Source organism: Tetrao urogallus, assembly GCF_951394365.1.
Source record: "Tetrao urogallus genome assembly, chromosome: 18".
In the NCBI taxonomy this organism is placed as follows: domain Eukaryota; kingdom Metazoa; phylum Chordata; class Aves; order Galliformes; family Phasianidae; genus Tetrao; species Tetrao urogallus.
In genome coordinates this window covers 7,364,454-7,431,710 of record NC_136831.1, presented here as the reverse complement: position 1 = coordinate 7,431,710, position 67,257 = coordinate 7,364,454, and the positions used below count along the sequence as shown (strand labels likewise).

The window sequence follows — 67,257 nt, the reverse complement described above, 5'->3', positions numbered from 1 at the left end:
GGAGAGGTGCGTAGCCAGAAAAGAGTGGAGCTTGAGCCGTGTTGGTTGGCTGGGGGTCGTCCTGTGGTACAGCCCACTGCTTGTGTCCACCTGCCCACAGTGGCTCAGTTGAATGATCAGCACTAATGGTCAAAAGGTGCCAAACTGTACATAGTAGCTGAAGGCACATTTAGGCATTTGCTGACCCAACTAACCTCTCCTCAGTGCGTGGAGCAAGCAGCCAGGACACGGGCATGGGGAACTCCTGCAGCTGTAGAGGCAGTTCCTTCTGTAAGGGAACAGCCGTTCCAGGTTCAAAAGGAAAAACCACCACCCGTGGTCCTGCTGTCACAGCTGTACAGATTGCTTGGAAAATTCCTGTACTTCAACTGGAAGAGTGGAGTGGCTGCTTACGCATCCAGCGCAATACATGAACCAGGTGGCACAGAGCAGCTGCTCTGCACTGGCTTTAAATGTGCAGTTTTTTTTTCTTTGAGATGTTGTACTGCATTACGTTTACCTTAGGAGGGGTAGGTTAGAATAAATCAGTTGCAAACTCTTTCCCCAAGTTGTGCAGCAGTTAAGATTTAATGCTGGGTTAAGGCACAAAATACTAAACTAGGAACTGAAATAGACACAAGCTCTCAGCACTTGGGGGAGGGAAGTCTCGCTCTTCTGAAATTTAATTTCACAGATGCTTCAAATCCGACATCCCAGTTCACATTAAGATTGTTTAGGTGCAGACTCTCTAAATTTGACAGTTTCTTTTAGTGTCATGTAACATACTGAGGACTAACTTCTACGCAGACTTCGATGTCAAGGTTGCATGTTGCTTTTATGTGTATTTAATCACAAATTGTTTTGCACACTTATTTGTAATATGTTATTTCTTTTAAATAAAAGTGACTAATTTTGCTGTACTCACGATCACACCCAAAGTTCCTATTGCTGCAGGCTTTAGGGAATATTCAGCTGAGCAAACAGTGCTGGCTGGTGGAGGACAGATTTGTGCTGCTTGGAGCCTGGTAATGCAGGCCATGAAGTGCAGAGATTGCTGCCTAGGAAATGCTGCTATTTATACCAGAAAGAGACCATCTCAGCACCAGTCCCACTTCCAGTGCAAACCAGTGCTGTTCTGGATCCCTACTGCATCACTGTTTACTGCACCATCCCTATGTGCTGCTGTTCTGAAGCTCACCCTTAACTGCTGCATTAGCAGAATGACTGGACTGCGGTCTCCCTGGAGCAGTGCAGGAAGCCATCAGAAACTGCTCTGTAAGGATGATCCTTTCCCTCGGCCTCAGCAATATCCACTGCAGAGAGCTGCTCGTGCTCAGTCAGCTGCACAAAGCAAGGAAATGACTTTAACTAAACACGAAGCCTTCTGCACACTGCCTTGAAGGTTTCACCTCTCATCATCTACTGAAGCACCAGGCCCTGACCTTCCATTCAATCAACCATAGCAGTGACCAGAAAGACTGAGCAGACTGCTTGGATAATTAAAGCTCTTCCAAACATAAAATGTTCCCTGTTCTGGTGTGACACCAACTACAAACCCAAACACTGACAAACTGACAACTGAATCCATAGCACATGGCTAAATATACTGACTGCAGTGCCACGGCCTCGTTCTACATCTTTACAGCCATTGAAAATGAGTTAAAAATAGGTCTTCCCACCTGCTGCAGGCTGCAGGCTGCTCAGCCAGTGCTTCCTTACATCACTTTTAGGCGCAAAACATGAAGTACATCATTCTAACTGAAAACTATTGCAGTAAGAGCAATACTTGATCAACGTACCTCTACAACCACATTAACAGTATTTTAGTTACTCTCTCCAAAAGGTTGAAGAACGAGACCACATCTCCACCCTGCTGATTTATTTACGGTACTGCACTGCTGAAGCACCCAGTTACACTGAAGCTCAGAACTAACAGTGGCACCAGCACAGCCCCCTGCGCTGCCTCACAGTGACATTCACCCGTGTTCCAGCCCTGACAAAGACACGCTCTGGTCCTCCTGGGCAGGCTGTCAGGACTTGCTTTGTTCACATGGAGGAGCACGCAGTGAACACAAGGCAACTGAAGGACCAGAGTGAGCAACCGGCTCCTTGTGAGCAAGGCAAACTGTCAGAAGTCTGTTCTACGAGACAAAAGAGGATTAAATACATTTCAAAATGACAAATTGTCAGCTGGAGGTGAGCATCACCATCCACAGATCCAATAGCTTTTATTCCTTTCAGTGCAGCTGCCCGTGGTGCAGGCTGCATCTGCTCGCAGTCAGGAGTAAGGTGCACATTTTAGTCTAAAGTTACCGCTATTCCTGAAAAGCAGTGTTTCCACCAGCAACAGGATTTCAGTTACTGTCATCTTAGGTTGTGTCTGTTGTTATTTACGCATAACCAAACACCACCTCTTCCTCGTTTTCTTCTCTCTTTCCATAGTGGCTGTGTCACGCCACAGTCCTGAAAGGAAAACTAGATTAGCAATTAATTTCCAGGTAATTCCAAGTATTTGCCAGCAGGCACCAGAAGCCACAGCCACATCTGTGCCAAAGTCCAATCCCTGAGCTACCGCTGCTCTCTGGCTGCATCCCTGACCTCAGCATCAAATGCCAGCACGGGGTTCTCATGGATTAAGATGAGGAAAGATAGGGAGAAAAAAAAAAAAAAGCAAGTTGGGCTTGAACATTAGCTGGGAAAGAAACCAGCTCCACAAAGATGAGAAGAACATGGCGGTTAAAGCAGGCCCTGCACTTCCCAACTTCAGATGCTCTCTTTATCAATTAATTTTGTGTCAGGCTTTAAAGCAAAACAGAATCGTTTCAGGAAGCTCCACACACCTGGGCAAAATATTACAGCTTATTATTATGTAATAAATGAAGGCCTCACTCTACATACCAAGCAACTGAGGATTCGCAGTAAGAATGTTATACCCTGTAGTTAAGACAAGTACAGAAAGGTTAATGGAAGCACTGGATGTGGTGTAAATGCTGCTGTGTATCTATCTCACAGCTATCAAATTGCACACTATCTAAATCAAAGTCTGTATCAGTGACTTCCAACCTCTTCCAATCAAAACTTACCTTTTTCGGGAAACCAGAATCAATTTACAACAACATTCTAACAGACTGTTACCTGAAGTTCCACTTATGGAGTGAGGTAATTACAAAAGCTCCAAGTTTAAAATGAACCTGCATTACAAATACCATCAAAGGGAACATAGAAGTCCTCGCAGCTTTGCCTCCCAGCCAACAGCGTGCACTGCAAAGCACTTCACAAAGCAGGAGTGCTCTCAGGGAATAGCATCATATTTACCTGCACCATCAGAAGGAAGGCCGGCACAAGGAGGGCTGCTGCTGTTGTGCTTCACGTGCTGACATAATTGCAGAGGGTGGGCGAGGAGGCGGTGCAGCAACTCCAAACTGAGACAACGCACTGACCAGAAGCAGCTTTTCTTCCCAGCCCATCCACAGCCCTCTGGCTCTCATGGAAGACTCAGCGTTGCTTTGCTGTATGAGACACCCCACAACCCCATGATGACATCCAGCACGAGGACAGAGCTGTCACACCCAAAGGCAAAGATGTCATCTGTCCAGATGCCGCCTCCTTCCCCATCCCCACATTGGTGCTGGCTGCAAGCTGGGGCCACAACACAGAAACAAAGCGGGTGGGAAGGCTGGGAGCCACGTCACGGAAGGACACAACATGCTGGCAGTGCAGATAAAGACATCTGTCACCAGAATTAGATGCGTGGTTGGGTCTGCTGTATATCAGAATTCTGAATCTGTTTTAGAAAGGGAGGGGCAGGGAGGAAAGCAACCAGACACAATGAAAATTAGATCAGATTCCTGCATCTTTTACACCTTGCAGCAAACCCAATGACAGGCAATGAAAATCAAGGCAGCTCTAAAGAAAATTAAGCTGGGTTGTTGTTTCTTTGTTTGTTTTTTAAGTTGTCCTTAAATTCCAATTAGAACACTGTATGTTGTTTGCTTACACCCAGCCATTTTCAAGGACTACACATAAGCTTTCAGCAGACGGAACACCAAACTGGCTGCGCAGGAGCACAAAAGGAAATCACACCGAGCACTGCAAAACATAAAAGTTAACAGACAGGTGACATCAATCCTAGAGAGGTCAAATCTCTATAAGCAAGAACCATCTCAAGAAATTTTCTGTTTGCAAAAGAAAAACCACATTGATTCCAGGAGTCCACGGCTGAGAGCAATTTCAGAAAGGTCAGGAGCATCAGCTGAAACACAGCGGTGTGCCAGCTGCGCCACTCAGCCTGCAATGCCGCGTGGGAAGCACTGCTGTACCAACGAGGGGAAGCACACAGCTGCACACACAGCAGGGTGCAACACCCTGGAACAGCCCCACTGCCCAGCCTGGTGCCAAGCAAGGCAGAGGAACCTGCACCCGACAAACAGACGAGAGATGATCCCAAAGGAGCACAGTCAGCATCACCACAAACACGGCGCTGTACGGAAAAGGTGAGTGGAGTTCTCCTATGGCACAGCTTTACTGAAGGGTTTCTCCATCCAAGCAAAGCTCCAAACCCCACACAACCAACGTGTGCCACCAGCAGCACTACAGAACGGGGCCCAAAGCACATCCACACATCCCTGTGCTCAGAGTCCCAGCTGCTGCCACACCAGCAGTGCTTCCTCAGCGCCGCCGGCAGCCTCTGCACCGTCAGCACGACGTTGCAACGTGTTACACGGTGGTCAAACACACTTGTTGAGTCATTCCAACTTAGTTAATTTGCTGAATAAAATTTAATTTTATTTAAAAAAATCTTATACACTATTATTCACCTAGCCCTAGTTGTGAACAGATTCTCACTTCTGAAAATAAACCACATTCTAATCGATTCATTCAACACCAAATTAAATTACTAGTACTGGATTTTGTTTTCTTAAAAAAAGTATGTTAAAACTTTACTTTTTTATTTTTAAAACCTCTAAAGAAAATCTTGCAGTTTTACAGAAATGTTTTTTTTTCAGGTTATGCTCTTTGTTTTAAATGCCTGTTATAAATTCAGCTTGTGTAGAGTTCTGTTGTTGGTTTTTTTAAATAGATTTTTAATATGTATTATCTGCAGAGACATCATTGTAACAGTTCCATTTTGTGGATGAACACAAAACTTGTACAGATTTCTCGTATTTGGTCTTTAGGTAAATAGTTCCAAAAGCTGCCTCAATAAACCACTCCAAACTGTTCAGTCCGTCGAGAAAACACAGTTCTTTTCCTTTTGTAGCGGAAAAGGAAATATAAATAATGCATCATTATTACAGAAAGTGACAAAAATCAGGTTCAAATCAAGCCAGCTGTGCAGCGCTCACTCACCGTGCTGCGTGAAGAAATAAGACATGATGTGAACTGAAGACTGAACAGCAGCCTCGCGCTCAGCTCGCGTTTTTTACTGTAAAGTGGAATCTATTACCACAATTAAAGTGAGAAATTGCCACTACATTTTAAAATGTTCAACTGCAGAACACACACTTAAGTCTTCTTTATTGTAATCATTCGGTAGCCACTGTTAGAAAACCACAACAGCTACTGTGGATGGAGACCCGGGTCAGTGTTTGACATCAGAAGTGTTACGGAGAAAACTGGTCAGATTAATTCCTACAGATGGGTGCTTAAGCTTAAAAATATCGAATATACCTCTGACAAGATAATTTTAACTCTCTTTTTAAAAGGACTCGTGATAAAGAATTTTATCTTTTCTAAATGAAGAACAGTCTGTTATCTTAAACATACACAATATTAAGCGAGACTCTCGTTTTACTTTAGACTGGAAAAATATGCCAGGGACAGTCAAAGTCAACACAAAGTAACAAACAGCAAAAGGTAGCAGAGAGAGAAACAGATAAGTGCAGCTCTGGTCAAATTCATAGCAGTTCTTTACGTCAGTTAACGGCTCATTTACATCGTAATTTCTAATCAGTTACATGCAAGCCCAAAGAAGCATTTGATCACTACACATGGTAATAAAATTTGATTAAATTTATCAGGCAACTGCTAAAATATGAAAATTTGCAGATGTAATAAAGTAGCTTTATCTGAACTTTAAGAGGACAGACAAAAGTAAATCATTCCGTCGGTTAAAAAAACCCTACATTCAGTTTTTTACCAAACAAAATTTCACATGAAAAGTATTGTGTGATTCCAAAGTTTCCGGAGTAGAAATGGAGTGATTTGAAATGTCAAAGACCCCATCGTTTTGCAAAGAAATGAAAATACACCTCAAAAATTTCTAATTCCACATGTGAACAACAAAATACTGCATATCTACCAACAACTGCATTGGGTAGGTCATTATGAAAGGCTAGCTGCCAAGATGTAGGAAATGGCTCCTTGCCTCTGTTCCCTTTGAGGAATATACAATCGTTTGAAACCAGTTCACACTAAGCGCTTATCATGCTGCCGTTACACTGAGATGCTCAGTCCTTAAAATCATCTGATAAAGACTTTTTTAAAGCTGCAGCCCTCCCCAGCACTGTACTTCTCAGCGCACACAGTTCATAGGGGCAGGGAGGAGCGGGGTCACAGCCTCTGGAACAACATGTTTTGCAGTTTGACTTTAAGTTACCAAGTTTTAAGGCCACCTGTGTTGGTTTATTTTTCAGTGCTGAACGTTGAAGTCTGATCACAGGGCCCCTTTCCCCACTGCGTGAGAACATGTTCCAAGATTTTAGGTGTTATATTTAAGTGTCTCCTTTTGGCACCACGGAGTTTGTTGTTGGTTGTTTTTTTTTTGTGTGTTTTTTTGTTTTTGTTTGTTTAAAAAAAAAAAAAAAGAAAGAAAGAAAGAAAGCAAACTCTAAGTTTCTAGTTCTGGCTGCCTTTATCGCTCACTGCCACAGGCGGGGTGTCCACGTTAACAGCTATCACTATGCTCTCCCCATCCTCTGTTTTGATACGTTTCAGTTCCTGCTGTTCCGACTGGTCTCCGTTCTGGCGCTTTGTTGGAAGCGATGCCGAGGCGGACGCGTGGGTTGCCAACATATGCAAAGGACTTGCAGCAGCTGCAAAAAGAGAACACAACTTCAGCACCTAATCCTCGTTGGAACAGGTGAGACTGAAAGCAAACATGCACTGCCATCAAAGCGCTGCACTACAGCAGGGCATCTGTCAGACCAGGCGAGATTCAGCTGCAACCATTTAACCTCTGCACAAACCCACAGCCGTTGCTGTAAATCACTCACCGATCACACAGACAGGGACAGAGGTGGGAAAAAGGGAAAGTACCTCCATTCTGTCAGTGGGGAACTGAACACAGAAAGAGATTAAATGATGTAAAGCCAACCTCTGAAATATCCGTGACAGAACCGGGAAGGGAATTTAGAACCTCCCTGAAGGAGGATCTGGCCATGGCTGTGGATGTGCAGGTCCTGTCTGTGCACAACGCAGTGCTTGGCCAGGAAGAACAGCAGCAGCTCATATTCATTGCTGGCCATGAGTTATTCAACAAAAGCAATGCAAAGCACACAGCCAGGAGATGCAGATAACTCGAGCATCACTTCCTCTCTGATAGATAGTTAATCACCCACAGTGTAAGGAAAACAAGAGTGGCTTAATGAGAAGGTTTAAGAAATTACTGTCTGATGAAAGTGAATCAGATAACAGAAATGTAAGTGCTTAAAACATGCTATAGCAGATTGTCATACTTGTCATTACATGGAAACAACAGCACACCAGTCACCATTACAAGCAAGCACAGTCCTGCAGTCATCACATCCAAGGGTGCTTTCCCTCTAACTGTTAAAAGGTCGTTTCTCAATTTTGATTTTCTTCATCTGACTATTCACATGTCTTTGGCAAATAATACAAAATACCAATTATATATTTACTTGTTCACTGCATTTCATGAAAGCTTGTCTAAACACCACCTACTGACCTGCTTTTTACACATTAACTCCCTGTCTTTGGCATCACAGCTTTGCTGAGAATACCACGGAATTCTGTTAGTGGAGCTCAAACATCAAGAGCTCAAGGAATTCATATTTGCTGAAGTTCTTGGTTCTTAGTAAACTATTCCAGTGAATACCAGGAATCACCACTGCAAATAACCAAACTGCCTTGTACTCAGTGTGTACTTGCAGAACAAACTCGTTGGAAAACACTTCATGTGACTCTTGGCTCAACTCTGATTAAAGAAAAAATGTGCATTTAGTCTGACAGTAACTCCCTTTGCTTTACTTGTGCTGAAATGAAGCAGAAGCAGACAGAACACTGACCTGTAAGTACTATACTTCAGTAAGAGAACTGATGACAGAGACAGAAGTAAAAAGGATATAAAACAAATAATTCACTCCATTAGTAGGATTTTACTGAAATAAATGCATGTAATGAAGAGTTTTGGGCTTCCTTATATCAATTTCCAGAAGTGTAATTTATGAGAAAATACTGCAGCACCAGGTAACATATAAAAGTGAAACTGTTGAAACAAACTACATATATCTGCAAACCAATCCAAAATTGAATGTATCTGTAAATCACAACACAGGCTGAATAATAAGAATTGTGAAGAAGTACCACTGCTCACACAGACTGCTGAGTCTGAGATGGGAAAGACAGCATGCAGACAGAACCAACCTCAAAATCAGAGAAAGCTCGTTAATTTTAGCGCCCTGCTTTTGTACAGGTTGAATAAAAACAAGAAAGAAGTAACAGTCCAAAAAGCCAGTGGGTTTAACCACAGAGCACAAAGAGTTGGAAGAGACCCATTAAAGATCATCGAGTCCAACTCCTATCAACAAGAGAAGATGGGTTGTCATCACTGGAACATCCCTACAGCGACCGCAGAGCCAATAAAAAGCTCTCAGGTAATCTCCAATGAAAAGAAAACACGAGCTCTTACCAAGAGAGAGAACAATCTCACACAAGGCTGTCATCAAATTTTTTAGTACAAATTATGTTTTCAGTACGACTACAGAATACAAGAGAAAGCACGAGAAAAGATTCAGCACTGGCCACTGTGAGGTTTTAGCCCGGAACAGCCCGACACAACACTCACCAGCATTGCCCTGCCCTTGTATTGCAGTGGTGATGGGTACTATGTGCGTTCCGTTTTGCGTTACAGTTTTTATTGGTAGCTGGTGTTGACCTAGAGGTGCCTGTTGCACTATAGTGACTGTCTGTAAAGGTGTAGTCTGAGATGTCTGAATGATACGACTAGCAGCTCCGATTGTAGCATGGCTAATAGCAGGTATAGGCTCCACTTTCACTGAAAAACAGATGAGAAAGCATCAGTGAAAAACAAGAAAGCATTAAAAAAAAGCAACAATTCACATTTACTATGTCAGCCCTCAGTGAAGATGCATACTGTCATGTTATGAGCTCCGAGCTATGTGAGAAATTACGATGCAAATCCTCAGTTTTAGCATGGAAATCATTTTTGAATAATAACCAACCAGAGCAACCAACCCACAGGCTCTCACCTTTTACTTCCTTGTGGTCTCCATTCTCTTGAGGTTCTACCTTGGGCTGGGTTACCATTGCAGCTTGCGTGACTACTGCCTGTCCAGCTACAGTGTAAGTGTTTGCTGGTGCTAATCCAGTCACATTTGTGACAGACACAGCTGGTATCTGGTGAACAACATGAACTGTCTGAACTACAGGCTGCTGGGATGTTGATGTTGTCACAGGAGTTGCAACAGTGTAGGTGACGGGTTTAATAGTTTGTGGTAGCTGCCGTTGTACAGTAATTAAAACTGGTTGGCTAGATAGAGGTGATCCTAGCAAGGAAGAGAGAAAAATCAGGCTGCTGAATTATGTCATTTAAACCAGTCGTTCTATTAAACTTACTGCTAAAGCCTGAGAGGATTAACGACCTCCTTCACTCATCCCTGACAAAAGCAGACATCGATTACAGCACAACTCCTCCAAGCCACATATTCCAGGTAAGCGCCTCGTTAGCTCAGTTAGAGCTGCTGATTTGGGCAGGAGCTCCACCCCCCACCACAGCCCTGCAGCTACCACAGCTACGTTCCATCTTCATTCAGTGAAACTCCTTCCACAGACGGGAACTAACGTGTGCTTCAGTGCTGCATGGAAGCTTTCCACAGAGGAACAACTCCCAGCCTCTCAGCCCCTGCTGAGGGCTGCTGGCTTTGTCACAGAACATTTACTGCTACTTTCGCAGGAATATCACTGAGAAGATGGATGGCAAAGTGCATCAGCTAAGGTAATTAAACAAACAATCCTTATTCCATTTCACCTTCCCCTCTTTTTTGGTGTTTTTTTTTTGTTTGTTTGTTTTGTTTTTATTTTTTAAGGAGAATTTGTGCCTTGTCTCCTTAGCCTTATAATTCTGTTCTATGTCCAGCATCAAACAGATGGAATGACCACAGATGCATGCAGGACATCTGCTTCTTTCCATAGCCTACACTTAGGTTGGTTGTTTTTTTTTGTTTGTTTTTTCCCTCTAACCCAGAAAGAGCACATTTCCAAACATAGCAAAAGCCATTACAAGGCAGCATGGCTCAATTCAGCACAGAAGTACAAATCTCTGCTTACTATTAAAGCAATCAAGGGTTCTGGAACCCAGAGATAACATCACCTGTGGGTCTGCAAAGAGTATTTACCTGGAATACGTGTGCATTATTCAGTGTTTGTTATATATTTTAAGACATTAAACATTTACTCTTTGTTGTTTCTTTTTGTTTCTATGCAAAGCCCTGGTAACACGGACATGCCAACCCTCTCCCACCTCCAACCCCACACGCTTCTTTCAGGATCCTCACCTGGGGCACTCTGTGCAAATCGTGCTTCTTGTATTACCGCTAGTTTTGGCTGGATAGCACTAGGCTCAGGTTCCATTGGGACTGGAGATCCTTCCCTGGACAGACTCTCGGGGGTCTGGACTCCACTGGAGTGTGCAGACAGCACTCCAGAGTGATTAGGAGAGGCTGGGGCACTTCTGTATTCAAAAACGAAAGCAGCAGCTGACGTGTTTTAACTTCTGAACTGCGAAAGACAGCGACCTTCCTCTACAGAGACTGTAACACACACTGCCCACAGGAGGGCACTTGTGCCTTCTGGCAAGTACAGTTACAACCCAGAGCAGTTTTGAAAAAGCTTCTGTTAAACAAGAACAGAATTTAAAAGCAAACTTCAGGTGCAGTTAATGGAATGGAAGCGGCTGGATGCCTTCCTAGGGAGACTCCCTAAAACCATCTGTGAAATATAAACATTTCTTTTGGTGGAGAAGGATGTAAATGTATTGGACTAAAGGGCAACTCAAAAAAATGTGCACCACCAAGAAGGTCATAACTTTGCAAAGGGAATCATTAAAAGCCATGTATTTCCCCATCACAAATTCTGCTTGGACATTATCAAATTAAAACGCACACTTGTAATTTCTAAGCTCGAAATAATGGTAGCTGGTATTTGGTTATTTTCTTTGTAAACTGTTTTAGAATTCTGTAGATGGCAGTTAGAAATTAAAATTGTAATTCTGTAAAGAGAAAAACAACACAACAAAGGTACAGCAAGGCTTGCTTACGTTAACATCTGACAGTTAGGCATACAGAGTCAGTTCTTTAACACAAGCAATAAAAACAAACCTAGCGTATGGGGCAGCCTCCTAGCAAAGTTTATCATACAGAATTCAAACACTGAGCCTGGATTTAATTAAATTACTGAACTTGTGACTGTATCCAAAACTATCAAGTCTGTATCAGCCTGAAGATTAAACAACAGCCATAGTCTTTTTGTTCATCTGTTTTTCCTTACCTAGAAGAGAGTGGTCCCAGAGGGGTTCTAAAGCAAGGTACTCCCCTAGGCCGCCTTTTCCTAAAAGCCTGCTCTATTAATTTGCTTTCAGAGGCAGGGTCTATCCTCCAGAATGAGCCTTTGCCTGGTTCTTCCTGGGAACGTGGTACTTTGATGAAATAACGATTCAGAGAGAGATTGTGACGTATTGAATTCTATGGAACATAAAAAAATATGTAGAATTCATATAACTTTTTCAAGTCAGAATGTGGCCTACTGCAGCAATGTGTACTACAGGAAACTTGGGGTTCAGTTTCTTTAATTCCATACTTCAACAGGAGTCACACACTGCCAACGCAGCGCCATGAACCTCAAAGGACTCTGGCATTTTCCAAATCTTTCCCAACAATTAAAAACCAATATGTTAATGTGATACATGGTGACTTTCACAGTTAGAACACTACAAGTATTTGACCATAATGCAGTGCAAAAAAACAAAAAAATAGCAGCCCTCATGTCCTCATAATACCACCCTTCCCCAGGTGTCAAGGAAAATATCAGACTGTACTACGAGGGCCAGAAAAGAATGTGCTGATACTGATCTTACACGATTACACTTTGTTGCTGTTCCAAATACAGAAGGAAAAGGTTAAATTTCACAAGATCCAAATACTGAGATTGTTGGGAGTTCACCCACAGTCCAGCCTGTCTCAGCAGAGCAGCCAAGGACTCCGCATGTCCAGCAGGACAACAAATGGCAGTAGGTCCTCACACAGCTCCTCGGTGAGATCCCTGTTACTCCAGCCTGGTTTGCACGCTACCTCATCCTCACGTGGCTGTCTGTGCTGCAACTCACACAACTTTGATCAAAGAGATGCAGAGAACTGCTAATGCTCCAAAGTGTCTGTATCTACCTCTGCTTGCCTTTGTGCACATCCTTTTTTTCTTCCTTTCCCCAGTATAAATCCCAAATCTTTCTAAATATTGTCACTGAATAACAAGAAAGTAAGTACAAGAATAAGTACTGAAAAACTTGTGAGAGAACGGGGGGGGGGAAATGGAGAAAAAGCTTTATATTAATAAAAGCTCCTCAAAATTTCCAAGATCAAATGTAAATCCAGTTCAAGTGTCAGCATTTGGGACCCTGGGAATAAGTTTGGAACACCTAAAAAAAAAAATTATGGATAACCATGCATGGTTTCTTAAATATGAACTGATGAAACCAGAAAATCTTTTCCTCAGCCAAAAATTGAAAAAGAACTGAAAAGATGCCAAGAACATGTTTATAAATTGTATTTATTTCTCCATATGCTGGAACAAAAAAGTAGATCCAAAAGCACCTGCTAAAATAAGATCACAAAGAGGAGTCCTCAACAAAATGAGTTTTATGTAATAGGGGATATAAATACTGCAGTGCTGCTAATTAAGGGATGGGATCTGGACGTTATTTGCATGCATGTACTGTCTGGTTTGAATAATATTCAAATATAGCCTCAAATATTACTTAAGGCATCAATCAGATAAGTCACCTTACCTATCATCTAGTACCTGATAATTAAAAGCTAGCAGAGCTGTTACACATGAGCTGCCCCTGTCAGTGCTCCTGCACTGTTTATGTGACCAGTTACTTAACAGCATCTCATTTCCAGCTGCTTTTTTAATTTGTTTTTCAGTAGAAATAGCTGCTAACTATTTATTCTGGAACACGTCTGCTTTGCTGTGTCCATCACCTTGGTTCAGTCAAGTATTTTTGTCCTAAGCCAGAATTCTGTGTGTTACACTGTATGTGTGTGTGTGACTACATGAGGCTCGCTCACATAAGGAAGCATTATATGCACAGATAATGATTCCAAATCAGGAAGCAAAAAGCACGCCAACGTTTTGTAAGCAGAACCCTATTGCTAAAACATATCTGTCAGTATTTCTGCAACCAGAATTCTTCACTGATCACTTGAGAAAGGGGAAAAAAAAAAAATCTTACAGGTCCTTCCCACTCACAATAAGAGTGAAGTCCTTTACTAGCCAAAGCATTACAAAATCCTTGTAGAAGTGCCATTCCCCATTAACCTTGCAATTCTCCTATGAGTGACTTTCATATAAACTTTCATATAGGCTCAATGACAAATTAGCACGTAATTCATATTTGAAATCTGTTCCTCTACTGAGAAGGTGTGTACTCTCTGGTCTCCTGTAAGTACAGCAAGCAGATACTCTTCCTCACTTTTACCCTCCTCCAGTCTCCCCAGATTTTATTTCCTTGCACAGAAGTTCAGAGCATGCCTCTGCTGCACATCGTGACTGTGCTAAGAGCAGCACTGTGAAAATGATCCTTCATGACGGACAGTGCAGCCTGAATGCCACATATGCAAACTTGCCATCCTGCTAATTGTGCTCTTCTGTCCTTCACTGACACTAAAAACAGCAGCAAAGGCATTGAACCCTTATGTGTATCTGGAAAGACCGTGCCAGACTGATTCATACTCCGTTAGTCATCCTGGCAAATGCTGAGGCTAGTCTCTTGGAAAGTGAAAAGAAAGCAGAAATTAATTCTACAGGGTTTGGTCTAACTCAGAACAGAAACAACCCATTCACAAATGGAATACTGCAGAAGTGCATCGGGCACACAGCGCAAGGGAACAACAGTCGTACGTACTCACTCCTTCACTGTATTGTATGGTCAAGATCCCAAATGCCCAAATGAACCTGAACCCAGAACATTAGGTATCCTAATTCTATCCCAATATGACAACATGCATGTTTATGCTGTGTGAACTTACAGAACAGAACTGCATCTCCAGACACTAACATGTGCTTAAATCCACAGCTCTAGCTACATTTTTCTTCCCCAGAAGTCTGTATGTGTCACTGCCAGAGCTTTAGAGAGTACTATTCCATAAACAGAGCAATGCTTCAAACATAAAATAACGTTAATTGCCTACTTTGTTGGAGATTCAATCAGAAAAAGATAAATTTTAACCAACACTGATTTGAGAAGTTGTATTTACAGAGGGCCATTAGGCTCGCCAACTGACTTAGGACCAAGTATGCAGAGAGCACTACTCTCAACTAAGAGAACCTTCTAGAAATCAAGCTTACCTGCCAGCCCTTGTCTGCTGTCCTGTAGTATGGATAATTTTTAGTTATGTGCGTATAGATTCCATTTAGTGTAAGCTGCTTATCAGGTGCCATTGTAATTGCTTGTACTATTAACTGTGCATAGGAGTAAGGTGGCTTGGAGTCGTCCTGCAGAGGAAAAATGAAAATTCTGCATCAATAAAAATGTAAAAACACACACATTCCTTTATGAACTAAGTTGCAAAGCAATTAATGCCTTAAGCACTTCTGAACAACCAGAATATTCAAACAGAAAAACTAAGACAATTTTACTCTTCTGCTTTGCAAATTGTAAACTAACACTAAAAAAAAAAAAAAAAAGGAGAAACAAATACCACTAAAGAATGCCTACAAAGATACACACATACACACACACACAGACCTCTTTGAAGGTGAGGGGGAATGGGAGCATCAGAATAAACATCGTATCTCATCACAAAGAACTCACAATTATTTTGAAGTTTGAAATGCTGGGCTATGATTTAATGCATAAAAGGTGGCTAACAAAATTTCAGAAGCATTGCATTCACTGCAAACATAACGTATGGGTTTTATTTCAAACAGTGCTTACCTTTGGGCTGTCTCCACCCGATGCCTCCTTGTCATTTTCTGACTGAGAATTGTCAGCCATTAAATGTAGGTCAGATGGTATCACACGACTCATTTTGTACCCTGAAGAGCCTGCACCACGGGGGCTAGATGGGCAGGAATTTGCAGCACTGTTGAGCATAAAAAGAAGATCCTACTATTTTGTTATACAGTATATCACCACATTATATTTAATCAAAAAGCTCTTATTGCAGAAAAGCCCACTATCAGTGCTTCTAGACCACAGTTAAGGGCCTGTCAGTATTTCCATTATAAAATCTATTTTCCAAGCCCTTCTAACTCATCCATGAGCATTAGAATCACTGCAGGAAGAAACCTGTCAGATGAAGCTCAGGCTTTCCTCCTCAAAGGAAAAGGGATTAACTGATTTATTAGGTTGTACTGTATTTGGGTGAGATTTGCCTACACAGAAGTCCATTTTAACTACATAAGCAACCACACATTTTAAGACACTCATCTGAAACAAGAAACACATCTTGCCTGAAATCTCTGCCATATGCTTGTATTTTGTCTACTCAGAAAGATCTTGTTCTGTGCAGTATTTCTGCACATGAGAAAATATAAAAAGCAGTGAGGCAAAAAAAAATAAATTGATTCTCATTAAAATCTAAAACATTATTTTAAACATTTGCAAGCATGTTCATACACACACACACACACACATATATATATATATATGTGATGAATGCTATGAACAGGAAGCATCAGCACTGACTTATCTGACTGCACTCTGTATTACATCAGCAGAGCAAATACTGTGCCAGAAAGTGAAAGCACCAATGAAAGGGAAGAAGTGATGCCCTCTGACTCCTCACGTTTTGCTATCCACCACAGAAAAGCAGAGTTAAAATTGGAGCACATTTCCTAAGGGCTGCTCTCCTGCCCCGTGAGCCCACACGAACTACAGCAGCACAAAAATGGTTTTACTTCCACAATTTCATTTTGCCAACAGGAATGACAAAGTCACTGAGTGATGTCTGTCTCCTCCAACTAAAACCAAAACTCTGGCAGCTCTCCATCGGGGCACACGCTTCTCAGCGACTGTAACTCATTGCAGCAGTCCCCAGCACTTCCAACATTTAACTGAAAACTACAATAGCAAAGACTGGTGCAGCCTTATCTGCAAAGGCGATCTGAGAAATCCAGCACAGCCACTTGTTACCTGCCAGCAATACGCCATACAAGGAAGACTGGATTTCTGAAGCACTGCATGGAAGAATCCTTGATCAGAACCAAAATATCTAACTACTTTCACTATGCTTTTCAATATAGGTCACTGCTGTTCCGTGTTTTTACAGATCAACTGACATCCTTCCACTGAGCTCACTTCAGCATATATTGACAAAGCAACACATATGGGTACATACAAAGCAAGCTTACAAGTCCTGTCCAAAACAGGATGATTGGAAGAGAAACTGTCAAGCTCTGCTCTCAAAATAGACTCAAAACTGTCATCTTTTTTTTTTCTGTAATAAAGTGTGCTCAACAGGTGCACGAAAGCCCTGAAGAGAATTGCAAAATTCATAGTGAGGCAAAGACTGTGGTGATACGCATGATATTACCTGCAGCATTTATGAGTTGCTCTATCATTTCATAAGCAAAAAATATTTTCCTTGAATTTTAATCAGAAGGCAAACCTGTTACACAGACAAGTCAAAATCTCTCTCTATTTCCACCATCTGTATAGATCTCATTAAACACTGCAACACTGAGATGAAGGTCTTGGCAAACAGGAAAGAAGTCGATTATCCTTCATTCAAATCTCATTAACAGCAAGTACATTTTTCAAAACCAATCATTCACAGTCCATCACCCAAGTGAGGCCCACAAGAAGCATGGAGCAAGTACATGGTTTGCAAAAGCAACTTTCAGTGACTTGAAATGAAGTTTTTGCTCCAGCACTTTCTATCTAAACTAATTTTATCAGCTTATCAGGACAGCTGGTGTTTGTTTCATTATTTTGGTCCCAAACAAAGAGTCACACGGTGACAACAATTACCAAATCAAGCAGCACAATGAATAAAAAACCCAAATTAACCTCCCTTGCAGATGACCTCCATACACTAAACTTCTCATGTTCCATTTCAGTTTATGTGCTTTGTTTACTTTCAGTAATGACTGGTCACTAAAAAATCATCTTTCAGAATTAAAAATCAATCTATTTTCCACACTAACGATAACCAAAGTCTATAAAAACACCACCAAAGTCGCTTGGAAAGAAAGTAAAACATGTGCTGCTTTCTTCTAAGAATGTTACACTCCAGAGCAAACTGCTACACGTCTAAGAAATTACATGTAAGTACTCAAGGCTGCTGATGTAACTGTTTTCACAGGTAGCAGAACTGAAGCTTCATCACAGAAGCAGAATACTGAAAGCATATTATAAAATGGTCTGAATTCTGTAACCATTCTCTTGCCCTGTATTCCATCTGCAGGGTTTAAATACCTGATAGTTCCTGTGGGAGAAGGGAGAGGGCTGATCAGGTGAGCCATGTTGTCTGGAATGTTTATCGTTAAGGGAGAGATCTGGGGTTGCACAGGCTTCACTGGGGACTCCGGGGCCTCCTGTTTTTCTCTCTTCTCATTGGACAGAGCAGTGAATGTTATCTTTATGTTTGTGCTGGGAAACCTGAAAGTACAGCTGAAAAATGAAAAACAAACACGTAAGTCACTTGTTTACACAGCATAAGTTTTTTTTGCATGATTTGCACATATCACCATATCTAAAAATACAAAGGTATGCTGCCTTGCACAATTACTTGTAACCACCTTCATTCTACTGATTACACAAAGATCAGCGTGATCAGAAACAGATTCACAAGTGAGCAAGTTCAGAATTTGGAAAGACATAAACAAAGGCACTTATTTGTAACGACAGCACTTCATGTGTAGTCTCTGCATTTCCTGAGGTTCATCCTAACCTTGCAACTACCCCTAAAAAAGTATTATTTTGGTATTATTTTTTGAAGACAAATGCTATTTGCCAGATGTCAAACAACAGCTCCTGTGAAGGAGCAAGCAAGACAAGCAGAACTCACCAGGAGCATAAAGATAGGCAAATCTGAGCCTTAATCAGCTTCATGGACTGCTCCAGCTAAAAGACTGCTCCGTTTTCTCTTCATACACATATTGAATCCAACACCTGTCAGTCCCAAGGCCATCGTCTGCAGAGTGCATGGCTGCTGCACTACCACTTTTAGGTATGTTTTGGTAAAGCTGAATTTAAGAGCCAAGTTCAATAAATTTCCATTTACACAAATGACCAACTTCTGTATCCCTAAATTGAAAAAACTGATTATAATCTGGCAGTAAATTAACAATGTGAGTTGTTGGGAAATGAAATACAACTACCGCACACGTGAACGTTTTCCTTCTGTCCCCCCATCTTTCCATGCAGGTATTCACAAGTTAACCCAGTTACACAGAACAGGTTATTTATAACTTCTCAGAACTAAACAGACTGAGTTAACAAGAAACTTCATTTTCTCTCAACAAAAGGATCTACAAAGGCTCCGTTCAAGGAACTTTGCCACCTCCTCTCTTTTAATTAAGCTGTCAGACTGCACTCAGCACTAAGCCCCCAACTGTATTTACACATCCCTCCCAAACCATGAATACAACTTTTAAATGCTGTATGACCTACAAACAAACCTTCACAATAGTTTTTTAAATGATTCTGTGTAGGTCTGGTTTTAAAAGGATAGAAACCAGTATACTGGAACAGGTCTGAGGGATGCAGCCATGAACACAAGCAGCACACTGTAAATAAATGGCATCACTGCTTTGAAGAGATTGTATTAAATGTCAAAATTCCATGAGAACTGGAAGGAAGGCTGAGCTGAACAGCAGCATTGGAAGCATCAATTCTCATACTCTTTGGGTTCTACTTCTTAAAGCATATTTATAAAGCAAAGAAAGCATTTGCCTTTTACTACACCTCTTGTGATGCACGCATCCGTTGCGGAGATTCCTTTTTCCCCTGCAGTTTACATTCAAGCATCAGGAAAAGAAGCAAGCAGTGATGCTGACCTCCCTTTTCTCTCTGCCTCACTTCTCAGTATGGACTCTGTCCGGATTTAACAGACGACCTATTTCTGAAACACGCTCCATGTGCTAAATCAGGAACAGAATCTATGCCAAAAAAATGCAGATGCACTTCAGCAAAAAAGTTGAGTGAACCAAATTCTGCTTTTTTAGTATCTCCTGCTCACTACCATGCTTTCCCTCTCAGAAAGCATTTTCTGCCTGTACTGTTTTAGTAGCAATTGAGAGAGGTCTCAGCTGTTGTGCTAATAAAAATGAGATGCTGCGAAATACTGGTGACAAATGTCAATCGGATTTGGGAAAACAAAACCAAACTCAGGAGCTCTGACAAACCAAAGGTTAATCAGCAATGCCATGCAAACGTGGATCTTACAGTCAGGAGCTGCAGTGAAACCCGTTACTGTGTAGTGCACAACACTTCTCACACTGAGCTTCACAGGGTGCTGCTCTTAAGGAAGACACAAAACACTCACAGATCACTGTTCTGCCTCATTATTGAAAGACTATCAGAAAGTATTATTGAAAGGCTGCATCTGTCAATTGGTTCGTATTTTCAAGCATGGTTTTTAAATATAGATATGTTTTAATAGCTGGAAGATAGCCCAAAAAGTGATCTAAGAAGTGTACACTGACTAACAGATTTTCTAAGCCATTTGCATCAATGCACACATGTTGCACTGACTTTCCAAATCAAAATAAGGTGCACTTTCTAAGGTGAGGAGAATCAAGTTGGTTTGGGCATTTGTTTTTTAATTATACAGCAAAGCAAAGGAAGCACACACAGAGACCTGCTCAAACACACAGTGCCTAAAGCAAGCTGAACTCAATTTTAATCGCTCTTTAAAAAGCAGACTACTTTCATGATGTGCTAGGATGGTTGCTATAGAAGAAACTGATCTATACATCCCACTTTTAAATGAATGAATGAATGAACGAACGTAGCTGTATTGCAAAGTGTCACTCTACCCCTCATCTACTCAATTAACTCCTACTGTTCCTTCAGAGGATGATACCATTCAGAGTAGGAAACCAAATGGAGCCACAACTGGTCCAACAGATTCTTTAAAAACCAAACCCTATGAAAGATGTGTGTTCCAAGAGCCACGTGATGAAAAGCTCACATGGCAGGAATCAAAGTGATGAAAACAAAAGCACCAATGATTTGTCCAACTGATATGCCACGGATGTGCCATTGCTGTATCTCATATATTTCAAACAACTATTCATGGTAGCATATTTAAATATTTTCGTATGTTTATCACAAGAGTACTTACACTGTTTTCCTACAGAGCATCAGAAAGGAGGCCAGCCCGCCAGCCTATGATCCAGCAACCCGCAGTGCAGGCATCACACCTGCAATGCCACCAATGGTCCTAATCACTCTGCTTCAGAAGTTCATTCTGGCTTAACTACTGGAAAAGCTGAGATGGGAGAAAACAGATAAGCAGCCTCAAAACATTTCTAACTATTCGTGAGAAAACCATTCCTATCTCTACAGCTCCCAGCAAAACCGAGACCTGCTGACCCTGGCATTACTTCTATTGAATGAGTTTAGCAACTCAGTACATTGCCAGGTGTCTTCTGAGGAGACGTTTAAATTCCACTTTTGTCACATCTCTAATACTTTCTCCTCTTCCTTTAGAAATGCTGCCTGCACTGCAGGAAAAGGTTAATTATACACCTGCAATTCTAACTACATTCTAATAGCATCTGATTGGAAATAAGGAAATGTCCTATCTCATCTGTGGAGCCAAAACACAGAAGCAGGAATTCCATTTCCTCCCTGTATGCCAGTCCTGCAATGAAGCTCAGTGTCTCAGTACCTTTTGAATTATTTCACTTTAATTGCCTTTTAAAAGCCAGATAGAAGCTGTTCTCTTACAGTTCTGTTATCAGCACCTCCAGATCCTGCTTTCAAATAGACTGGGAGTTCAACACCAATAACCCCCTAAGCATGGTAGTTACGCCACGGCAATTCAAGTTTTTACACTGAAAATGCTACTGAACAGCAAGAACTTCAAGGATCTCCCTGTTTTTTAAACACACCCAAAAATCAAAAGATGAGAGGTTTCCAAACTCTTGTTAGTTCACTAACAGCCAAGGAAAGCTTCCCATTTCTACATTTAAACCCGGTCACCATTCCCAAGCCTGTGTTTTTGCTCATTTCTTATTTCAAATGCTTGAAGTGTCAAACACAGGCGACAGGATAGCTCATTTCCAGGAGAAACTGAGGTAATCACCAACCCCTGTACCATCAAACAGCTTCTCTCCAACTTAGGTTTTCTCTGCCCATACAGCACACTAAGATGATGCTGTCATACCTCCTTATCCTGCCCTGTATTCATCAGTAAACAAAGAAAATGCAGAAATCACATTTCAACATACTTCTCCTTTCCATGGAAGGGAGATTTATAACCAACCCCTCCCTAATTCTTCTTGCCTATTTGTTTCTTATTTAAGACTCATCTCCTACCTGATTTCACTGCATCACTCCAGTAAAACCAATCTTCACCACCAACTGCTTTAGTTACACTCCTGGTAGAAAACGCACATGCTTTGAAGCTTAAGTCACCACTGAGATACTACAACACACAGTACCACGTGCACAACTGATTCCAGCGCACTTCAGAAGGCAAAACCTGTTTTTTACATCATTCACATCAAACAGCAGAGAAATAAAGTTTGGAAGAGACCTCTGAAGGCCTCTGGTTCAATACCTTATTCACAGGAAAGCTAACTTCTAAGTGACATCAGTTTTCTCTGGATCTTGTTTCAAATTGTGAAGCCTGCCATGGCTGCAGTTGGGCAATTCGCTCCATAATGAGCCACAATAACAGGGAATGGTTTCACAGAATCACAGCACGGCCTGGGTTGGAAGAGACATCAAGGTTTACCAAGTTCCAACCCCCCTGCCACAGGCACGTGGGCTCCTCCAGCCTCTCACCCACTCGTTCCCTGAGCACCTCAGCAGCCCTCCACTGCCCTCTTCAGTTGGTCTCTTCTGTTGGCGGTGGCTTTTGTACCGGAGGCCCAAAGCTGGGTACAATCACTGCCCAGTACAAGGCTGGCCTTCACCATGACAACAAGGGCGCAGCTTGGAAACGCACACAACATCCTCCCCACCAGGACCCTCCAGTCAGCCATTCCCAGGCTTCACACAGCCCAGATGCAGAATTTTACATTTATGTTTCCTGAACTTCCCAAGGTCCCCCATCAGCCTTCAGTCCATCCATGTCCCTGTGAGTGCCAGCTCTGCCCTCCAGCTATTAACCGCTCCCCACAGTCTGGTGTTATCCACAAACTGCTATGGGTGCTGCCCCATATCCCAGGCCAGTGATGAATGACAGCACTGACCCCAATTCTACCAGGTTGCAAAGCTACATAAGGGGACCACCAGCTCTGTGCAGTTCCAAGTTCCTTTTCTCCATTTGCCACTCCATTTATTATTGACATCACAACAGAGTAATAGGTAATTAATTATGAATTAAGCTAGAACTAACAATTATTTTTAACAGATTTTTAAATAAGCAAGGCTTAAAAGATGAGCCTTTACACATGCAGCTATAGACACCACGAGGAAAAATAACACAAAAAGGGCAATCACAAATACATTCAGCCTGTAAAGCCTGTGCGCTGTGGCTCTGTACCTTGGGAAAAGGTGCATCTCTCTGGAGGAGAGCTGAACTCTCTGATCAAACCAACACATACAAAAGAGCGCTGTAAGAAGAAACACAACTCCACCTCTTGGGGAAACCTGAAAGCAGCGACTTCTGCTAGCTTGGAAAGCAGCAATTCCATTACCAAGGAGAAAGTGGCTGTTTCACTTAGCCCATACTTTTCCAGAAGAAACGATTACTTTTTGCAGTTTTCCTGTCTTCCAAATATTATACCAAAATTCTAACTGCCCAACCTCATGCACACCAAATAAGCAGACATTCTGGAAGTGAATTAAGAGTCTGGTCTGTTAAACTAAACTGTAAATCATTACTGCAGTACTTCCAGAACTGAATTACCACCTATGCAAAATGTAAGTTATTATTACTAATATGTGCTATCAGAAACAGAGTTACACAACTTCTTGTAGTAAGGATTTCCTTGAGTACTGAAACACAAACAATGTGTTCGAGGTTTGTTTTACAAAGGATTTCCTCGAGTTCCTCAAAAAGAGATTCCTGTCATTTTTCTTCCAAAACAAGAAAAATGCTCAGAGTGCAGTTAATGGTGTAACAGGTACACTGAAAAGAGGTGATCCACTGTAATGCTCATCAGATTAGAATTATTTTCATATTATCCTGAACAGAGGAAGCTTTTCCACTGGCTCATTGTTTATATACAGAATCACTGAGGTTGGAAAGACCAACCAGATGGCCACGTCCTCCCACCACCCCACGCCTGGGACCACTCCAGCTGCTTTCCATCCACACGAGGTGTGCCCTTCTGCTCCCATCGCAAATGCCACCTTTGTAACACTCTTCTAACCCGTCACAACAGAAAATAGCAGCATCCTATTTTCCCCACTGACTTTCAAGGGAAAAGATCACTTCTCAAATGTAAAGCAGAGGAACATAAAGCACAAGTTCTCCACTGGTTTTTTAAAAGGGAAGTTTTTAAGGTGTTTCTGTGTGCAGCTGACCACACCCTGCACAGCAACGAGAAAAACTACTGCAGCAAGAACCCAGCATCACTTCCTAGAGCACACGTGCACGATGTCTCATAGAGCTGCCTCCTCCTACAAACCTCCATGATTTAAACTAAGCCCTGATTGGGTTCATTTACCATAAATGTACCTGCAATTATGTGTGGTCATTACTAGTCAGGACACTTCCAGAGGTTACCCAAAAAAGCAACTTGTTTAAAAAGCGGCAACTCTCTCCTCTGGGGAATGAATCACAGCCTCACACGTGCTTCCCTTCATTCTCTGTGTCCTCTGCCATTGATTTCTGCTGACTAAAGATCAATAGCTGAAAAGCATGTCCTCCGCAAACAGAAAACATGAGGGCTCTGAAGCAATCTCAACCAGCAATGAGACGTTTTATTTTGAGCACTGATTTCCACAAGCATTCAAGCACTTCTTTCAGGCACGCCATCATTGCCCACACAATGCCATAAACCTGCATGAAAAACCACGCTGAGGAAACTGTCACTGATCCTTCCATCCACTCAGATGGCTGAACATTCACAAGCTAAGACCCATGCCTCATCAGAAGTGACAAAATATTGCTGCAGACTCATGCTAACTCAAGCCCACCAACATTACAGTTTTATCAAATTCTAAGTGAAAGCTGGAAACATGATTAAATTGCTGACTCTCCAACAGGAGACCCAACTCACATACCTCCTCATTCATGTTCCAGCAACCGCATAAGAAGTCTGAATATTTTTTGGAAAGCCATTCCAGGAATGGTGTTAGCCCACTTTCAGAAGGGCCTGGAACAAGTCTGGCTGCAACAAAGCATCATCCTACAGCAGCAGAGTATCCACAATGACAGGAGAACATTCCTGAGCCACTGGCAGTGAATAGAGTAATGAGAAAACATTTCCTGGAAATGGCTTAATACTTCTCTCTCGCTTAGGAAGTTAACTTTGTGACAAATGATACAATTTTAATGGTATGTTCACAGCAATTTAAGAGTCGAGACTGAACAAATGCTGTACTTAAAGCTGGTCCTCCACTCCCCTCCTGTGCTATAAAACCAGCCTTAATACAGCTGTTATTACAAATTGCAAATGTTCCTGCTTCAGCAGTCACACATTCCACTTCCTTTCCACACTAAACACACAAATAATGGAACCGATCAGTAGCAAAAGCACTTAGTTTATCCTACAGCCATGGAAGTATGCTATGATTAATAAATACATATCTCAAAATCACAAATCTCCACCGTGTTCTGCTTTCTTCTTACACCGTAAAACACTTCAACCAGAGACAAGGGAAAAAAAAGAAAGCCAACAACCCAAACCCTCCAGAAATTCAATACAGTAGCCCTGCACAGGCTGCAGGAACCGAGAAAGAAATTGGCCTGCAGGCAAGAATGTAGGCAGCAGTTACTGTAGAAACCAAGCTCTTCACTGCTTTTCTCTGAGCAAAAGAAAGACACAAAAGAGCTGGAAAACAGCGATCGATGGGAAACAGCTTATAAAGCTGCTTGTCACATCTGCTGCAGGAAAACCAGACACTAATTCATTAAAACTGCTCATGTAATGCCTCTGGAATTTGAGGCTCCCCAGCCCGTGAATACAAAAGAAACTCCGCCTATGGAAACACTGCATTTTCGGGTTATTTAGCATTTCTGCACACAAAAGCCCTGTGCACAGTCAGGTTGTGTGGTCTCTATCCCTAAATTTCATTTTAAACTGTAAAAACAAAATAGATTTGTCCAAAAGACTGCGTGCCTCTATCTCTGCCAAATTTCAAATGGCTATTTTGAGTCCCAGCAGAGCATACATAACTCTATAATACAATAGCTTCCTGTTTAAAAAAAAAAAACACAGAAACAAAACACTGGCAACAGGAAAGTAAAAATCAATCCTCATTCCTTCTTCCTTCCAGATCGCTGCATTTAATAATGGTTTCCTATTACCAAATATGCAAGTTCAAACTTTCACCACAGCAGTAAATACCACTCCAGAATTTTTCACAAGATTTACCATCAGAGCTGAGCTGAGGCAGACAAACCAGAGGCAACCCTTGCTCTGCAGGCAGCTCAGACAGCTGCAGCACTGCCTGCCATCTCACCTCAGCTCTGGCTACTTCTGGGCATGCTGAAGTTCACAGGGAAACACTGAAGTTATAATAATGTTGTTTGTTGCTAAATACAAACTATCAGCAGACCAGACAAAGCTGCTGAAAGCTCCACATCGAGCACTGGGCATTTTACCATTCTTTACAATTAAAACATTAAGGGAAAGTACAGTGAGCAAGTGCTGTCCTGATGTGTTTTGACGTAAGCATAATCATAAATAAAGCACTCATGACTCAGACATTTGTTACTGTAGCAACAGAAGACTTCATTTATTACCTCATCAGAGAGCTGCCTTGCATACTGCAGAATGATGCCAGAACTCTGACCAAAAGAAAAGCTGCTCAAGAGGCAATGCTGCACAGAAAGGACTTCCTGAATCCACCAAGCAAAGTTTGTTTTAGATGGGCTTTTCAAGATAGAGCTCTGCTTCCAAGAGCAGAACAGTCCTTTATTTCACCTAGAAATCCATGACTAACTCAAGCCATTGAAAAAGTGACAAAAACTGCTTCCTACCAACTGCAGTTCTGAGTACACAGTGCTGTTTAATCTCCTCCTTAAATCTGCCAGCTTGGGCAAAGAACAGAATTTTTTTTAGGCTCCTCTCAAAAGCTACAGGCATTAATTACACCTCACAGCCATGTGAAGACGTCTGAGAGCCGTCCCTCTCTCCGTTCCCTTTGGTGATGCTGGCAGGCTGGTTATCTCATTGGAAATCAATATATTGCATTCTGAGATCAGTTTTGAGCCATCTGCACTTCGCACAATGTTTGCTCAAACCAGTTTTCAATTCTACTTTTATTTGCAATTCCTAAAACTCTGCCCGTGAAGGCACAGACCCTTTAGAAATGTTGTTTGCATGAACTGCATACACACACTTTCCCTAATCACTTGTGTAGGCACTCCAGAACAAATCAAGACTCCAAAAGAGCCTGAAGATCACAAAGCAATGAAACTATTTGATCTACAACAAGCAGATTGCTTTTGGAAAATATTCCTCAAGAAGCATTTCTCCTCAGCTATTCCTTTAAGATCATGCCAAGTTCTCAAACCGTGGGATGCTTTAAGGGGCAGCGAGAAAGTGCAGAAGGATAACATCCAGTAAGAATAACAGTCGTGATTTAAGGAGTCAGACAGTCACACAAGTGGAAATCTGTCCAGGAATAAAAAGAACACGCTAAGCAAAAATCTGTGTCAGAACATATGTTAACTACTGCCACTGTGCTGATAAGCAGCACAGAGAATGAAAGTGTAAAACACCCAAATGTGAAGGGGTTATTTTCTCCAAATGAAAACCTGGAGCTGTGCTAGTGACTTATAGCAAATGAAAAGGAACCAACACTTAATGGTGCACATCCCACAGAAGGGAGAAATCTGAAATTGTTTGGAGAAATCAGGCCCAGGGATGTCTATCATTCACTGAATATAAAGGGAGACTAAGTGTAGACAGACAGACAGACACACACGCGCAGTTGAGCAAAAATAAACCACCTCCCAACAACATCCAGTAATGAAAAACACAGGCCAAAACTGGCAGAGCAGAAGCACGAACCAGGCTCTCATGAATAAGCACTTATCTCAGGAGATGGATTCGTGGCATTCAGCAGTGCAGCAGCTCAGCACTGTCACACAGGAAAGCTCTTGCCTGCCTTGCACCAGCTTTTCTCCAGGCACAACTCCTCCTCTTGCTGGGTGCTCGCTGCTATCTGCAGGTAAGCTATTAATCCGGTGGAAAATGACCCTAGCCAAAACCTGCAAGCTTTCTGACATTTTAGTAAATTCAACTGAGCTCACAGTCTGATTTTTCTTCAAAGGTAAAGAAGTCTGCCACAGCAGCTTCATGTGAAAGCTGTACTGTACTTACTACACGAGACCACAACATTTTATTACGAAATTGTTTCAACCATGCTCTTTGAGAAGTTCAAACTTCGACTGTCTGATAGCAAAAAATAAACCCCCAGTAACCACTGGTCATAAAGGGAAGTACAGAACTTGGTTAGCATGGTGCATGCTCCATGATTTTGATTTTCAACAGAACTGAAGATACATTTGCTTGGGACCTTTTAGCATCATCAACAATGTCAGTATTTGGACTGTAGACACTGTTAACACTATGGACTATTTCACTTAAACATTTGTCATAGCAGTATTGCTACTGCTACAGAAACATACGTGACCTAGAAACTAGAGCAGGAATACAAGTTGCTGGAGTGGTAATAATTACACATAATCTTTTAATAAAAGAAATAATGATTTCTATGTTCCCATATATACTACTTTCAAGGTTTCAGTCACAACTGAATAAACACATTGCTCTTCATTTCTGTAATACTTTTCATTACAAAACCATGGAGCACTACACAGAAATTAACATTATCACATTAGATCCAGTATTCTCTGTAGCCCTATGGCACACCCAAGTTCAGGGATGGTACCACTGTCACCAGGATTGCCTACATAAGGAAACGCTACAGAACAGCCAGGGAAGGCAGGGAACCAGGGGAGGGAGAGAATCGTGGTGTTTGCACAGCAGACATGAAGCAAGCCATTTCAAAATGCATGGAGTCAATTTGAAAAGGAGAGGCACAGCTCCTGATAATAAGTGCTAGAAAAAGAGCACTGAAATTTCATCATCCCCTCTGTCTCCGCCCACGAAGCATTGTATCATTCTTCAAAAACAGATTAAACAGATTTGTGACTTGGCCAAGTCATTTTGGCAAGCGTGCAGCAGAGCTGGGAACAGAACATGTTTTTCCCCAGCACGCTACCCTTGTTGAAACCACTGGATCATCCCTTCATTTTAATTCTTCCTTCTCCTACAACTACTTGAAGAGGAAGAATCAGGTGACAAGCTCACAACTTTAAACAGGGATTATTTACCTAAGTAAGTCTGAGCTATTGCAGTTGGAGGTTGTTGCACACGAGTATCTGATTAAGAAACAAAAAAGGAAGTAGCTGTGAAGCCTACATGGCAAACACCAACATACGCACACAGCAAGTTATGCACACATAGCATGTCCTCTGGAACACAGCTAAGGGGGTTTTACTTTCACTAGGATGAATGGCACAAGAGTCTGACAACAAAGCTACACGCTGTAATTAAAATTTATAGTTAAAATCTTCAGTTTCTTCAGTACATAAGTTATACAAGATTTCATTTCTTCTGTATTTATTAGAAGACTTTTTTTTCCCATTATCAAACAACAATAGGAAAAAACGCAGTGTCTGTAGACATTAAAAAAAAAATCAAATAAAATAAAGCAAAAGAAACCTTGAATACTGAAAAATATTGGGGGAAAAAGGACTCTTCGTTTCTGCTGTCCTTTCCCTAAGGCTTAGCAGTAATCAAGATTTCCTCACTCTTGATCATGACTAGTTTTCATGCTATTAAAATTGTGACTGATTTATGTTTGCACTTGAACCAGTGCAGAAGATCCTGCAGCAGTCCCAGCAATGCACAGCTGGAGATGCTGAGAAAAAAGCAGAACACAAAGCTTAAAAAGAGACCAGCAGAAGCCAGTAATCAAATACCTGAAGTTATTTCTGCACTGAAGTGCAAAATGAGGATCGTCAGTCATACCAACGCTTTGCAAACTACCAACAATAGTACAAGCACATCTCCATCGCTTTTCCTGTCCATCTGCAGTGTCCACACTGAACATCATTTGCTTTCTTTTTTCCTCTTCTCCAGTGACCGATCCCACCTGTGAGCAGATCTTTCACCATGAACTTTCACGTCTAATCAGAGAGGTTGCATTCCCAAAAATCTCACAAAATGCACTGCAAGGATGCAGTGCTTTTACATGTATGTTTAAGTTGTTTACTGTTTCTCACCAACACTCCCCAGGCTGCAGCTTGGGTTAGCACTCACTCACATGGCTTGGACCAGACCCATGCAACTAAAGTAGTCTGTGAATCCGAGCTCTCATCAAAAATGGCTTTAAATATCAGATCAGGCCTTAGCACTGTTTACCTAAAGAACAATGACAAGTGATGAGGGGGAAAAGATTTCCATTTAACAAATATTAAACATTATGGTAAATAATTTACACAAAGAACAGGTGTTGAAGCTAAATAATTACTACAGACCAAGTCCCAATAGCATAAGGATATTTTATCTCTCAATTTTAAGCTGAAAATAATCAGACTGATATCTGTGGTTTTGATAGCACTAGCACAGAAGACACCAAGGATTGCGTCCTGAAAGAACTGACACAAAACAGTGGTGATGGCCGGGATGCCCATAGCAGCAAGTTTTGGAAATAAAGAACCAATAGCAACTGCAGGAAAGAAAAAAGAAACAAAAAAAGCTCCATGCTTAAGGCTGAGGACAGGGTAAAAAAAAAACTCTCAAGAATAAACAGCTTATAACACAACCTAAACAGTTCATGGAACACACTGAAGAGAGGGCATGTGCTGGTCATATGTTCAGCGTATGTTATTGGCACCATTCACCGGCATGTTCCATGTGGTAATAGCTTAAATATTTACATTTGAACTGTGCTGCCTTCAGGGATGACATGATCTGGGCAGCCCTGATGAAACACACACCATCTAAAACGAATACATGCTAATTTTGGCTCGCAAGTTACCTCTCCATACTTCAAACAATGCTTTGCTTGGCACTAACTCGTTTGAAGAGCTTATACTCAATATAACTAGTGGCAGTGTGAAGCAACTTTAAAACCAGCAGGCTGGGTTTATGTAACATTATATAAAACAGTCATTGTAGTATCTGTGATTTTTAGATACAACTTCCTGCTCAGATCCAAGTACAGATTGCACGCGCGTGCACTCCAACTTCAGAACAGCACCATCCTTTGATGTTGTGTGATTTCTCTATGCGTTCACTGCCTCAAACACAGCAGTTCCTAACACGATGCAGTCCACTGCCCAGATGACAACTATATGCAACGCTGTAGTTTCAAGACCCTGTCACAGAGCGAGTGGAAAAAAAAAATCAAAACAGAACACAAAAACCAAGAATAAAAAGAATTCTGCCAGAGTTCAAACACACAACTTCAAATAACTGCTTTCTGCAACAGTCAGCCTTGGCTCCCTGCTCTGCAATCATTTCCATTTCTGTGAAAGTTGTAACAATAAAGGTGTTCCTGGTGCTGACACAGAACTATTTTAAGAAGGGATCACCACCTCACTACTGTATGCTAATTCCTGACTGCATCAACCCTTTCTGCATTCAAACCAGTGGCTATGATTAGATCTATTTACTTCCTTTTACATATCCATCCTGTAGTACTTGAACTTTAAGTCCCCTAGAGCTATTTCTCTTTCCTTTGTAATTTTGTATTAAATCATTACCTGCACAAGTCAAATCCTGTCTCCATTTAGAACACCTTTAAGAGGGTTATTCTAATGACTTAGAGATGGTGTGAACCACCACAACTACCTACAGACCTCTCCTACTTAAAGTCTCCTTCACTCAGTGAAGAAAGTCAGCAGCCCAACCTCTTGCCCCCCCTGTATCGGACACAGACAGAATGTTCCCAGTCAACAATTCATGAACCAAATGCATAAGGCACTCAGATATATTCTCTTCTCTAAAACCCTTGGGAAAAGCTCGAACAAGCAGCTACCACAAAGACAAAACAGTCGTAAGCAGGGCAAAATTGCACTAGTGTAACATATCCACAGCAGCCAGCATTTCCTTCATCAGAGCCCAGGGTTCTCCAAGCTGTAATGCAACATCACTGCAACACACACCCAGCCCCTGCAGCTTCCCTAGATCTGTCTGAAAGTAATTAACCCTAAACTACTCAGACCTTCACGATAAGAAATTTAAGAGCAAGAAAATCATCTTCCTCCATTAACATCAAGTGTTCTTTCAAAAAAGAAACAAACAGATATGCTGAGAACAGTTTACCTTGGAGATAAGGCAGACAAACTGTTGGAGCCATGTCAATGCAAGGGACTTGGAACTGGCGCAGCTGCAATGACAATCAAACGCACATCCCTTGCCTTATCAAGTTGTCATCCTCCCCTGAAAGCTCCTCTGGCACACGCTGCTACATTGCCATCTCCCACATTTATTTCTGTAACTGGAGTCTTCTTAATTTCAGAAACCAGAAAAGCCTAATTCTTAAAACAAACATTTCTGATCAAAGCACCAAATGTGATTCCTTAGAAACTCAGTCTCTTCTCCCTTTCCCCTATCCTGTTACTTCTCCATGCAGTCAAACTCACACTGCCCTATAGCTGTGGTCGTTTTATACTCCACATAACCATGCTTTTAACTTTCTCAGATGAAGCTGAATTACTTTTTATGGCCCACCTCTCAGCTACATCACAGCTATTACAAACATGCACACACAAATGACTAAGAGAACTTCAGCTCACTAAACTCAAATTACAAAAAATACATTTATTTAATCTTTCCAACTGATGGCTGAATTACAGTCGCATTTCTGTTATTCAATGTCCTCTGCAAGCTGTTTTGCTCTTTTTTTTTAAAAGACTTATAAACACACATGTTGGTTACAACCTTAGATAATAGCTAATAATCTCCTGTAAGAATCTTGGGTACTTACTAGCCCACAGCAGAACAAACTTATTTATAGCTAAGCAGCAGGCTGGGGTTAGTGATCTCTTCCAAGCTTGACAGATTTCCAACCTCAGAATAACCACGCCATAAAACAAGCAGGGTTATTTCACTACTGACAGAAAAGTAAACATTTGTGTACTAGGGTGTGCTTGCAGATGATTGCTCTGGCTGCCTGCACTGCAGCAGACAGTAAAAGCTATTCATAACAGGCCAAAACTCACGGAGGAAATTTAAAATTCTGAAAAGAATTTATAATCAAGATTTAACTCACACCTTTAAACACCAAGACAGGTGGGAGGATCTGAAATCTCCCCACTGTGAATGACTTTTCCCATTTCATCTTCAGAAGCGTTCCTTGAACGTTTAATAACTGCCAAATTTTTCTCTCTGAAACAGGTACAATTACCTACAACCTAATGTACAGCGAAGGATAACAGACCAGGAACAAACTACACTTAAACCCACAGAAAGAGACTGCAATCACAAGAGCTACTAAAATCAGGTTAGAAAAAATATCTAACAGTTATGGTAAAACCTGACTTATAATGAAGAAAGTTTACTCACAAAAATCTCAGATTTAAACTGAATTGGATTTTCAAGCAAATCATAGAATCATAGAATCACAGACAAGGTTAGAAACAACCTGCAAGATCATCTAGTCCAACCATCCTCCCAAATAATATATGCTAGAAATGAAATACTTCCAGAAAAGCCTGTTCTGTTGTCAGCTTGCTGCCCACTGTTTCATCTCACTCCACTCCTCTGCTTACCCACTCACTAGAATTTCCACAGTCACTGTGCATATTCTGCTCGTGCAACAGCACTCCTCAGAGGCCAGCAGTCCTTCAGGAGAGAGGAAAAAAAAAAGATGAGGGATGCAGCTAGTCAAGAACGAAGTGATGAACCAAGCAAAAATTTATTACACATCTTTGTAGTGCTTTGTAGTTACTGTAGGTTATTTTGTCTTGCTAGAGCTCACAAGGCATTTGAGCACTGTTAGACAGCTCTGGAATGTGCTGATAAAACAGACTAGTTGCATTTCTCAGCTTTATGGGCAGACCAATACAAGGAAAACATTTAAAAACAAAGGCTTGAGTTTCAATTCGAAGGGATAAACAACTGAAAATTCTACTGCGGTTTTTACCTATTGCATCTCTTTCCTGTGTTGCTAAATGTGCCAGCCATCCGAACATTTCAACTCACATACTCACTGTGGTTCCCAGCTCCAAAAACGTTTGTAGCAATTATCAATATCTAGAAAGCTACATGAATAATACCGTCATCAACCACAAACTGTGGAGCCCACCCTGAACTCAGAATTCATTGCTGCATTCATTTTGGCACTCATATTCATAGCAAAGGGGAACCACCTTATCCTAAGGATGTACCTTCAGCTCGGTAACGCAGCTACAAACATGCTGTCAGGAAAAAGGCTGTGTTCCAACTTCTGATAGTATTGCTGGAAGTTGGACTGTACCAGGATGAATTTCATCATTCTGGGAGAATCCTATTACCCAATCTAGTCATTTTAATAAAGTTACTTAAGAACAGATTGCAAACTCTTCAAAGCAATGTTTTCCTATCATTAGAACAGCAGAACAGTTCACTGCCTGGCTTGCAGACCCTAAACATCACTAAGAAAGTAAATATATCTTGTAAAATGGAAGTGTAGATGAAGCTATTAACCTCCTAATAGCCTACAAAAGAGCATCCTCTCACCACATGCACTAGAAAGGACCTCAGCTGGTGACCACCCCAAAATAAGGGAGTCAACCAAGGGCTGCGTAAGGCAGCTCAATTACCTACTAGTAAACTTAGCTGAGCCCAGCCGCCACACCCCCAACATTCACACCATCTAAGGAAGTCACTTGCTTCCTTTAAGGTGACTTTGCTCAATGTTATTCAACGCTTAGATCTGTGCAAGCTATAAACAGAATTCTGATTGATGATCATGTATGTAATTCACTCATTTTTGTCAGCACCCAAGCCCAATGAATACTGCAGAGACACGATGATTTTAAATGCATGGAATGAGGATGCTGGCCTCTGATGTGAAATGATACACAGCCAAGGAGCTCATGCCCATTTTTCTCTAGTGCTTTTCTCCATGTATGCACATTTATGCAGAGAGTGAAAAAGGGCTGGAAAGCACGTATTAGCCAAAGCACTAACAACTGAGCCAGTTCAGCATCCAGTCAACTTAAGATTCACTTTTCAATTTTTGACTTAAGACAGTTTCTCACACGAGTTTCCTTCATCTTCTCTTACACTGCTTTGGCTTTTCCTTTCCACTTTGATTTCAAAAGCATAATGGCCCTTAACACAGCAATTCCTTAATGGATGATTCCACAATGCACGGCAAGCTGACCACTGCCAGAAGTCTGTGCAAGCCGACCACACACTGCATGCCAGCTCCACTGCTTGTCAGACCTTTCCATCAGCTACTTCAATGCAAGACAAAACCACCAAAAAAGCAGACATCAGTAGCTCATGGAAGATCTGGTGACTTCCAAGGCTAGCACATCCTGCAGCTGGGAGCACTGCAGTAAGCGAGACCTTCCATTTCCATGCTCCTTTCAGCAAGTGAAATGGGTCAGCTCAGATGCTCGTGAAAGCACAGCCTGTCTTTCTAAAAAGTGTCACCCTAGATTCCTCTGAATCACAGCAGCCAACCCAAATATCAATGCCAGAGCCCCACATCTATCATGATAAAAACAATACTACCTCTCAGAGCTCAAACCTCAGACAATCTTCAACTCTGTCCAATCTTTTTTCAGGCCTCCCTGCAAACTCTTCCAGTTCTCCCCACGTAACAACTCCAAACCCCATGAAGATCCTGTCCATGTCTCAAAGCAGATCACATTGGCCTAATAACTTCATCCTTCCCCTGCAGTATTCAACTTCTTTTCCATTTTTATAAACCATACATTTCATGATGCTATAATCATCCTTTTTACCACTTGCACATTATTTTTTGCCTAAATAATATTTGTTATGGATCAAATTTGAAATCACCCTCACACAGAGCTCTGCATGACTACATTCAGCCCTCTCCTGTCGAAGCCTTACACTTTTTCATCCCTGTCTCCCCCAGTGCTACACTACTCTTCCGCATCTGCCTAGAAACACTGGTAAAGCTTCCCAAAGAGGGAAATTCTTCTCTTTAACAGACAGACTCCATCATTCTTATTTGCCAACCACCTTCCATGTGTGCTTACCACCCTTACGTTGTAATCAATGTGCCCATCTACTTAACTAAGTTAAGGAGTAAAACTTATGACTATATGTCTTGTCCACCCAAATTATATTCTGACTAGAATACCACAAATATCCTCACAGCACAATGTAAAATGTCACACTTTCCCATGTGTGGAGGTTTATGTTGTATTTATTTAAGTCACAAGCCAGGTGTAAGTCTTTGGAGTCCTTAAATTAATTATCAGCCTTAAAAACAAAACAGGTAATTGTGTGTTTGTACCTCATAAATCAAACTTCTACCATAGGCATGGTACAGCAGCATCCTATGCCCTGAGGCCCACAGTAGACACTAATATATCAGGTGCACTTTTTTTTTAAGGCACTGTATGTTTCAATGAAAGCTAAATTACTTCTTTTTTTTTTCCCAGCTGTGGTGTCTGAATGTGTCACTGCTTTCCTAAAACTCCAGCTTTTTTTTTTTTTTTTTTTTTTTTTTTTTTAAATCAAATGAGCTGGGTTGGGGTGGTTTTTTTGTTTCGCTTTTTAAACAAACATGCACACACAAGTAATTTTGAAAATGCAATTTAAGAAACAACAACACCCAAAAAAACCTCTGTGCCTAATGGTAAGTTGAAGTTCAAAGCAGCACAAAGACTCTTGTGCTGCAGATGGGGATATGTGCTGTCCCCACTGCAGAAGTTCCAAAAAGCAGAAAATGGTTAAACAAATTACTGCTGCCTTATTGCAACATCTGTAAAAATCAGAATTGAAAAGAAACTTCTGTCAGCATGTTACTTCATTCATATCAGCTCTGCACCAAAACTACACTTTAGAGAGGAGCTTTAAGTGATCTGAAATACTGAATTTAATGTCAACAGGAGGTGCAACCACTTTGTCCAGTACTCACTAACCTGACTTACCAACATAAAATTAAGATGCTTACACCCCATCAGCTCCAAGACTTTAGGAAAACTGCAGAGAATCACTGGGTATTAAACTACCTTTCAAACTACCGTAGTTGTAATCCAACATGAAGACTCAGATGATAGTAAACAAAAGCATAAAAATCATTCGCATGCAAGAATTCTGCTAGCAAGCGTAAACAAATGCCCAGCTAGGTATCAGATGCTTTAGAAGGAAGTTTAATTTAAACAAATAAATCAAGCATGGACTTCATGTTATAACAATTATTCAAGGTATGGAAGACTATTAGAAAAGGATTTGCAGAAGTAGTGACTGAACAGCTATGAAGATTCGCTTGTACCTCCCATGCCATCAAATTGCATCCAGCCATACCCACAGCACACCTGATAACCAGGTCTGATTACAGCAAGGTCATTTTTGGTTCTGGATCTTTTTGTTTTCTTGTTTGTCTAAAGCAGCTTTTCCAAAAAGGTTCTTATCAGAAGAGGGGGGTGTAATGAAGATGCAACCATTCCTCTAAGCTGCCTTCCAACACTGCTAAAAATATGTGCTGAGTTCAAACCTTGACACCTTAGTTTATGGCCTCTGGAGTTTCATCCTGTGCTTGGTCCATTAGCAAACCTTTCAGTCATCTAATTCCTCCCCATAAAACTGTATGTACTGCAGCATCTTGTGCTCCTTTTGGATAAGACAAACATACTGAACTCCTCACACTCCTCCCTGTTTGTTATTTCTTCCAGCCTTCAATTCCTTTCAGCAGTTAGCTCCCTAAAACGTTGCAGTTTCCCAAATATTCTTCAATACAAATTTTGATTTCAGAACCACACGAAGTTCCAGCATCAGTCACTGCTCTCCAACCCAGTTCCTCTATTTCTACAGTCACCACATCACTCTGCTTTGACACACTGCATCTCATCTTACATATCTAACAATTTGTCTTCAGTTACCACTTCCAAAGCAGCCTACCAACTCTTTTATCAGTTTCCCACCCTGAAGATCCGGCCTGCAAACCCTTTGAACCCTTTGCTTTTTCTTTTTTGAGTGGATTGACCAAATCCTTTTTTTTTTTTTGTCCTCATTATTTGTGATTTACGAACATCAGTACCATCTGTAAATATTTATCTGCTGTTGATTTTTCCTCAGATCTCCGAAGAAAGGATGAAGTAGAAACATCAAACAGAAATCCAGCAGTTTCCTCACAAGTCAGTGGTAAGGTGCACACAACGCTTACCAACCTGTGTACTCCCCAACTTCTGCTTCTGGAAACTCATTAGTAAGTGAGGCAGCAGTTACACAAAACATTTTGTCCCTGGAGATACTCACAACTGAAATTAACAAGGCGCTCAGCAATCTTATTTGATGCTGAAATCATCTGTTTCCAGCAGGGGTTTTGCTGCAGGTCCCCTTCATAATCCTTAATGTAAAATCTTAAATTAACACTGAACGAAAATTAATTCCATTCGACTTTATACTAATTTTGTTTTGCTTCACAAAGCTTTAATAATGACATCTGTTTGTTTGGTTTTTTTGCTCTTCCTCTTTTTTCTTTTTCTAAAGTTACAACTCTGGTTCATTGCACACGCACCCTCACCCACCTGAGCTGGAGCTGTCATGCTGAAGCCAACAGGAATTCTTACAGTGTAGCACGGACACAACTGTTTGCCAATCTGCTCATCTTTTCCATTTTGTTTGCTACACACGGACAAACAAGAAGGTGATGTGCTTGTATACATATTAAGGCATTCTGACATTCTGAATGTTGAAGATTTTACTTCCACAAATACTCAGATCTACATTATACGTGAAGACACCTCTTTGCACAAGTTAACGACAGGCAGTACTGGTGAGAACAGCACAGCAGCACAGTCAATATGTGCAGCACAACCACACAAACAAATGCAAAGAATCGCACACTGCAATTGCTCATGGATGTTCTCAACTCCTGAAAAACATTACGTATCACTCCATCCCTGGAGGCATTCAAGGCCAGGCTGGATGTGGCTCTGGGCGGCCTGGTCTGCTGGATGGTGACCCTGCACGCACACATCAAGGGGTTGGAACCAGATGATTACTGTGGTCCTTTTCAACCCAGGCCATTCTATGATTCTATAATACTGCAACTCCAGCTCTCTTCAGTGATACAACAATATCAATGAAATATCAGCTGAAGAATGTAATTTTTGTTTTCTAGCCTTCCAACGTGGAATAGCTGTATGATAAATACAGTTCCTCCCCTCCAACTGCTTTATCTAGGTCAAAAAATTCCTTAAAGGCAGGAAGTCGCAGAAAACAAATGTCACTACACATCAACTTTTTATCATGAAAATAAACAAGACAGAAGATATAACCACCACCTTCCTAATATTTCAGTCTGAACTCCCACAGAAGGCAGTTTATTACTACAATCAAGTATGTTGTGAAAACACATTATACTCTGCCATGGATGGCCTTACACTGCTACAAGACAAATATGTGACTTCCTTTGAAACTACATTTGATTTCTGTCCAGTTATGGGTAATTTTACACAGAGTAATGGGGCTTGAGATCTTAAGGGCACTGCTGCACTTAGTGAAAATACAGAAGATCAGATGCACCATCACCTTATTTTTAATAGTTTAAGAATGACCGTGAAAATAAATTATTTGCTCTGTGCATGAGAATTACATAGGCTTTAAATGGGAATAAAGCAGAATTCCTCCTCAGCAGAATCATTCTCTAAAACACATGTATGTTCTTGAAGGACGAATATTTATACGACAATGTCATTTCCTCATTATAAGCAAATTAACCATACACATTCATTTTGAAAAGTGAGGGTGGAACATTAACTTGCATTCCTGATACCCACCTGATACAAAGCTGTCTCTCCTTCCTCAAAACCTGTGCATTTCTCAACTGATGATCAGTACTGTATATGCATTTAATTAGTACAGAGGAAAGAATGATTGCATTTCCGTATCTCTTGCCTTACTGCTATAACTGAAGGTAAGGAAATCAAAACTCACTTTCAACAACAGATTCATAAAACAAACAGTTTAAATACTTCATCTGCACCTTTACAGCAAAACAACACTCACTAATCATGCTTCTGTTACAGAAGTGGAACAGAAGAAATGAGAAGCCACCAATTTCTAAGACCATTTCCTGGTTTCTACTATTTCACATAACCACACAGAGAACATACTTGTACTCCTATAGATAACTCCAAGCACATGAATACGTGTAAGATCAATAACACTGTAGAAGATGTCCTTACTCAATCCCACACATCAGTCAGAGCAATAAAAAAGGCAAAGCAATCACCAGTTAATCCAGATCTAAAGCTGAGCTTTCCCTCAGCTACCTGATTGGTGTCTGGCAATTTGTAGTATTGTTTCAGGAGCAAAAAACCATTTCACTCATCCGTCATGGCCAGTTCAGATGGGAATGTGAAAGAAAAAAAGAGAAACAACTGTTACAGATTACAGAAACTTCACATTCAGCTTTTTTTATTTGAAGCAGAGCACGCTCTACCTTCTGCCTCCTATATTGCTCTTCAAGGTAAGGCTACAGTGAGAATCTTGCTTTAAAGTAGCCACAAAATACCCAGGAATATGTTCAGTTTACATTATTATTCATTACGCATGGGTCACAGAGTCTGCTTCATAAAGTACATAACATTTCTGGAGTCCGATTTGTAAGTCGCAGCCAAGTTCAATACTTCTTTATTCTTTGCTTTGAGATAACTTGTAAGTAATTCATAGTTTTAATACCAGTATGGAACTCCATCATATTCCTCTAAACACAAATCAATCATAATGTCTCCATCTGGCCAGCTGTCTTCCTTACAAGCAGCTGTATTTATCAGAAGTGTTATCAAAAAAGTGAAAAAGCAGGTGCCAATCCAGCCTGAAGTAATTAATCCATTGTTGGAACTCTGTTCCTTGGGAAAAGAAAAAATATATGTATTGTGTTTGATTTCCTAAGCATCTAATGCTTATAAACATAAAGCAAATCTTTACAACACAAGTCAGGCTCAAAAGCAAAAAAAAAAAAACCCAGCAAGCAAAGCAAAGAACATTCTTCCCATATCAGCTGCTAACACTGCTTAAGATGTTACAATCCATTCCTCGACCATTAATCCAAACCTGAGCTGTTTCCAGAGTGAAACGCTCACCGAGCACACATGCGACCACAATGCATACAGCAGTGACATCTCTGTATGGAATTTAAGCAACTAAAAAAGAAGTGCACTCATCTATTTAGAGGTTCTCTACAATCTGCTGCAGTATTTCCTGCCTGAGTAATGTTGAACGCAATAAATTTTCCCAAAGAGTTTACTTAGTGAATATACTTGATCTTTATTCACAATCTACTGGCTTCCACCAGTAGAAACCTACTACTTATTAGTCAACAGATGATAAGCTGAAGTGAGACACACTCTACATGGTTTACTCTAAAAGCTCCTATATTTAGCAAATACAAAGAACTTTATAAAATGAATGACAGAATGGGACAATTTTTTACTGCCTCTGATTATAGAGGAGCTAAATCAAGTTGTAGCAAATGAAATCACTGGGAGTAAAATTCAAAAAGCTCAGGAAAGAAGGTACTTTTCCCCCCATCACTGGCTCCAAGGTAAGAAACTCACTGCAAAAGGATGATGTGGATACAAGTTTACAGAGATGCAAAAATACATTGCCAATTCATTTAAAAGAACAACACAAAGATTACATTACTCTACTCTGCTCTTGTGAAGCCCCATCTGCAGTACTGTGTCCAGGTCTGGAGCACCCAGTACAAGAAAGACAGGGAGTTGTTGGAGAGGATCCAGAGGAGGGCCACGAAGATGATCAGGGTGCTGGAGCACCTCCCCTACGAGGACAGGCTGAGGGAGCTGGGCTTGTTCAGCCTGGAGAAGAGAAGGCTGTGGGGTGACCTCATTGCAGCCTTCAGTACCTAAAGGGAGCCTACAGACAGGAGGGGAATCAACTCTTTGAAAGGGTAGATAACAGCAGGACAAGGAGAAATGGTTTTAAGTTGAGGGAGGGAAGATTGAGGTTGGATGTTAGGGGGAAGTTCTTTCCTAAGAGAGTGGTGAGGTGCTGGAACAGCTGCCCAGAAAGGCTGCATATGGCGGGGGTTGGAGATTCATGAGCCTTGAGGTCCCTTCCAACCTGGGCCATTCTGTGATTCTGTGACACGTGGTTTTGAACCGACTGGGATCCAGAAGAATAAGTAGAGGAAGCACAGCCACATGCCTCTGTCCTTTCCTGCACTGCTCCCCAAGCACTGGCTCCTGACTGCTCTTCAGGACAGTAACAGGCTGCACGCATCTCTGCTCCAACTTGGAAAGCTGTTCTCTCATTAATGGCGCCTTAGTTACGATTCCCAAATCCACTTCCACAAAATCACATCCAAAAGTAATCATTAATATATAAAATATGTTCTTTTTTCCCAAACGAACAAACTGTCTCTTGGAAGACACGAGCTTACTATGTCAGGACCTTTCTAATTTCCAATGCCAATGAACAACATACACACAAACTACTGACTGCAACACGAAGGGGTGGAAAAAATGGGCAGGGGGTGAGCAGCACACAGACAACCAACCTTTTTCATAGCTAAGCTGTACTCAAAAGTCAGTCTGTTTTTCTCCAGCTGTGCTGTTACATCTGTCTGGAACCCTGCCTCTCCAAAAGCTGTATATAAAAGCGCTGTCACCAACAGCTGCTGTGCCCAGCACATAAGGTATTTTTCAAACCAATTACCTCAAGAGTCAAGTATCGATGTTATTATTTACCTAGCAATACCTCTCAACAACGCCCCCACTGAACTCAGGGAAAACTTGAAAAGAATCGAGGGAAACCAATTACAAATGTGGACTTCATAAACGGCAGCAGAGATAATCCATGGATCTTGAAGGTAGTTGTAAAAAGATCAACTGACTTGCTTGGGTTTGTATGCATTTAGATGAGGTTATAGGACTTGTTCTACCCCATGCCTTGGTGCACTGTGACCTTGACCACAGAGCTTCCTAATGGACATGAACAAAAAGAAAAAACTTGCTATTTTTTTTTCCCCTAGCCTCCATTTTATTCATCACATGAGATTACAGCTGGTTTGTATATGGACAAGGACGTGTGTCAGACTGTCAAGAATTAGAAAAACAAAAACACGCTTCCCACTGATGCTACCCTCCTGTGTGGAAACTTAAACATTTGCACTGACAGTGATGTTTCCAGGGAAGCACTAAAAATAGCGACCAAAATAGCTATCTTAACGTACAGCAATTCTCTGTTTATGGGATTTATATTTTTAGAAAGAAAAATGTCTTTATTATAATATATATAAGTAGACTCTGAAAACTTAATTTCCCCAGAACTTTAAAATGTGTGGTTTGCAGGAGACCACAAAGCTGTATTTCTGTTTTTCCCATCCAAAATCAGGAAGTTCAATAACACTATTAGATTAAATCAAGTTTACACCTTGTGCTGAAATCAAAGGCGACCAAGGAAACCCAAATGACGTGCAATTACTAGGGACAATTAAATAAAGACAGCTCAAGTCTGAAACAGCATTTCGCTTGGAGTCACCTATTTATTAGTGACAGAAGACGACTCTTCACTCTTAGTCTCCAAGATCACTTCAAAACAAACACAAAGAACAGGCCTTTTTTTTTTTAACCTCATTTGCCATTAGAAAAAATCAAATGATCGTGCAGTCATAGGCAAAGCATACTACTGGCAGCACAGCAGAAGTAAACAACAACAAAAATAGATCCAGTGATTACTTGAGCTGAGGATAGCAATCATCAATCTTCAACTCGCACTCAAACTGCTTTCTTTCCAGCCACCTTCAGTTGTTAGTTAACGTTTACATTACACTGTAACTAAGTTTAAGCCTTAAAATCCAGGAGATCATCTTCAGCTTGAACACTTAAATCTAAATGAAAATCAAGAACAGGGCTACAAACAATATTAGTCATCAGTAGTTCACAGTAATGATTTGCCATAAGCAGATAATGTCTGCTTTGAATTTGCCTGGAGACTCCTATGCTAAAAAACTAAACAACAAAAAAACAGAACTTTGAAAATATGAAACTACAATTTCTCTATATCACTCTGCTATGACTTCGATAAACTATTTTATATTTCTGAAAAAGCAGTAGGTGAGCATTTGATCCCAAGCCCTTCAAGGTAAAATTCATCCCTAAGCCTGTTGACCAAAGAAATCCTACTTCATTCAGCACACACACTGCTCCATTGTTTCCAGCCAGCACTGAAGGCAAGCCACCTATTATTTACAGAAAGATCACACCTACATTTTGTAACCAGGAGATAACTACTTTAAACAGCTTACAGATCTCGAAACAGAAAGCTGCAAACGTGCAGTCTAAGAAATGGTGTAATCATTGAACACAGTACGTTTCAAGCAGATGTAGTTTCTTTAAGCACCACCTACGTATATCCATGACAAATAAGAAATTAACTGCACAAAAGTTTTCATCGTGTTCATTTTCTCTGTATAAAGTGACAACACTGAAAGAAAAAAAAGATAAAATTACGAGTCAATAATTGCATGGACAGCACGAAGCAGCTGTACTTTTTCCTCAAGGAATTAAGCATTTAACTGCGTGCTCCTGACTAAATTTCTCAAGCTAGTTCCAGGCTGCTTGCAATGAACATACATAACTCACAAGGACTTGCCTGCAATGAGTGTATTAAATACCAAACCTTTTATAAAAAGAAGCATTTAAATTGTACCTCTCAAATGCCTTAGATCAAAATATCAATTAACCACATGGCAAACGACTATTAACATTAAAAAGCAGAAAGCAAAAATAGAAGTTACAGTTAAAGGTCAAACAAGTCATCCAAGTGTGTTTGCGATCATACAGCTCCACACAGACTGGCACTGTTAAAGCCTTTCAGAAGAAGCATTTCCTAGAAAGCAAAAAGGTAAGAATTTGATTTTTTACCAAGAAACCAGTTGTGGAAACGAACACCAAGACGTCAAAGTGGAAAATATACACCATCAAAGTGCTAAGAGAAGTTTAAAAACTTGTAAGGCATGGTAAGAGCTGACACTGACAGCATGCCTTCTGTCAAGGTAGCACACTTGTAACCTTGTGGGTATCTCTTAGTTGAGCTAACTAAAACTACTCCCAACCAAAACACTTTCACTTTTCCTATGTGAGACTCCTCAAAACAAGGATTACTTATTTACAGCCCAATAAACTCTCCAGCGGAGTAGGTAGGCCTCACATAGTCCTCTAGGAAAATATTTTGTCAAGACAGTTAATATTTGCTAATGGTATAGGAATGTATTACCACTTAAAACCTCCTGATGCATTTATTGACACATAAGGGAACAGAAAGCACCAGGACAGTGAAAGCATCTCATGTGGAAGATTCAGTGTAGTCATTAAAAAAAAAAAAAATCAATGTCACAATCAGGCAAAGAGAAACTGCCACAAAAATCAGGATCCCACACACAAAACAAGCCCTCAACGTTCAGTAAAAGCACGAAGGGCGTCACAAGATCTACCGATCTCACATTCAAAAATCCCAGATATGCGGACGACCACTCGACCGGTTTCCTTTGAAGCACGTAAACAATACTCAAGGGTGTATCCAATTCTGTTTGCTAATTACAATACCTCCGAGCGCTGCCGCAGCCCGATTTGCTCCCGTCTCCCAGCAGACACCGCCGTGTGCCAGACGAGGCACGGCAGGGTCCGGGGGGGGCCGCGCCGCCGTACCGCCGGGGGCACGGAGCGGGCGGCGGGTGCGCGGGATGCGGGCCCAGCGGGAAGGGCACGTCCGAGGGCGGAGCGGGAGAAGGGGCGGCGGGGAAGGAGGCCTCGGGCACGGCTCCGCGCCCGTCACGGCGACCGCGTGCCGGCCGGCGGCACGGACAATCGGGCGGCACCACCCCGCGAAGCTTGGGAAGGCGCGGGCGGGCGGGCCCGGCGGGCCCCGGGGCGACGGGGGAGAGCGGGGCGGGCCCGGCCGCCGCCGTACTCACACTCGGGGCAGCTGCAGCGGCGGCGCCCCCCGCCTCTGGAACACGCCGTCCACGAAGACGCCGTTCTTGCCGAGGCAGCGCAGGTAGAAGTCGCCCCCGCCGGCGGCCGCGGGGTCCCCCTGAGCGGGAGGCGGCGGCCCGTCCGCTCCGGCCGGTGGCGGCGGCGGGGGCGCGGCGGTGAAGATCTCCAGGTGGCGCCGGGAGATGAAGCTGGAGTGGCCCATGCTCACGTCCACCGAGCCCTGCGACGAGTTGCGGCCGATGGTCACCGAGCGCTTCTTCATCAGGTACTCGAACTCCCGGCCCTCCAGCCGCGCCACGGCCGCCGCCGCCGCCGCCATCTTAGCGAGCGAGGAGCGGGGCCGCCCTCCGCCGCGCCCCTCCGCCCGCACCGGCCCCGCAGCCGCAGCCGCCGCCAGACGCAGGCAGGGAAGGGGCCGCCGCTCAACCCAACCTGACGCACTCCGCCGCTCGCTGACGGACGGCGGCGCCGGGCCAATGCGGGGCCCGCACGCCCATGGGGCTATGGCGGAGCGGCCAATGGCGAGAGGCGCCGCGGCCGGCGCCGCGCAGCACGTTCGAGTGTCGGGCGCGGAGAGGACGGGAAAGGCCCGGAAAACGCGGAGCAGATCCGCGTGCCGGGAGCGGAGCGACCCTCGTCCACTGCGCCGGGGGAACGCGGCCCCGAGCCCCTGGCCGGGAGCGGAGCGCGGCGGAGCGGAGCGCGCTCTCTCGGCGCGGCGGGTTCGCCCGACCCTCGTCTCCTGCCCGCGGCCCCCGCCCGCCCCGGGCGGCCGGTGGAGCCCCCGCGGTTCCGGCACCTGCCCTGGGCCCGGATGCCGCCGCCAGCTCTCCTCGGCTCTTCGCGTGGGGCGGTGCCCGTGCCGGGTCCCGCAGCGCGGCCGCTGCCCCGCCCGCAGAGCTCCCGGAGCGAGCCGATGGGTATTCCAGTCGGCAGCCGGGGCGCGTGCCGTCCGCTGGCGTTACTTCCAGAAACGGCAGAACACCGGTAATAACGACAATAAATAACCGCAAGTACCCAAACATTGCTGCAGGGTGGGTCAGCGCTTGGAAGGCCGTGATTGAGGCTGTTTGAAGAATATCACCGAAAGGGGGGGGGGGGGGGAAGAAAAGGTTTGATAAACCAAACATATCTGGAAGGTTGTAAACATTAGCTTAAAAGAAAGGTAATGCCACATCTTCAACAATTTCTAACATCCACACAGTGCAAGCTCTGTGCTCTAAAAGTTTCAGGCATGTTGGTGTATTTGTGAGTACACCTGCCAGTCCTAGTTCCTCCTAAGAAGTAGGGCACAAAAGAGCAAGCAAGTGATCTGACACGACAAAACAGAATTAGACACCGCTTGCTGTAACAGTATGTTACATTCCTCCCTGAGGGTCACAGCACAGCACAGGGAGAAGTGGGAAAAAATGATCAAGAATCCACATGGGCAGCTTTCAGTTTAAAATACTACAGATTAGCAAACAGAAGACATTAAGTGTACTCAAATGTAGTGTCTGCATTGTGAGCCATTTACTTGATGAAGACCCTCTCAAAACGTTTGCACCTCTGTTACAAGGACCAGGTACTGTCAGAATTGAGAAGTAAATGATTGGACTTCTGCCTATACACGGTGAAAGAAGGTGCTACAAATTATGCCTATAAACAAATGTACACAAACACTTCGCTGTAATGGCCCAGATAGCCTCACAGTATTTCCAAGCAGTTGCTTAAGATGTGTTTGTCTCTGTTCTCTTTTCATTTTTTCTTTAAACATTTATGGAGTTCACCATCATTTATTAATTCAAAGGACATACAAATGTTTCTTTCAGTGGTATACGCGTGCTCTGCGGGCACTGGAAATAATTACTGAAAACATTTTTATACTCAAAACCAATCAACTCAATAACAAACATCCAGTACTAAATTTGAAACACAAACTCCTATTTTTGCACATTTGAGCCAACAGATTCTTAACTGCAATGATGTTACACGCATGCTTTGGAACAGCACACTGTGCATGCTACCTGCAAAGTCCAGCCAAACTTCAGGAATCCCTCTTAGGATTCAATCAGCACTCATTATAAGCAGCTACAATACAGTAACACGCTGCTTAAGTGCCTTTGTCTGACTGCACTGAGACATCAGTCGCAGTAAAACATAGCAACATTGAGAGATTTGGTTTCTTTTATGGAAAACTTCATTTAAATCTTGCCCACACTTTGTTATTTAGAATCAGACTTTCTTCTATACCAGCATATGTTTGGCACAGAAAATGTGGAGCATCAGAGAGCCAGTTATGACTCCCAGATTCTCAACTTTTTTTTTCTTTTTTAAATCAATTGGCTCCAGTGTAACTACAGCAATGTTGTGCCTGCTCTGCTAACAATTGGTTAGGGATCCAGGGGGGTATGCCTGTTAAACATCACCGACTGCACACCCCCAGAGAGAAAACAGGTACACTGGGATAGCAGCCAGGTGCATTCCCATTGGGCCAGCAGCACTTGCTACCACCCTGCAGTTACTCAGTTTGCTAAAGCATTAATGCTGCTTTGCGAATAGCAGCTACTTTTAATTTGTATTAATTTCTTATTAACATCCGATACTAAATTCGTAAAGCTGATACTAGTTCTTTTCATAACAGAACAGTGTTGAGAACACAGCCAATGAAACATAACGAGAAATAGTTTTATAATGTGCTCTGAAAGCACTTTTCAGGTATCCAACGGTCAGTACAGCACTCTATAACACCAACAGAAAGCTGTTTACTTTGGTATTACCAGTGCTGCAGAGTAAACAACAAATTCAATTGTCAGAAGTAAAACTCACTTTAAGATCTTGCTGAGATATTTCTGCCAATGTGTTCCTAAATTGGTGCAGATTTAGTCATTCTCTCTGTGACCATGCACAATGGCCCTCATAGGTCATTCCAACCTGCCCACTTGTTCTGTTTTGTGCTGTATAAAGCAGGAAGCAGAGCAGTAGAACCATTCATACCATACGCAGTTCTGGGCTGTTCAGGGCCTTTATGTTCCAGTGAATCCCACTACTCAAACCTAACCTGGTCCTTATGTTGGAGCTGCATAGCACACGTACTGTTCCACCATTTTTTCCCTGTTGGTTTTGAGGATCTGCCTTACAGGTTCCCTGACTATTCAGAACAGAACTAGGACTCCAACTTACCGACCAAAACATAGTCTGCTGAGGTGCTGAGTTGCTGACACTACCACTGGAGCAAAGCAAGGTCTCACAACTATCTGCACATCTCCACTCTGGGCCCTTTGTGCTAAGTGGCCACGTTACCCAGTTCACACCAAATCATACATAATCACATTTGCACCACAGAAACTGAGAATCTGCAAACCTTACTTACCTCATTCTCTGGCCTCACAACAATCTGGGGTTTAACAGAAATACATAAGCACTAAATGAACCCATTAATAAAATTTTCATGATCAAACTTGCTTCAAATGACTACTTTTTGCATTCTTTTTTCTTGAAGCCCATGTTGTATCAACACAGAAGTGTCCACACACAGTCTGCATATGCCTGGGGCTACTAAACTGTCCTGTAAAAGGGTTTACTTCCTCAGCTTTTCTATTACGTGCACTCTGCACTGAGGGCTACAGAGTGCTGAGGCAGCCTTCAAGGCGCACATTTTCACTGATTCAAACACATGGAATACCACTAGAGCAACTTGATGAATAATCAAGTAGATTAAATGACCTTAATTGCTTGCTTTGACACAACCAGCATTAAACAGCTTTTAAAGGCCATTAGAGGCTATTCATAATCTTTTTATTACAGCGAGTGTCACAAGCTTCCAGCGAGATTTGAGTTCTGTTAAACACAACCCTACAAAGTTAATTTGCAAAGCGACTTTTCGGTAGCATTCACTTGCACTTTTAACAAGGTACGCGCTTAACAAAACCTGTTCAACTGAATAAAGAAAACTTCAAACGCCGATACCTCCTTCCTCAACATCTGCCAAGCACAGTATTTTCCTTTTCCTAGGCAAGAATGCCACTGTAAGCAGTAAAAAATCCCTCCAACACAGCCTCAGTGTGGCTGCCATACACAGCCACGTTTCTGAGTGACACTGACGACCACACAGAACTCCTGTGTTGATCAGTAAAGCTATATGGAGACTCAGGCTTTAGACATTTTCTCACATATGCAATTTTTTGTCGAGGGAAAGTGTTAAATACCGAATGACGGGACGGTGCAAAGCTCCCTGGTCAAATATGGTCAATTCTTGCCATAAAAATTAATAGGAGAATATATTTTACTTCAGAACAGTTATTTTTATAGGCTTTCTTTTTTCCCTCCAGGAGTCTTTCAGATCTCATAATTTAATAACAGAAGGACTGGAAAGCGTAATAGTTGTAGAAGCGTCTGATCCTGAGGTCCTTTTCCATCTTAAACGACGCCGCGATTCTAACAGCTGGGTAATCGTCCCTCCTGCTTTCACGGGCAGTTTTTTTGGAGGTGGAGTGGCGGAGCGATCACAAACCCCGACTCGACAGCGTGCCATGGACCCCCGCGACAGCCAAACCCGGGCTGTGCCACCGCGCTCCACCTGTGGAGACGCCCCTCCCGCCGGCCGTCCCGCGCTCCCGCTTTTCTACCCAGCCTGCTCCGCGCCCAGCGGATGATGGCGGCGCCGCTCGGGGCTGACTGACGCGTGTTTGTAAACACTGCGAGGCCGTGGGCGGTGCGCCCCGCCCCAGCGTCCCGTGAGGGAAACGCGGCCGGGGAGAGCTGAGGGGCGGGGCGAGCTGTGCTGACAGGATTACGGCACGCTCCCCAGCATCCTGTTGACAACTGACGCTAAGGCGCGTTTTCTTGGTTTCTAAAAGCAGTTTTTTGAGGCGAGACCATCACAGTCGGGCGGGTTTGGGAAGCGAGAAGTCGATTCCCGGAGCCGCTGGGAAGCGATCCCTACCGCCTCGCGTCAGTAACGGCAGACGCCGAAAATTCAGACACACGCTCTAAATTGAAAGCATCCCCTCCGCCCTCGGAGGATAATTATTCACAAAGCAGAAGCTCTGAGAACCGACACCACAACAGGGCTTTGCAAAAGCCGCAGCAGCAGCTGCATGGTAACTGGGAATGCAGAACTCTTACTGCTTTCGTGTATTTCGCTGTGGGATCCTACAACACACCCGACTCCATTTGTGCTGTCAGGATACGTCAGACCTGAAGCATTACTGTCTAAAACGCTATGGCTTTTTTTTTTTTTTTTTTTTTAGTTCACTAACAGTTCAGACTCTACTGAGCATTTGCTATGCAGACACAGCTGCAGGTATTCGAATAAAATGCCATAACTTGCCATGAAAACTTAAGATAGGCTGTCACTTCTCTAATAGAGAAACTGCACCATGAGAACACACTGGTCCATTCACCACAGCAATGGAATTTTTACCCTTCCTTTGCTTCAAACTGAACTTTTCTTCTGTTTCCTTCCAGCCATCCTTCCTCTCATGTCACATAGCTTTATGATACAGTATTGTAAATTAATGAAGCAGATCAGGCTGCCAAGGTTCAGCTTATTTGGAACAGATGTTTTTGGCATCTGAAGGTGGAAACTGCCATGGTACCCCTGTAATACATGGCAGATACAAGCCCTACCAAAACAGCAACACAAGTCGTAGTCAGGATGGCAGAAAAACAACCAAGGAAGTAGGAGTGGAGAGACTGAGACAGAGAACCCAAGTGATAATATGATTTACATTAGTCAAAATCAGTGAAGAACTACAGAAATGTGAATAACCTATAGAAAACAGCCAAAGGCAAATTAAAACCAACACCAAGTGTGATTAACATCAGTAATAAATATACTTTAAAATATTTTTATAATAGAGTGTTCTCGTTTAGATCTGTCATTTCAGAAGAGAAATGAAGATTTTTAATCAAAATCAGTTTTCTGTTCTGATATTAAAAAAAAAAAGTGCTATTTCCAAGCCAACAAAAAGCCATGAACAAAAGAACAGTGAAAAACAGACATATGTCCTACGTGTCTGCCTTTTCTGAAGTATTTAACCAGTCCCAAAGGATAACTACAGAACTGGAGATTCCAAGAACAGTGTTTGACTGATTAGCCACAGAAATACTCTTGCAAAAAGGTTAAGAAATTGCAATTGCTTTCAGTAGTGAAGGGACAAAATAACATAACAAGGCAAAAGTGGTAAGAAAAATCTCATGTTTCATTAACAGACATTAGTAAGATTCTTATGTGGTAGAAAATTGGCTTACGACCTAAGTTCAAAACCATATGATTAATAGGTACTATATAAAAAATAGGATAACTGCACTATTTTTCATATCTGTATACAGTATTCAACATCATTATTTTTAATAATGTAGCCAAAGCCTGAAAACCTCAAAATAGCCTATTTTTATCCCATTACTAGGTACACACAAACTCTAACAAGAAGGGCTGTCTGAAAAAAAAAAAAAAAAAAAAAAAAGACAAAAACACGAGCCAATTTATATCTATTAGAAATAATCAAGGATGTTGAGGAGAAAAGATGTAACTTCTGTATTCTCACCTGGGTCACACATCATAACTGCTCAAAGGTTAATCGCTCAGGGAAAACCAGAACAAAATATGAGGAGAACAGTTTCCTCCTTTAGATATTGTGAACACCAATACACAGTCATTGGCATATCAAAAACAGGAGAAAACGAAACTCAGAAAATGAACTCTTAGCCTTCAGAACACTGATGAGGATTAGAGAAGCAATGTGTGACCACCCATTACTGACAGACTTCCAACAGAGAGAGGAATAAAGTTCTCTCCCATAGTTCAACTACTCTGTTTATTTTGCTAATTGAATTTGTCTGTGGTTAACGTGAGATGACGCTGCTCTATTTGCATTTCATTCTTAGAAAAGGAACTACGCACAGACAATATTCAAATCAGCAAATAAACAACACCCTTTATGAATGGGATCTGAAGTTTCTCACCCGAGTTCCTGTGTGACATTTATTATACAGCACTTTGCAAAGCGGACACGGCCAAGAGGAACTGCCTGTTTGGACAGAACTGAGCAGAAGGAGAACATGAAGCAATTCACTTCATTGTACAGTTGGTTTACTTACTTGATAACTGAGTAAAATGCAAAGATGCATCAGGGAAGACGTGTCAAGAACGTTTCTCCACAAATTAGGAGGAGAAAAAAGCTTTCTCAAGAGAGGCCATGGAATGCTAACATAATACATAATATCAAGTATCGATATTTACAACTTTTTTGAGGTTAGACTATAGAAGTGGAGGGAAAAACTGAAACATGCATCAACTTCATAGCATGGTGTGTACACAGCATGAAGCTGTTTATACAGCCTGAAAGCTGCTGAATACAAAACCTCTGCGGTTTACTACTGAAAACACAAGATGGTAACAGGGCAATCATAACACCTAAATATGCTGGAAAAAAAAAATATTCTAACAGGAACCCAAGCAGGAGAAATAAATTTGACACGTTAGTAGGTTGCAGCTCAAGTATGCTTATTTTCCTCTCTCTCAAGGGCACAAACTTAGAATTGAAATCAGTCTGCTTTCACACATCATCATCAATTTATCTAATTCAAAGTACTTTTTCAAAACACATCTCCCCTTGAGAGTATTAATTTTAGAACATGCCTGTAAATAAATCTGCTACACAAGTCCCACACTGCAGACTGTTCTCATTTTCTTGTGGTTGGTCAGTGCTGGTAGATGACAATGAAGTTCAGCTAATACGACGCCAGCAACTCAGTGGGTTAATTAGTGTGCTGGCAGGATCCAGTGAGTCTCAGTTTACTATTTTATTATCCCCATCACACCACAAAGACAATTTCAACCAAAAACGTCATTAATTTTGGTCAATAAAACTCCCCCAACTCCACCTCTCCAAGAAAAAACAAAAACAAAACCACCACCCAAAAATATTTAATGAAATCGGTATTATCAGGAATCAAACTGATTACCAGTATGAGCACAGTTACAAACTGATCTGTAAGCAATAACTGTGAATTTACTTTGTCATAAACTCCTGCAGAGATTCTCAGTAATGTTTTTTTGTGGTCACTGGTGGTCTTGCCTGACTGAACAAGCGTGGGTGTTTGTGTTTTACTTCCTCTTTTAATAGAAATGCTGATCAAAATACAAAATAAAAGCTTTTTTTCCCCCCTTTTTTTCTTTTTCTTTTTTAATTTCACACTACTCTCAAGAAACATTGTTGCTTGCTTTCAGGTTGGACATGCTCTGATGGTTGGCATTGTGAACTCAGTTTGCGTTATATGACAGTCCCCTTAAGCACTGCAGTTTTAGCTCACCAGCTCAGAGGCCTTATTTTTTTCAATAGCCCACACATAACCAAAGCACGCTTCTGTAATGTCACAAGATTCATACACCCTCATTCTTTCATTTCTCCATTTTGATTACTCAAAAAAGGAAATACAGGTAAGAGCACATTTCCTATAATTAACATCATTAAGTCTTCAAATATGCCTAGATAACATTTTCCATTCATAATTTCAACCCTTTCTGAAGATCTGACACCTGTGATTCTTTCCATCTTTACATAAACTAAAAATGTAAATGCAGCTCAAAATCTCACTCCATCCAGGTTCTTTTTTTGCAAGACCCAAAGGCTACTATTTTCAATATGGGAGTGACAGGAATCACTGACTCAGGCTTTTAGCAAATAACAGCACAAGAGGGGAAGAAAAACACATACCACAATCACAGACACAAAGTGTACTATTATTCATCACTCATCCATTTTAACTCCTTCGTGAGCCAACAGAAGGGCTGAAGTTGGCAAAAAACTGCTGGTCAAGCATCCAGAAAGCACAACTCAGAGATCAGAAACTGTAATTGAATAAAACAAGATTAGAATGGAGGGAAGGAGAGGAGAAAGAATATCTGGACAGCCAAAGTTGTATCTAATCACCATTATTTGTCTTTTCAAGGCCAAATGCATAGTTTAAATAGAAATCTTGCTGTCTTTGAGACCTCACAGTTTCCATGTACCATTAACCACATTGTCACGACATCGTATCCTGGAAATCACCTGTGCCATGTTCCACAATTAAAAAATATCTGGATAGTAAGAGAATACCGTTAACAATACCAGAAAGTAATTGGTTTTAAAAAAAGAGTATTTAAAAGCAGCATTCTGGAAGCTCATATTTTTAAGTTAGAACGTTAATCTCCAGCTTCCAATGCACAATGGGTTTTTAATTTATCACAAAGTAGGAACTATTTGTCTAAAAACACCAGAATAATTTGACATAATAGTTTAAGTAACTGGATCAGGTTTTTTTCCTCATTGCTTTTATGAATGAGTGTGAGATTAAGAAGTATTTCTTGTCAAAGACAAATATTTAGCCAAGAGTTCAATGGTTGTGTCATTTCCTGCTCTTGCCACTAGTTCCATCCTTACAGCACCTCCCATTGTGCCAGCAAACATTTGCACGAGTGAAAAGCCTGATTAAGAAAATGACAGGAAAAAAAAAAGCATCATTTTGAGGGTGAATTTTTGCAGCCAGGTGAGTTCTCCTGTTCAGTTCACCCCACAGACTCACAAATCGTGCTAACAGAGAAGAGGCCATGCCCAGATACAGGAGGGGAGCACAGCAGCTGCTTCAGCAGCGCTGCTGAAATGTGAGCCCCGCCAATCTGCTGCACACACACATCAGCCTCTCCATTCAGGAGCTGTGTTCCTGTTCCCTGAATAGACAGCCTTGTAATAAGCATACGCTCCTGATATGAAAAGCTTACAGGAACACTATGTACACTGACTGCACCATTTTCTGCTTTGCTCAGAGATCATCTTCTGGCCAGTCTCTATGACATTTACTATCTTGAGGGAAAAAAAAAACAACTGTACCTCATTCTCAGATGTGCATTTGCTGTAAACTCAACCTTGAAATAAAATCGTGCAGTTCTTTATCTTATGGCCAGACTTAAAAAATAAAAAATAAAAAGCCATTTCAAAACTACTTTAGATACAAACAGACAACAGCTACCTGGCTCACAGCAGTGGATAACATTTCTACTGTATGTGAAAAAACATGTTGTATGTGCAGCTGCCTTAATGCACAAACCTCACAAAGGCGTTCTCTTGAGGTATTTGTATTCAAATCTACACTTGCTCAAGCTGACAGTTGAAACCACAGTAACATATTGAATTGCAAGTTTCAGGATGTTAAGAGACAAAAAAGGTTTTTAACTGTGAGAAAAGATACTGGGATACACTAAATATGTTGCAGTTATCCACAAGTAGTGATTGAAAAATGACACAAGCATCAGAGCTGCTCTGTGCTGAGTTCAAGTCTGATCAGATCAGCACCCAAAACACCACTGCAATGAACCCAGTCAAACTGACATTATCATATAATGGAGTTTTTAAAGAAGAGCATCTATACCGGTTTAGTTCCAGGCCCTAACCTTAGCCCATCACTTAAGCTGGCAAGGTTCTTCCTATGTGAAGATTTCATAGACTGTAAAGATGCTATACCACTGAGGATGGAGAGAAAGAAGACACACTCACTTTAGAGAGGCAGAATATCCTGTCTTAAAAAACAAGGACTTCGTAAGTCAATAGCTTTAAGATGCCCCCCCCTTTTTTCCTTTTGCAAAATATGTGTATACTTTTTTCTTTTCTTTAATTTACTTAACACATTACAAGGCAAAAAAACAAACGTAACTTAAAATCAAGCTTACCTTTTTAGGTAGCATATCTCCATCCTATATAATGTGATTTTTCAGTGCCTCTACTGCATATTCAGAACACATTCACCAAAACATTTTTATTGATAGAAATACAACTTCATTGCAAAATCAAACATGACAGTAATGTAACAAAGACAACTTAGCACAGTGTGTGCAGTCTCATCACTTCAAAATACTGAGGGTCAGACAAAATAAGGCCTTTCTGTTCTGGCACATTTGAAATATTTTCTATGTGCACACAGATAAAATTAATACATTTGGTAATTGCCTGCAGTAGTATGATGTAGGCATCCAAACAAATATATTTCAAGCACTCCCATATTGTCAAGTCACATATCTTGAAAGACTGCCACAAGAGCAAAAAAACCAATACATATGCATTACTATTTTCCTTTTCCTATTAATCTTAAATCCTGAGCCCTATGCTCTATTAAACATTTCAAAACGTTGTATAATATTCAACGTTTTTTGAGATTTAGCTAGCCAAGGTCCTGAGTAGCCTGATCCAAACCTGGAGCCAGCCCTATGATCAGCAGCAGATTGGATGAGATGTTTCTCAGAGGTTCCATGCAACCCACATTCATACCTGCCCTTTTTCTAAATACCTAGCCAACCTACAGATAAGATTTACAACAAGTATGCATGTGAAGCAAGATTACAAACATCACTGAATGGCAGACCTACCTCAGTATGTTAAATACACATCAATTTTCATTTACACACATGAAAACTACAGAAGGAAGTACTGCTTTATGCTCTAAATCAGAAGGCAAAGATCTGACACCTCTTACACCTATTTTAGAAGCATCCTGTTTATCTGTTGAATCCTCAACTTAATGAAAACAGAAGCCTGGCTACCCAGAAATTGACTCCTGTAGTGATGAGGAATCACTCTGGAATTAGAGAGGGATGAAACAGGAATTGCTTCTGCTGTCAGAAAAGGGAGGAAGCAGGCTTGTCCTGAGCCAGGTAAGCACTTGTACCACAAAAAAAAAAAAAAAAATTTACATCCACCATTCCTCTCTAAGTCACATTTCAATCACACATCTCAAACTGAAACTCTACCATTCATTCCTACGTTTGCAATTCCTCCTTTGATGTGCCTTCCTTTCTGCCATCCACTGACCAGTATTTTCAGCAGTGACTCATGAGAACGTGGTTAACATTACACACTGCTGAAACTCTTCTGGGTTGATTTAGAAACCCAGAAAATATGTCGCTAGTAACAGACGTGGGACTTGAAACTCTCTTGGAAAAAAAAAAAAAAAAAGTATCCACATTTATGATGGTATACCATCTTATAAAAACCTTTCTTACAGACAAGCAATCATGCCTTACAAGTTACACTTGGAATTCACTCTTGTTTTACTATAGGATAAAAAGAAAGAGAAACAACTCGCGTCTACTAAACCTGATGAACTCAGAATAATTGCAGATTTCCTGCATTCCTTTTACATTCTTAAATAACGTGGTTCTGCTCCCTCGTGAACATTTGGTTGCATGATGAAGCCTCATACAGGTATTCAGAGCTGAAAAATTAAACAGCCATTCGAAACAGTAAGAACATAGCATACTGAAATGCTATCATGTTCTAGAGTAGCCTACTGGAGAGTCTCACATCCTAGTTCTCCTTCACCCCCTTCCATCCTCTCTCTGGTGTCTGCAGCTACCTACAAAACTGCTTATCTCACAGCTTAAAGACATTCACAAGAGCTGCTTGAAATAAATTTAACTCAAATGCTGTAGATCACCTTTCCTGATAAAGAAAAAACACATCAAGTTTTCATATAGCAGTAAACTATTTAGCTAATAGCACAATAGTTGTTGCTTTAAAAGAAAAAAGACAACAAAACAAGCAACTTCTGGCCAAGGCAAAATAATAAGATACGAGGTTAGTATGAAAATGAGTGTATTGTAAGTTCTTTGGCTTAATGGTTTGAAATTTAAATTCCAACACAAAACCTGTTCTTATTTGGATAGAAGCTTCCTAGTTCTGCAGTTAATCACATTTCAGAAAGGTTTAATAGAGCCACAGTCCTAAGAAAAGCAAACATGACAGTCAGTCCACATTATAAACACAAGAACGAACCTGTGTGTTTTACAGCTTTTTGTTCACCTTTCACTACAAATTCCTTTCTAGTACTTATGTTAGAAATCAACATGTGGCATTGCTAAGAGCCCAATTATTTTGCTCAATTATTCTACGTTTTAATTCCTCCATGTTCTCAATCCATCATTGGAGCAGCAGCGTGACCAATATTTAGTTCTTACATTTGAACACAATCTAGTTCAGCAATTCCCATAGACCCACAGCTGCAGAAAAACTGACTGTGCTGTTATTTGTTTGACAAAAACAGAGGCGTTGCTCTCTAACTGTCAGCAGGAGCAGATATCTCCTGTGTCAGACTCACTACTGTGCAACCATTCTGCAAAATTTAATGGACAACACAAATGACAGTTAAATTCTGTAAGTTTCTGTTAATTGTGTCAACGTCATTATCCAGTACAGTAGCAGCTGTATCACACTACATTCAATACTATCAGAATAAACATCCTACCAGCATTTTACATAGCGAGTGCACCTAAAAATATAATGCATTTGCAGCATTAGTTCACTTCCACGAGAGTGGCATGACAGAATTCTGACTGTTCTTTTTTAAAGCACAAGAACCAGGCTGGCAGGACGGTGATGGACAGAGCTCCTCATGCAAAGAGCTATTGCAGCAGCAGGCTCTTCTGCTGATGGGGTTGGCTTCAGAGGCGGACAAGTGATTATGCCAAAGGCCAAATCCTTTCCCCTTTTCACAGTGGTGACACTGACAGGATACAATCTGAGAGCAATGAAGTCATTTAACTGACAGCTCGTATCACCAGCCCCACAATCTTCCATGGGCCAAACTGAGTCACTTAACACAAGTGACTGCTTAGGAGTCAGAACAGTGAAAGGCACAGAGCAAAGAGAACACAGACAAAAACATGGGAAATGGCACTTCCAATTGGAGGAAGCTCTAACAAATAATCCTTTCCAGTTTACTTACAAGTACTCTGTGAGCCATTTGACAAAAGATATATTAACAAGCCAAGTCAGAACGTTTATATTCAACATATGAAAAATAAAAAGCATATTTAAGATCAGCAGCTTCTTATCACAAGTGAAAAAGCTGAATGCCATTAGGGGAATTTCTCCATAGAAAGAGGCTGTTCTGATGGAAGACAACGGAAAACCCGACTGGTTTGAATAATGATCACAACCCAAATAATTATGAAAGTGTGTGGTTTAAATGAAAAAAGAAAACTGAAGACTGGGAGTTTCTGCCCTTTTGACAGACATGCACTCAATACCATCACGCTAATCTCACAGTTTTTCAGTTAAGAACTTTCCAGATTACTCATATCTAACTGCAGAACTAATTCAGAACTCTAACACTATTCCGTTGAACTTGTTACAAAAGGTACTCCATATCTAATTACTTGCTCTACAAAAGAACAAATTAAGGTACACTGTAAGAGAGGCATAATAAAACGTGCTATGTGTCAGCCTCCATAATATCAAGAGCCAAACAACCAATCAAATTATTCCACGAAATGAACAGCGACATCTGATCTCAATTACTCAAGTTTTAGAAGGAAATAACACAACACACTGCTTAGTCCATTATTTTCACCATCATTAATTGCATCAGTGACCTCTAAATATGCCTTCCATTATGTGCAATATTTCAAATTTGCTCCCTAGCAAAATCACTCAAAGAAAAGCATTCAGGCAGGAAATGTACTTCATGCTGCAACTGCTACTGGAAAGTTGTTTCTGTTTTAACCCTTGGAGTTTTAATAAATTCTGAGGAACCTTTTTGTTAATACAAAGTACGAGAAGTAACTGACATTGAGTAAGTCTGCAACGCACCTACTGGCATTACAGCCAGTAATTGTACAGTCCTGATGCCAAGAAAATTTTGCACAGAACCTCACAGTTAAGTAAATCCATTCCACACGCTTTATTAACATTAAGGTAACACAACAGAACTTTAGGTAATTAAAGTTTAATTAGTTGTTCAACAAATTACATGGGATTTCATACGAGAACTTACAGCCGTTCTTAACTCACAAAACCCTCACAGCAAAACCAAAAAGGACCAAGAACTGCCCCAAAGTCATTATTCAAGTGCTTGATTTTCTTCTTGCTGGTTACCCTGAAAAGTAACACAATAACAATGATTACAGTGGGACATTCAAATACCAAAATATGAAATGTCTGCATTATTTCAACAAGCATTACCAGCACGTTCTCCTAATAATTTCTAACTCTGAAGCAACAGAAAATTATAATCAGTCTGTTTGTGCTTTTGCACAGGCAGCAGATACAATAAGAACATCTTACACTTTTGATGCATGTGATTTCACTATAGCAAAATACAGATCAACATTAAGCATTACAACAAAATAAACTATTAAGTGCATTACGTCTCAGACTAATCACCTAATCTTCTGGAAGGAAAAAGCAAACGTGCAGCGGTGCTTTAAGTTTTATCAGTGAAAGAATCACAGATTGTGGTTTGTCTTTTCTTCTTATTATGTTATTAAAAAACTATGAACACTGAAAACCAAAAATAGAACACACAGAGTTTTTACTTCAATTAAGACTGGTTGTCACTCTTTGGCCACGCTTAGAGAGGATCAAAGTGCAGACCAGTCTTCCTCACCCAACTGCTGCTGCATTTTTAGTATTTATTTTGTATTTGTGTTACTTGCAAACACTTTTTTTTTTTTTTTTTTATAAAAAAACGAACTTCATTCTCTGAAGAATCAAGGCAAGAAGTTAGGCTGCCTATCAAATCCCAAGAAGCCATCTCTAACGTGAGAACATCTCAGCAATTTAAGTCCAGGTAAAGGTGCTTTTTAATATCTGGTGCTGAAATACTGTGGAAGAAATCCCAAATCCCTGCCCCTGCTTCCTTTTTTTTTTTTTAAAAAAAAAAAAAAAAAAAAAAAAAAAAAGAACAAAATGCCTATTCAACCACTCTGACTTAACCTTCAATATTGTCAGAGTACATTACAAATACTAGGAAACAAACAAGAAACACTGATAGCTTACCATCTGCTTTGATGGTTTGGGACTTTTCACACAAAAAACAGAAAATAATTTGAATTTGAATGCTTGGTTAGTACCCTCAGTTATAAAGGTGGAAGTTAATAACAGAAGCAGCATTAAAGATGATCTTCACATTCAGGAAGCTAACTGGACATGATCAGTAATGCTTCCTTTCGGTGACATCCTGTCAACAATGTGGCTGAAGCTATTTCTATATATTCTTTTCTTCCTGCTTTCTTTCACCATTTCAACTCTTGTTAACAGCCAGAACTCAAGAAGCCCACACCACTATACTTGGCAAGAATCTTGAAACCCCAGTCTCCCAGCTGCTTGACTCCCTTCACTGTTTCTCCATCAACTTAATTCTCTCCAACAAGAGCAAGCTCTGAAAGCAAACACCACAGGGCAAGACTCCAAAAACAAGACAGAAACCAAACACTGACACCACTAAAGAAACAGATGAATGAGGTGTTTTTCCTCCATTGTATTTGCTACTTGCAGTTCCTCAACAATGTTTTCAGCCAGCCTACCTGACTAGGTAGTAAATGGCCTAGAGTAAAACAGCTGCTTTATGATTATTAATGTACAATTTCTCAATAAAGCACCTTCAACAAGACCTTGCAGCAGAAACAACACTGTGTATGGTTCTTCTCCTGGCCCTTCTATAATCGCACGTATTAAAAAGACACGCTCAGTAACTTCTGAAACAATAACATCAACAGAAAAACATAGCACTCCAATGAATGAAAAGCAGTAGCTATCATCTTCATCTCCACCCTTTAACAGGAAGCGTAGCACCACACCTTTACAAACAACAGATTTTTAAAGGGTTTTGTTTTTTGGGTTTTTTTTTTTCCCCATTTAACACCATTCCTTTTCAGAAGGAAACCCACTATTTTCTGAAACAACTAAGAACCTTGCACATCTATCTGAAGCCATGGAGTTGCACCTTACTTCTAAGGCTCAAGTTCTTTATGCAAATGACTTAATCATCATATGAATTTCCCGCAGCTACAAAGAACCCCCCAGTCCCATTATCACTGTACCTCAGCAATACACTATAAACAAAAAAAACAAAAATACGTGGTGTTTACAGATTGGAACACAGCTGCTGTACTCACAGACAGACTACACAACTACTTCTCCACTTCAGGTAGGTTAATCTTCCACCAAACAACTCCTTGTTCTTAAACTGTTGTCTTTCTATATACAACACTGCATACCTGCCTGATCATTTGTCCATGCAATCAGCACGAATTCAAACATCCCCTTCCCACCCCCAAACAACTTCTCTAATTATTGCTCACACCTAGAAGAGGGTAGAAATAAGCAATCAAGTAAGAACAATCTCTGTCTCACCTGTAGGAAGTCAGTCCCAGGAATTAAAGTATTGCAGCACTCCAACCTAAAACTGTGCTGTCCTAGGAAAGTGCTGCTTTGAAGAATTAACTTGAAATTTTCAGCTTCATCAGCGCTGGTGTTTGTTTTCTCCTGATCCAGCTGCCAGTAATTCTTCTGAGCCAGTGAATTACTTCCAGAAGCCCAACACGTTCACCTACTAAAATTGAAAGTGAAAACAATTAGGGACACACAAACACACACACCAAAACAAAACAAAAATAGTGAAAAACAAAATTGAGACAGACACACTACACACATTACATACTTCATGTTAGTGAAGGGTTTGGACACACCATGCAATGCCAATGTCCTAGGATCTCAGTGTCCCCCTGCACATATTAAAAGATACATTTGTAAAACATCTGATAACTAAGACAAGGAGAAAATTATGATTATTCAGTAACACTTGTGGATAACTGAAACCTAAATAGATAGAAAACGACAAGCATACCTATTTGAGGCTCCTCTGATCTCTCAACTGTGAATGCCTCAGTTACTGGTGACACTGCAGTAAAAGACATCAGCAGTCGACTGATGGCGTGGTTGCCTCCTTGAGCACAGCACTACTTCTAAGTAGGTTTATGCATCACTTCGTATGCATTATCACTCAAACAGTCAACAAAGAAACATTTTTCTTTTCTAAAATGTTAAACCATACATGTGTCTGTAAACTGCATGACTGAAAACCTCGTTATTTACTAATGCAGCCAATATTTCACACATATCAGCTACTTTCTTGTTCCATTCACAGACTTCAGGAAGACAAGTCACTGAACAAGGAGTTTGCTGTGTATACTCTAAGAAACAGCTCTTCCAAAAACTCCCCCAGATGCTTCCCTCACAGTGACTGGAATGATCATCCCCTTTCAGGTAAGGAAACAGAGCATGAATTGAATGATGCGAGCTTCTGATAAGCTAAATTAAAAGTGATAATAAAAGTCAATACAAAACATTTTCAAATGTACAACATGCAAAAAGAACCCCGTGGTATCACTAACGTGTTATTTGTCTCCACTGATGAGCAATGAGGTGGCATCTCTCGCTCCTCTTTCACAGTGACAATGCTGAAGTCTCCATGTTCAGAACAAGAAGCCTCTTTAGGCAACCGGTCACCATCATCATACCTGCAAACCCAACCCAAAATTCTAATTTAAATGTATTGTTCTGTAAAGATGTTTTGTTTTCTCTAGACTACCATTACATATTTAACAATACAAACAAAAAATTGAAAAGCTTCTAGAAATGATAGCCAAATTATACACTTGAGCATACAGCTGATTTTATTTTCTCATTCCTTATATACTCCCCTCTCAGCTGCAACCTTTTGAGTACTATCAAGAAAGTTATTTCATTTGCCCCCTTCACATATAAAGAGAGTACACTACTAACGTTCCGTCAGCTGCTATTAAGCAAGCACTGTCTGACAGCGTTCTTTCTTCTTTCACAGTGATTCTTCTCACACCCCCAGGGAGGGGACAGATGGGAGCTTTTGTCAGCAGGTCATAGCTGTCATACCTAGAAACAAAACACAGCTGATGTGGATGCCAGGAATTTACATGGTACTATTAAACAGAAGAGTACGTTGACAGTCTACTCACAAGTCCAATAAAAACCCAGCGACTTCTGCATCGTTTCTGAAATCCAGTTTTTCCTTCAGCGTCAGCCATCGGTCGATATGATTTCCAACATAAATCCTGGTTTTCCCTCTCCTCCTATCAAGACTTTGTTTTCTCTTTTTCTTTTCCAAGAAAGACAACACCGGGGGTCTTCCACACCTCTTCGTTGGCAGCGACATCGTAAGCCTAGTAATAAAGAACGGATCACTTAGGGAGGAAGGTTATACCTTAACACTGAGAGCCACGGCGGCAGAAGCTGCTCCCAAACATGGGACACGCTTCACTTCTACGAAATTAAGGCCCCAAAGCTCTGCGATCACCTCACGAGCTGCGGCGCCCGTCCCTCCCCAGGCTCCTCCCACCCCACCTCGCCCCGCGACCGCAGCCCCCGCCGCTCTCTGAGCGATGCCTGCAGGTACCGCAGCGCGGGGCCCTCCGCAGCCCGGTCTCCCGCCGTCCCCGAGGGGAACCACCGCCCTCGCGGCCCCAGCCGGCCTCCCACCTGTCCTCTTCCCACCTGTCCTCTTCCCACCTGCCCTCGCCGCGAGGTGCTTCCCCTCCTCCCAGGGAAGCCGCCCGCCCGCGCACAGCCCGCCGCAGCAGCGCAACTCCCGCCGGAGGTAAACAAGGGACACGTGACCGGCGCTGCGCGCACTGATGACGTACCGCTCCGCTGCGATGAGGCGCGTCGCGTGCTGATGACGTAACGCCCCGCTGTGATGGCGCGTGGGGGGCGGCGCGTGCTGATGACGTACCGCCCACTGTGAGGGGCGCGTTGGGAGGCGTGCTGGAGTAGCGGTTCTAAGCCTTAAAAATCCCTTTTGAAACGTTAAAATGCGCGGTTAATTACAGATTCTCCTCCTCACAGCAGCATTTAAAGACGCTGAGGTTAGAAGCGGTATCTGTAAGGTACTAGCGCTGACAGGAATCGGGCAGTCCTGAGCTGGAAGGGACCCGGGGGGATCGAGTTCGACTCCCTGCCCCACACGGAACCGCCCCAAAGCACGCTTCCCGTCCTGCACACCTACGAGGGATCGCTTTTAATTTGGCTCCAGTGACGGTTTTGTACTGGTTGGGGTTTCCATGACTGGTAACCAACCGCACGACAGCCCCGTCACACAGCGTCAGCGTTACCACAGCTGAGCAGGTGGTGCTCTGGAACAGTCAGCACTCACTGGCACAACACAGCTTTAAACATTCGCTGCATAAGTCCAGAACGAGGGTCACAGTGCGCTTCTGCCATGCAACAATTCCCAGCATGAATTGCAGGACACCTCGTGAGCAGCCAGACTCAGGAGCAAAGCCAGGACCGTCCCCTCAGCTGCCTGTTTGACTTTCGCACTGAAAGGGAAATGCTACATAAATCCCACTAAAAGCAAAATAAAACCAATTCCATGTGAAAATTGATTTAGAATCGGAACCCATTTGGAAGACAAGATTTGAAAGCCATGCTGTCACAATGTATGAGGTCAGACATCCTATTGGTTTCTTAGTGCTGCCATACACTTCTGCTTACACATACATTCTTAAATGTCTCAGAAGACAAACCACTTTTATTAGAAATATTTATGGGTGATTTTGCCTAACGAATGAAAGGACAATCACACCTGCTGATTTTATTTTTCTACTGTCAATTTTGATGGTTAACATAAGTTAAAGAAGTTAGCTCAAAAAGGAGGAGATGACTGAAGACTGTGTAGCAACATTTATTTGACTGCTGCCAACTACTAAGAAACGTGACCCAAATAACATATTTTTGTTCTTCTTTTGTCCAATATTTAGATAACTTGAAAAAAATATATTTAAACTTCTCATTATCTTTTATCATTTACAACAGAATCTCAGCAGGTTTATTTCAGTGTGCAAGTTAATTGCAAATTATAATCTGTAAAAGAATTCTTGTAGCATAGTTACAGCAGTCAGCTGAGCAATGCTCGCCTGGAAATCTCAGAATACCTGAGCTGAGGAGTTAACAGCACCCTCAGCTCAGCTCCTTCTGGGCCTCTTCTTCTTTTTAAACGCTCTAGCTAGATAAAGAATGAGTATTTGCTGCACCAATACAATATTTACACATTTTTTTTTATTACTGATGCATCGCCTGTTGGATGGACAGAGCAAAAGAGGGCAGGAGTGAAGCCTGCAGGTAGCTGTGTGGGAAACACACCGGTCTGGCAGATAACTCAGCAGTAGTGCTGTTTGCGCACAGTGTGTTGAATTCACACACTGGGGTAGAAGGGAAGGGCCTCCAGGTATTTACAGAACGTCTGAGAAGTACAGTGGAGCAGTGTGAGCTGAACCAGGGCTGAGCAGATGTCAGTGCCAGAGCCCAGAGACAGCAGGAGAGAGAAAGGACAGGGATAAAACCTGAGAGAATTACATTCAGACAGGCACTGCCCTGTGCTAATGCTATACTCTGAGCCCCGAGGCAAGGCCCGAAAGGGCCAGGAACCCACAGCACTCCTCTTGTTGGGAGTCGTTTCTCTGCAGCAGGTTTTACAGGCGTTATTGCAATCCTCGTGCCTGTGC

The 67,257-nt window shown here is 41.7% G+C and overlaps 1 protein-coding gene across 1 annotated transcript; it reads right to left on the bottom strand.

Moving 5' to 3' along the window:
• Positions 1-6,816: 6,816 nt before the first annotated feature.
• Positions 6,817-46,295, bottom strand: FOXK2 (forkhead box K2; the record flags this gene model as incomplete). Its single annotated transcript, XM_079544253.1, has 9 exons — positions 45,902-46,295; positions 17,873-18,067; positions 15,389-15,536; positions 14,800-14,946; positions 11,725-11,918; positions 10,734-10,909; positions 9,429-9,725; positions 9,005-9,214; positions 6,817-7,013 (listed from the first exon to the last, which is right to left on the bottom strand). Exons 1-9 carry the CDS (start codon positions 46,240-46,242, stop codon positions 6,817-6,819), a joined length of 1,905 nt encoding a protein of 634 aa, XP_079400379.1. The 5' UTR covers positions 46,243-46,295.
• Positions 46,296-67,257: the final 20,962 nt, after the last annotated feature.